Below are 72,089 nucleotides of genomic sequence, written 5' to 3'. Positions count from 1 at the left end.
TTTTGTCAGAGTCTATTGTCTCTGGTACCCCATATCTGGAAATTATTTCTTCCAATAACACCTTTACAACTGTTCGTGAAGTTTCCCTAGATGTAGGGAAAGCTTTTACAAAATGGGTGAGATGATCCACTAGGACCAGGAGATATTTAAGTCTCCCTACCTTTGGTAGTTCTGCAAAGTCAATCTGAATATTTGCAAAAGGTCTTTTTGCTAAGGGTCTCCCTCCATAAGGTAATTTTCTGAGATTCTTTCTATTTGTTTTTAAACATGGGAGGCAGCTTCTAGTAATTTGCTTAGCTAAGTCTCGAATACCTGTGCTCATATACTTTGCTGCAAAATAATCGATTAGTCCTTGTGCTTCCCAATGTGTCCTTTGATGCATTTTTTCTAATATTCTCTGAGCTATGGCTTTTGGTAGTACTTCTCGGCCATCTGGAAGGAACCATCTCCCCTCTGAGTTTTCTATCGCTCCTGTCTCTGGGAGTTTTAATCTCTCTTCCTCAGTAAATTTACTTCTTAAATCACTATCCTTATGTTCCATAATTTCTTCATGCCCCCCTTTTTCTTTTAGGACCATTGTCCGTAATGCCACCCGTTTTGCCTCCTGATCTGCGGCATTATTTCCCCTACTCCTCAAGTCCATTCCCATCTGATGTCCTTTCAAATGAACCACTGCCAACTTTTTGGGCCCTCTCAGGGCTTTTAATACTGCAATTATGAGTTTTTGATGGACTAAATCTTTCCCTTGGGAATTTATTAAACCTCTTTCTTCCCACAGTTTACCAAACGTATGCACCACTCCATAACTATATCTGGAATCTGTATATATTGTCCCCTCCTTTCCTTCTAATAATTCCAATGCCCTTAATACTGCATACAATTCACAAGCTTGGGCTGACCAAGATTTGTCTAATGGACCTGATTCTAGGACTTGCAAATCAGGTCCTCGTACAATGGCATAGCCTGTTTTCCTCTTTCCTTCTATTACTCTGGAGGACCCATCCACAAACAACTTTTCTCCGCTTTCTAATTCCTCTGCTTCCAAATGAGGTCTAATTTTGGTTTGTTCCTCAATTGTAGTTATACAGTCATGTGTCAGGGATTCGCCTTCGGGTTCTCCATACAAAAATGCAGCCGGATTTTGTAAAGTGGTGGTTTCTAATATTAAGTTTGGGGCCTCAACTAAAATTCCTTCATATTTTAGAAGTCTAGCATCTGAAATCCACTTATCCGCCTTTTGTTGTAACACACCCCGAATATTATGGGGGGACATTACCTTCAAATTGCTATTAAAGGTGATTTTCCTAGCTTCCTCCACCAGCAGGGCACATCCTGCTACTGCTTGCAAACAAGTTGGCCAGCCCTTACTCACGGGGTCCAAGATCTTTGATAGATACCCTATCGGCTTCTTTCTCCCTGCCCACTCCCGAGTCAAAACTCCGAAGGCAATTCCATCTTCCACATTTACAAACAAATAAAAAGGTCTCCTTAAATCTGGGAGACTCAAGACAGGAGCATGAATTAAACTTTCTTTTAGCTCCCGGAATTTTTCTGTATCTTCTAAACTCCATTTCATTAATCCCTCTTGTGTCAATTTATGATATAAAAATGTAACTTTGCTACTATAATTTTCAATCCACTGTCTACAGTATCCTGTTAATCCCAAGATTTGACGTATCTGTCTTTTATTTTTTGGAATTGGTAATGATAAAATTCCTTGTACTCTTTCAGGATCTATCTTTTTTTTTTCCTTCTTTAAGGTAATGACCTAAATATCTTACCTCTTTTTCAACGAATTGGAGCTTTGCCTTGGATACTTTCAATCCCTTTAAACCCAGAAAATTTAACAACTTAATACTCTCTCTCTTTACGTCTTCTTCCTCTTTCCCAGCTAAAAGCAAGCCATCCACATATTGTATCAAGGTCACTCTTGGGTCTATCTGATAATCCTGTAAAATCTGTTCTAATGCTTGCCCAAATAAATTGGGGGATTCGGTGAATCCCTGGGGTAATACCGTCCATCTCAGTTGTTGTCTCCTCCCCGTATCTGGATCTTCCCATTCAAAAGCGAAATAATCTCGACTAGCCTCATCAAGAGGACAGGCCCAGAATGCATCTTTTAAATCTATAACACTGTACCACAAACTGTCAGGCCCCAACTTACTTAATAACGTGTACGAATTTGCAACTACGGGGAACCGTGCTACTGTGCGTTTGTTAATTTCTCTTAAATCTTGTACCAAACGTTATGTCCCATCTGGCTTCTTTACTGGCAGTATGGGTGTGTTAAAAGGTGACATACATGGTTCTAATAGTCCCTTGCTTAACAATCTGTCAATTTCTGGTTTCAACCCTCTTCGTCCCTCAGGTGACAAGGGATATTGTTTTATTCTGACTAGAATTTCTGGGTTTTTAATAGTAACCGAGAATGGGGTTATCTTCAGCTGTCCCACACTCTCAGGTGTATACCACACTTCTGGGTTTATTTTTTCTTCATCTTCTATTCTTAAAGGACATAATCTTATTTTCCACTCCTTATCAACTACATCTAAATGTATTCCCAATTCAATAATTAAATCTCGTCCCAACAAATTATAATCTGCTTCTGGTACTAATAAAAAAATTTCCCACCCCAATTTTTGACTCTGATTCTATTATCACATCTTTAATAACCCCCACTTCAAAGGGTTCCCCCTTTGCTCCCACTACCGTGGCAGTTTCTTTAGATATACTACATCCTGTAGGTAAAAACTGAATGGTTGATCTCTCAGCTCCAGTATCCACCAAGAATGTTATTTCTTGGTGCTGGGGACCCACTTTTAGCTTTATCAAGGGCTCTTTAGGGTGGTCTTGGGTCCCTAAAAAAAAGAGCCCCTGACCTCCCTAGTCTTCTTTGAACATCTTTTCATCCTGGATCCTTACCCTACATTCTCTTTTAAAATGTCCTTTCTTTCCACAGTAAAAACAAGTTTTAGCGTTTTGTTTTTCTTTTGAATCTCTCATTGGTCTCTGTTGTTTCCCTTTCCAGGTTTGATCCCTACTCTCTCTTACAGCAGCCGCCATCATTTTAGTCTGCCTCTTCTGAGCCTCCTCTTCTCTTCTAACATACACTTTTTGTGCTTCTCTCAAAAGTTCATCCAAACTTCTATCTTGCCACCCATCCAATTTTTCTATCTTCCTCCAAATATCCTCCCAGGCTTTTGCCACAAATTGTGCTTTAAGCAGTGCTTGTCCCAGTTGGGTATCTGGATCCATTCCAGAATATAATTGAAAATTCTTTCTTAGTCTTTCTAACCATTCTGTAGGAGTTTCATCCTTCTTTTGCCTCTCATTAAATGCTTTATTAATATTATGACCCCTTGGGACTGCCTCCCTAATTCCCTGAATTATAATAGTTCTTAAATCCTGCATGTGTACTCTATGGGCTGGATTCTGATGATCCCAATGGGGATTTTGAAAGGGGCCATTTTACATCTGCCAGTGGTCCCTGGGCATGCTGAGCATCCCAGATGCGCATTCCTTCCCTTCTAATCATGTTTCTCTCTTCTGCCGTAAATAAAATACTCAAAATAGATTGTAATTCTTCCCAGGTGTATATATTAGGTCCTAAGAATTGATCAACTCTTTCTGCAACCCCCAATGGATCTTCCAATAAATGCCCCATCTCCTTTTTAAAATCTCTGACATCCCCCGAACTAAGGGGGACAGATATAAATCCTATTCCAGCTTGGGGGCCACCCATTGGCATCTCTCTCAATGGGAATAGGTTCTCCTGTCTCCTTCTGAATCTATTCCTGGTAATAGGCCCCACCTCTGGCATGTCTAAATCCTCCTCCTCGGGATTCGGAGGGGGAGGGGCTCGTGGTGGTGGTGGTGGTGGTACAAATGGAGGGGGGGGGATTATCAAAGCATCTTCTTTTCGAGGTTTCTTTTTCTTTCCCTTCCCCTCCCCCGAATTCTCTGTCAACCTAAATATAAAAGCCTCAGGATTTACTACCCGGATCTCTGCATAAGCACTTTCCTCTGGGTTAAAGGGAATCTTTGTTCTTACCCATGAATTTAATTTTTGTTTAACCCAATCTTCAGTTGATCCAAATACAGGCCAAAATACATTCCTTGAAATTTCCTTTCCTCCCTGTATTTCTACACAATAATGAATCATTTTTGCCTTATCCTTATTTTCTGTTCCTGGGAAATGCTCCCAATTCTCTAATATAAAACCCAACGGACTATCTCTAGGTACGGGTGGAAGTTTAATAGATACAGGGTGCTTGCTTCTCCCCTGCCCCATTCTTCCGGAGTGCCTTCAATCACACAGCCGCTTTCGCTTCCCCTTGTTTGTGGCCCACGCCCTCGCGGGCTAATGGGAACCGCACTACTGAAGGGCCCGAACTCGCTTGGGGAATCCGTCGACCAGTCCCCCTCTCACACACACCCCACTCGCCACAATCCGGGATCCCGACCCCGACCGAACGGTTCCCGTAATACTCACGCGTCCTGCGTCTTCGTCCGGACTCTGTGCACAGATTTTAAGGGGTCGACCGGTCTCCCTTTTGCTTATTGCTTAGATCTTTTAGGTTCGTCGGTGCAACTGAGGCAGGAACCGGTCCTCCGGACCGCTAAATATTAAAGCGGGGGCGCCCACCGGTGGTGCCGAGTATCCGTCCTGCAGATTGCATCCGAGTCACGGGACCAAATTTGTTATGAATACACTAGAAAGAAATATATAAGGAAAGGTTTTATTAATTATAGCAAGCCAGCAATAAGCAAAGTCGGCGCCGGGCGGCAGGGAGGAGGAGGAAAAACCTCTTCCCACGGAGCTGCCGCGCTTCCCGCTTCCGTGTTTGTCCTTTTATTCGTTTCGGCCTCCTGATGATGTGGCTTTCCTCTGGCGTTTCTGCACATGCGTCTCTGGTCATTAGATGATCTTTCTCTGCCCTCTTGTGGTCGTAGAAGGGAGGCTCCAAGTCTTCCTCACTCCTACTCCACTGACCTTTTCTCACTGTTTCTCTCTCAAGGTTTATCTTGTCCTAGTGTTCCAGGAATTTCTGCTAGTCTGTTATTAATTATGCCAGCTTCAGCAAGTTAGTGGCCTTCAGCCCCTTCTCTACTTTATATCTAAAGTACAATTTCGCAAAGCATTCTATCATATCTATATATTTAGGCGAACAAAAGAGTTTCTATCTATCACAGAGAGCTGCCTCAGGCAGTTCTCAGGCCTGTTCCCATGGTTTCTAGAAGTCACTTTCTCCTGCCAACTGCTCTAGTGTTAAATTAGGTTTGTTGGCATCTTTCATATATGATGCGTCTGCCAATTGCTTAAAATGTTTCTTCCACTGCCTTTCCCACAGCATATATTCTGATGGGGAGAGAAGACAGTTCATAATATTTTTAATGTCATGGGACACCATGACATGGGCTGCAAAGGTGGCTTCCAGTAAGTGTTTAAAAAAATGAGAGCCTTGACTATGCTCCTCAGTGGCTGCACAGCACCTGCAAATCCCTGTAGTCTAGGGACTCCCATACATTTATGAGTGCCCCTGCCCTGTTCTTCTTATATACCACAGGGAAAGCTAATATTGTTTTAGACAGGGCTGAGTCTCCTGCCCGCGTGGCTTCCCTTTGTACCTCGGCCCAGTGGTCTTCACATTCAGATTCTGAATATGAGGGCTCACTGCTCTCATCTCCTGGTGGGGATGGGGGGGCTCTTGATGACAGTGCATGGCTGTTTCCGGCAACCGGTACTGGCTTGCTTGTGAGCATCTGAAGAAGCCAAGATGGCTTCCTTCCGGTTGCCGCCATTCTGACTTCCAGTCCTCATGTTGGGAGGACTGGAGGTTGGAGTGACATCGGGAGTGGAGCTCTGGTAGGAAGGGGCATGACTGGGGTCCACAACGGGGAGGAGTTTCCCGGTGGATGGGGAAGGGCCTAACGCGGTTACACCCAACGACGCAGTGGAAAGGGAGGAGGAGCAGGGCGTGGCAGGAAGAGAAGGGGTAGAGGCGGGAAAGTGGCCATTTTGAGGTACAAGGGCAGGAAAACTGGCGTGTGAGGGAGACAAGACGGCAGGGCTGGCCATGTTGCCAGCGCCATCTTTAGCATTATCATGAACCGTGGGGGATATAACTGGGTATGTAAGCATAGGGAGGAAGGTAGAGGAAAGACCCAGAAGGGCATGGCCAGTACCATCCTGGCAAGGGTAGAGAGGAGGTGGGGGGGTGTTAGAGAGACGGAAGCAACCCTGTGCCTGGTGGCTACGTCCAGCCACCAACTGCCCCTCAGATAAGGAAGAGGGTTTAAGGACACTCGGAGAGGTTAATGGGGATGGGGGTTTTAACTGGGGATTCCAAACACCCTCAACATTTTTCCCCTCTTTCTCAAATGAAAGAATAATAGTTTGAAACAAAGGAAAAAGCTTAGCAACAAAAAAATCTCCATCCGCTTGAACCATGTACAACTTTCTCTCCACATTGTCCCAAAAATCTCCCAACTAAACAGAATTAGAATCAACTTTAAAATGCTTAAAAATCTAATGAATAGATCTCTCCAATTCCTCTTTTGAAAACTTAAAATTTCCCGCATTAAGGGTGCCCACAACTTGGAGGTAAAAATCTCTCTCAAGAGGGCTCAGCTTGGGTCTAGAAAACTGATTCCCCATCCTTTTCACTCCCCACCCAGCAGCGAAATGCAAACTGAAATAAGAAAGGCCAAAAAAACCCTTGAGAGTATAAATTTACAACTTTTCTTCGGCCGATGCCAATGGAGCCAATGGAAAGGTGGTGGGCAGGTGGTCATCTGGTGGCCGGTCCTCAGGGGCTCTTCTGTCTTCTGTCTTCTTGGCCCCAGATGCTCAACGAGGGTCCCAGTCGCAGCCCTTCGGATTGCCTCTTGCTAGAATGCGAGAGGTTCTCCTCAAGGGGTGGCAGCTCCAACAGCAACACACTCTGCAGTTAAAACGGCAGGCGGACGCTTCTTCCGGGGCTCTTCAGATGCCCCATGTTGGGCGTCACCTGCCGTGATGGGGTCGATGGCAGGGAGTGCCACGACTACTCTGAAGAAGCTGTCCTGAAAAGGACAGCTCAGGGGCACAGGCACGTCCCTTGCCCGGCGAGTGATCTCAGCTCAGCGGCAGCTTGCAGACGACGCGGAGAGAGCGATTAGAGCGCTGTATGGCATTCCACCGAGAAATGGCCTTTATTATAACACAGTCCTCAGTGAAGGGAGCCAGTGACAGCAGCTCTCTTCAACTGGGGAAAAACCACAGTATATATAGGGAAGGAGAGGGGCGGGGGAAACTTAGATACAAGTAGCAGGGTGGAATGACAATGCACCAATGGGGTGCAACAGTTTAACAGAAAACAGGAAAGGGTGTCTGGGAGATACATTTCTCTCACTATGAGGGGAAGTGCCTGGCCTAGTATGAAGCTTTCCAGGGGAGTGCCAGCACTCATCTGTTTGCCAGTTCCTTGCCCCCCACACTAGCAGTAGTTCAAAGTGATCATTGAATTGACAGGATAATCTCCTAGCCTTTGGAGAAGGCTATTGAGCAAAACAAACCTTTGGCAGAGGCCTGTAATTATCTAGTCTAAATTAAATCTTGATGAAAAGCAATGCTTCTCTTAAAATCGAGGTCATGAGAAAGAAGGAAAACTTCTCCCTTGTTGAAACGATGATGGATCAGTTACCAAGCTGTTCTGCTCTTCTCAGGGGTGTCTCTCACAGCTCCCCTTTGGAACGTGTTTGATGGAGAGATGTGGCCATATACCCGTGCATCCTGCCTGGACCAACTTCCTCTCTTGGCAGCCCTTTGTCTCTGGACCAGGGGCAAAGGCTTTCCCCACTGCCTGATGCTGCTGCTTCTCACTCTGCTCACCTCACTCCCTAGCTGTTTGGGCTCACCTGTTTTACAGTAAAGAAATGGGTGCTTCAGGCTGTGCAGAGGCTGGCTCTGCCCACTGTGTATGAGCGCTTTACTGGCGGGGCGGGGTAACACAGATGTGGCTCTACTCCTGCTGGGGACGGAGATGGAGATGGAGGAGGCCTTTGTAGTGGCAGGGGTGTGCGGTGCCTCACGGTGTTCCTGGCGCTGCTGCAAGTGGGGTGGGGCCGCCGGGGCTCTCCACACAGCTCCGGACTCCAACTCCCTTTTCCATTTTCTCGACATTTGGGGAGCTGGAGCATGGCTTTAGTTTCTCTTTCCGCAGTGCAGGCAGCATCCCGGAAGGGTGCAGGCTGAGCCAGCACGGCAATGCTGCTTCCAGGCACAGGCTGCTGCTGACACGGCTGGCCGGCCCAGCTCCAGCCAGAATGCTACACGCCTGCTTCTTCCCCTGCTCTTGCCCCTCCCCGCCGCCATCTGCTGGTGGTTTGGGCATCCCTCTGGAGAAGGGGATCACACAGGACCCCAAGCTCTTCTGTCTAACTGTTATAAATCCATATTGTGATATTGGCTTTTCGCAAGTATTAAGATGAACGTTATATGTTATATGCTTTTGCTATGTCTTTTTCTCCTGCTAGCAAGCTTAGGTATAGGTCGAGAAGAATTCTGAATGTTAGAGCGAGGTCCTGACTGTTACAAAACAAGATAACTTCCAGTGGACAAGATGATGGGGTCCAGACTGTTATCAGCACTGACCGCCTGCAGAGGAAGGAACCCCAGCCCAAATAAAATTATGAAAAGAAGGAATCAAGCTTCTACGATACATGCTCTAAAAAGATGGCTCCAAGGAGTGGCTATGCAAACTAGTTCTTGGAAAAGAATGCATTAAACTTCTACAGCAAAAATAGATAAAAGGAACATTCCAAAGACACCAGGTGTGGTCTTGGCAGAGAGAGAGGCACCTGACCCTTTTTTACCCTTTGATTTCTTATCATTGTCTCCTAAAGGTCTTTTTGTTTATATTAAACCTTTTATAATTTATAAAGCGAGTGAACCTCATTTTTCACATCCCCCACCTCCCCTGTTCCTCCGGCTGTGAAGACCTTTACCCTGCTGGTCCTGGTGGCTGTGCCTTGCTCATGGCCTGCTCTGCTGGCTCCTGTGGAGACTGGCACAGGAGTCCTCCCTTCCCAACTCTGTAGCATCAAACATCCTGTCGGAGCACCACTTGGATTCACGGGCGTTCCAAAACATATTTGTTTCTTTCCTAAGTTGCCAGTCAAACCTCTTGCTTACCTCATTGATGTCTTACATCCTATGCATGTCTTTTTGTCTAGTTCAATTTCTGAAGAGCAACTTTTAAACTTCTGCATACTGGAGGGAAGTGGAGTCTAACCCCACCAATTTTTTGTTTGTTTCTTTTTTTACTTCCTCTTCTTCAGTTGTGAAAGTACAACGCAGAGTACTCTCTTTGCATGCTGAAGTGTGGCTACTATTTAAACCTTTATGTACCTGTCCTTTAATTTTCTTGTATCAGGCCACTTCCTATTAGTGTAGCTCTGTATTTTGAATTAAAAACTGTTGGGTGATTGGGCTGATTGCAGGTTTTTGTTTGTAATTTGTTTCTGCAAAAGCATCCACATATGGTGGGTTTAGTGCTAGCTAAAATCACCAGTGTACCTACTACAAGAATGTACTCATTTCCTGCTGCGAGATACAAATCTCGGAGGAAGGCAAAAGAGGCTCAGAACTTAAAAGGTATGAAGAAAACTATTAACAAAATTAAAGAATAATAAGAATCAAATTAAAACCTTCTCCTTCCTTCCCCACAATCTCCTTGCTTTTCTACAGACAACGTAGAGAAAAAAACCAAGGATTTTCAATCAGTTACTACTCTACAATAGTCTTTCATCAGTTCCTATATAAAGGGAAGTTTCTCTTTCCATGCCATAGAGACTTCTCCACAAGAAAGAGTTATCCTGTGTCTTCAACTTCACAGTTGTAAAAAACAAGGTCCATTCTCCTAATAAATTTTAAAAAGTTTAATATAAACAAAAAGACAACAGGAGACAAAGATAATAAAGCAAAGGGTTGAAATGGCTGGGTGCTTGGCTCTCTGCCAAGAACACACATGGTGTCTTGGAAACACCCTTTATTTATTGTGCCACGTGGACTTTCATGCATATGTAAATTTTTTCAGGAAATGTTTTACATAGCCACTCCTTAGATCCGCCTTTTTAGAGGATGCTTATTTCTTAGTTTTGTGGTTTTATCTTCTCTCTTATTATCTTTTCATTTGGGCCTAGGCTTCTTCTTTCACAGGAAGTAAACATTGACAGCAGTGTTGAGTAGCCTGGGCCTCATTCTTCTGTTCACTAGAGGTTATCTTTCCTGTTGAAGTAAGACCTAAATCTAACATCCAAAATTCTTCTGACCTATGCTTAAATTCTAGCTTATAAGAGGAGAAAAAGAAAATTACATAGCAAAAGCTATTCTAACATTATACATATAACATTCATCTTAATACTTGCAAAAAGCCAATAGCACAATATATATTTATTACACAGTCAATTCGTCGCCCAAGGAAAGGAAAGTCTGTTTGCAGTATCAAAGTCCCTCCCATGTCTTGCAACTTTCCCAAACTGCTTTCATGGGCCATGTCACCTTTTGGGGTACTATTTCAAGGATGAGCTGCTCTATCATAAAAAAACAAAAGTTCTTTTATCTCTGGGAACAGAGGCTTCACTGCTTTTCTCCCTGGGGCAATGTTTCTCATCTCTCTAAAGCTCAAGAGCTCCCGCAGAGAGCAGTAACAACAGGTAGCAGCACAAGGAAGCCTCTTGCGGTTACCTTCTCTGAGATCCGGAGTCTCGGCTTCTGCTTTTCTTGCTCTTAAAGCAAGCGGAAAGCTTTTGCACTGCGTCTGGCGAGGAGAACGTGTGACAGGACAACGTATGTTTGTGCAGCTTACCTCTGCCACTGACACAAGCACGGATTTGCAGCACCCTATGCCACCCATGGTGTGACAGGTTTCTGTGCTGCGCATGTCATTTCTCTGCATCTGGGAGTGAAAGGGAAAGCGCAATTGTTGTCGCAGAGAGCAGCAGCAGCAGGGAGCAGCAGAAGGAAGTCGTGGCCGTACTTGTTCCACAAGACAACTAGCGACTAATCAGCAAGAGTGCGACTGGCAGCTACGTTCTACTTGCAGTCTGAATGTCTAGCGCGACAGATGCCTGTTAAACACCTTATTCGCTTGCCCGCAGCGCTCGCTCTTTCCACCGCCCGCTCGCGGACCGGCACAGTCCCACAGACACGCTTGGTTCAATTGCCGGTTGCCAAAAGCTCGGGAAAGCAGCTTCTGCCGAAGGATGTTCGCCTCCTGCGGTTACATTCTCCGAACTGCGGAGTCGCGGTGCCTGCATTTCTTGCTCTTAATGCAAGGTAAAAGGTTTGCACTACATCTGGCGAGGAGAACGTGTGACAGGACAGCACATGTTTGTGCAGCTTACCTCTGCCACTGACACAAGCACGGATTTGCAGCACCCTATGCCACCCATGGAGTGACAGCTTTCTGTGCTGCACAGGGCTTTCTCTGCGTCTGGCAGTAAAAGGGAAAGTGCAATTGTTGTCGCAGAGAGCAGCAGCAGCAGTAGGGAGCAGCAGAAGGAAGTCGTGGTCGTACTTGTTCCACACGACAACTAGCGACTAATCAGCAAGCGTGCGAGTGGCACCTACTCCCAGGCGCAGAGAAAGCCCTGTGCAGCACAGAAAGCTGTCACTCCATGGGTGGCATAGGGTGCTGCAAATCCGTGCTTGTGTCAGTATCAGAGGTAAGCTGCACAAACATACGTTGTCCTGTCACACGTTCTCCTCGCCAGACGCAGTGCAAAAGCTTTCCGCTTGCATTAAGAGCATGAAATGCAGGCACCGCGACTCCGCAGTTCGGAGAAGGTAACCGCAGAAGGCGAACATCCTTCGGCAGAAGCTGCTTTCCGGAGATCTTGGCAGCCGGCAATTGAACCAAGCGTGTCTGTGGGACTGTGCCTGTCAGCGAGCGGGCGGTGGAAAGCGCGAGCGCTGCGGGCAGGCGAATAAGGTGTTTAACAGGCATCTGTCGCGCGAGACATTCAGAATGCAAGTGGAACGTAGGTGCCACTCGCACGCTTGCTGATTAGTCGCTAGTTGTCGTGTGGAACAAGTACGACCACGACTTCCTTCTGCTGCTCCCTACTGCTGCTGCTGCTCTCTGCGACAACAATTGCACTTTCCCTTTTACTGCCAGACGCAGAGAAAGCCCTGTGCAGCACAGAAAGCTGTCACACCATGGGTGGCATAGGGTGCTGCAAATCCGTGCTTGTGTCAGTGGCAGAGGTAAGGTGCACAAACATGTGCTGTCCTGTCACACGTTCTCCTCGCCAGATGTAGTGCAAACCTTTTACCTTGCATTAAGAGCAAGAAATGCAGGCATCGCGACTCCGCAGCTCGGAGAAGGTAACCGCAGGAGGCGAACATCCTTCGGCAGAAGCTGCTTTCCCGAGCTTTTGGCAACCGGCAATTGAACCAAGCGTGTCTGTGGGACTGTGCCGGTCCGCGAGCGGGCGGTGGAAAGAGCGAGCGCTGCGGGCAAGCGAATAAGGTGTTTAACAGGCATCTGTCGCGCTAGACATTCAGACTGCAAGTAGAACGTAGCTGCCAGTCGCACTCTTGCTGATTAGTCGCTAGTTGTCGTGTGGAACAAGTACGGCCACGACTTCCTTCTGCTGCTCCCTGCTGCTGCTGCTCTCTGCGACAACAATTGCGCTTTCCCTTTCACTCCCAGATGCAGAGAAATGACATGCGCAGCACAGAAACCTGTCACACCATGGGTGGCATAGGGTGCTGCAAATCCGTGCTTGTGTCAGTGGCAGAGGTAAGCTGCACAAACATACGTTGTCCTGTCACACGTTCTCCTCGCCAGACGCAGTGCAAAAGCTTTCCGCTTGCATTAAGAGCATGAAATGCAGGCACCGCGACTCCGCAGTTCTGAGAAGGTAACCGCAGAAGGCGAACATCCTTCGGCAGAAGCTGCTTTCCGGAGATCTTGGCAGCCGGCAATTGAACCAAGCGTGTCTGTGGGACTGTGCCGGTCAGCGAGCGGGCGGTGGAAAGAGCGAGCGCTGCGGGCAAGTGAATAAGGTGTTTAACAGGCATCTGGCGCACGAAACTTTCAGACTGCATGTGGAACGTAGGTGCCACCCGCACGCTTGCTGATTAGTCGCTAGTTGTCGTGTGGAACAGGTACGACCACGACTTCCTTCTGTTGCTTTCTACTGCTGCTGCTCTCTGCGACAACAATTGCACTTTCCCTTTCACTCCCAGGCGCAGAGAAAGCCCTGTGCAGCACAGAAAGCTGTCACTCCATGGGTGGCATAGGGTGCTGCAAATCCGTGCTTGCGTCAGTGGCAGAGGTAAGCTGCACAAACATACGTTGTCCTGTCACAAGTTCACCTCGCCAGACGCAGTGCAAAAGCTTTCCGCTTGCATTAAGAGCAAGAAAGGCAGAAGGCGCGACTCCGCAGTTCGGAGAAGGTATCCGCAGGAGGCGAACATCCTTCGGCAGAAGCTGCTTTCCCGAGTTTTTGGCAACCGGCAATTGAACCAAGCGTGTCTGTGGGACTGTGCCGGTCAGCGAGCGGGCGGTGGAAAGAGCGAGCGCTGCGGGCAAGCGAATAAGGTGTTTAACAGGCATCTGTCGCGCGAGACATTCAGAATGCAAGTGGAACGTAGGTGCCACTCGCACGCTTGCTGATTAGTCGCTAGTTGTCGTGTGGAACAAGTACGACCACGACTTCCTTCTGCTGCTCCCTACTGCTGCTGCTGCTCTCTGCGACAACAATTGCACTTTCCCTTTTACTGCCAGACGCAGAGAAAGCCCTGTGCAGCACAGAAAGCTGTCACTCCATGGGTGGCATAGGGTGCTGCAAATCCGTGCTTGTGTCAGTGGCAGAGGTAAGCTGCACAAACATGTGCTGTCCTGTCACACGTTCTCCTCGCCAGATGTAGTGCAAACCTTTTACCTTGCATTAAGAGCAAGAAATGCAGGCACCGCGACTCCGCAGCTCGGAGAAGGTAACCGCAAGAGGCGAACATCCTTCGGCAGAAGCTGCTTTCCCGAGCTTTTGGCAACCGGCAATTGAACCAAGCGTGTCTGTGGGACTGTGCCGGTCCGCGAGCGGGCGGTGGAAAGAGCGAGCGCTGCGGGCAAGCGAATAAGGTGTTTAACAGGCATCTGTCGCGCTAGACATTCAGACTGCAAGTGGAACGTAGCTGCCAGTCGCACTCTTGCTGATTAGTCGCTAGTTGTCGTGTGGAACAAGTACGGCCACGACTTCCTTCTGCTGCTCCCTGCTGCTGCTGCTCTCTGCGACAACAATTGCGCTTTCCCTTTCACACCCAGATGCAGAGAAATGACATGCGCAGCACAGAAACCTGTCACACCATGGGTGGCATAGGGTGCTGCAAATCCGTGCTTGTGTCAGTGGCAGAGGTAAGCTGCACAAACATACGTTGTCCTGTCACACGTTCTCCTCGCCAGACGCAGTGCAAAAGCTTTCCGCTTGCTTTAAGAGCAAGAAAAGCAGAAGCCGAGACTCCGGATCTCAGAGAAGGTAACCGCAAGAGGCTTCCTTGTGCTGCTACCTGTTGTTACTGCTCTCTGCGGGAGCTCTTGAGCTTTAGAGAGATGAGAAACATTGCCCCAGGGAGAAAAGCAGTGAAGCCTCTGTTCCCAGAGATAAAAGAACTTTTGTTTTTTTATGATAGAGCAGCTCATCCTTGAAATAGTACCCCAAAAGGTGACATGGCCCATGAAAGCAGTTTGGGAAAGTTGCAAGACATGGGAGGGACTTTGATACTGCAAACAGACTTTCCTTTCCTTGGGCGACGAATTGACTGTGTAATAAATATATATTGTGCTATTGGCTTTTTGCAAGTATTAAGATGAATGTTATATGTATAATGTTAGAATAGCTTTTGCTATGTAATTTTCTTTTTCTCCTCTTATAAGCTAGAATTTAAGCATAGGTCAGAAGAATTTTGGATGTTAGATTTAGGTCTTACTTCAACAGGAAAGATAACCTCTAGTGAACAGAAGAATGAGGCCCAGGCTACTCAACACTGCTGTCAATGTTTACTTCCTGTGAAAGAAGAAGCCTAGGCCCAAATGAAAAGATAATAAGAGAGAAGATAAAACCACAAAACTAAGAAATAAGCATCCTCTAAAAAGGCGGATCTAAGGAGTGGCTATGTAAAACATTTCCTGAAAAAATTTACATATGCATGAAAGTCCACGTGGCACAATAAATAAAGGGTGTTTCCAAGACACCATGTGTGTTCTTGGCAGAGAGCCAAGCACCCAGCCATTTCAACCCTTTGCTTTATTATCTTTGTCTCCTGTTGTCTTTTTGTTTATATTAAACTTTTTAAAATTTATTAGGAGAATGGACCTTGTTTTTTACAACTGTGAAGTTGAAGACACAGGATAACTCTTTCTTGTGGAGAAGTCTCTATGGCATGGAAAGAGAAACTTCCCTTTATATAGGAACTGATGAAAGACTATTGTAGAGTAGTAACTGATTGAAAATCCTTGGTTTTTTTCTCTACGTTGTCTGTAGAAAAGCAAGGAGATTGTGGGGAAGGAAGGAGAAGGTTTTAATTTGATTCTTATTATTCTTTAATTTTGTTAATAGTTTTCTTCATACCTTTTAAGTTCTGAGCCTCTTTTGCCTTCCTCCGAGATTTGTATCTCGCAGCAGGAAATGAGTACATTCTTGTAGTAGGTACACTGGTGATTTTAGCTAGCACTAAACCCACCATATGTGGATGCTTTTGCAGAAACAAATTACAAACAAAAACCTGCAATCAGCCCAATCACCCAACAGTTTTTAATTCAAAATACAGAGCTACACTAATAGGAAGTGGCCTGATACAAGAAAATTAAAGGACAGGTACATAAAGGTTTAAATAGTAGCCACACTTCAGCATGCAAAGAGAGTACTCTGCGTTGTACTTTCACAACTGAAGAAGAGGAAGTAAAAAAAGAAACAAACAAAAAATTGGTGGGGTTAGACTCCACTTCCCTCCAGTATGCAGAAGTTTAAAAGTTGCTCTTCAGAAATTGAACTAGACAAAAAGACATGCATAGGATGTAAGACATCAATGAGGTAAGCAAGAGGTTTGACTGGCAACTTAGGAAAGAAACAAATATGTTTTGGAACGCCCGTGAATCCAAGTGGTGCTCCGACAGGATGTTTGATGCTACAGAGTTGGGAAGGGAGGACTCCTGTGCCAGTCTCCACAGGAGCCAGCAGAGCAGGCCATGAGCAAGGCACAGCCACCAGGACCAGCAGGGTAAAGGTCTTCACAGCCGGAGGAACAGGGGAGGTGGGGGATGTGAAAAATGAGGTTCACTCGCTTTATAAATTATAAAAGGTTTAATATAAACAAAAAGACCTTTAGGAGACAATGATAAGAAATCAAAGGGTAAAAAAGGGTCAGGTGCCTCTCTCTCTGCCAAGACCACACCTGGTGTCTTTGGAATGTTCCTTTTATCTATTTTTGCTGTAGAAGTTTAATGCATTCTTTTCCAAGAACTAGTTTGCATAGCCACTCCTTGGAGCCATCTTTTTAGAGCATGTATCGTAGAAGCTTGATTCCTTCTTTTCATAATTTTATTTGGGCTGGGGTTCCTTCCTCTGCAGGCGGTCAGTGCTGATAACAGTCTGGACCCCATCATCTTGTCCACTGGAAGTTATCTTGTTTTGTAACAGTCAGGACCTCGCTCTAACATTCAGAATTCTTCTCGACCTATACCTAAGCTTGCTAGCAGGAGAAAAAGACATAGCAAAAGCATATAACATATAACGTTCATCTTAATACTTGCGAAAAGCCAATATCACAATATGGATTTATAACAGTTAGACAGAAGAGCTTGGGGTCCTGTGTGATCCCCTTCTCCAGAGGGATGCCCAAACCACCAGCAGATGGCGGCGGGGAGGGGCAAGAGCAGGGGAAGAAGCAGGCGTGTAGCATTCTGGCTGGAGCTGGGCCGGCCAGCCGTGTCAGCAGCAGCCTGTGCCTGGAAGCAGCATTGCCGTGCTGGCTCAGCCTGCACCCTTCCGGGATGCTGCCTGCACTGCGGAAAGAGAAACTAAAGCCATGCTCCAGCTCCCCAAATGTCGAGAAAATGGAAAAGGGAGTTGGAGTCCGGAGCTGTGTGGAGAGCCCCGGCGGCCCCACCCCACTTGCAGCAGCGCCAGGAACACCGTGAGGCACCGCACACCCCTGCCACTACAAAGGCCTCCTCCATCTCCATCTCCGTCCCCAGCAGGAGTAGAGCCACATCTGTGTTACCCCGCCCCGCCAGTAAAGCGCTCATACACAGTGGGCAGAGCCAGCCTCTGCACAGCCTGAAGCACCCATTTCTTTACTGTAAAACAGGTGAGCCCAAACAGCTAGGGAGTGAGGTGAGCAGAGTGAGAAGCAGCAGCATCAGGCAGTGGGGAAAGCCTTTGCCCCTGGTCCAGAGACAAAGGGCTGCCAAGAGAGGAAGTTGGTCCAGGCAGGATGCACGGGTATATGGCCACATCTCTCCATCAAACACGTTCCAAAGGGGAGCTGTGAGAGACACCCCTGAGAAGAGCAGAACAGCTTGGTAACTGATCCATCATCGTTTCAACAAGGGAGAAGTTTTCCTTCTTTCTCATGACCTCGATTTTAAGAGAAGCATTGCTTTTCATCAAGATTTAATTTAGACTAGATAATTACAGGCCTCTGCCAAAGGTTTGTTTTGCTCAATAGCCTTCTCCAAAGGCTAGGAGATTATCCTGTCAATTCAATGATCACTTTGAACTACTGCTAGTGTGGGGGGCAAGGAACTGGCAAACAGATGAGTGCTGGCACTCCCCTGGAAAGCTTCATACTAGGCCAGGCACTTCCCCTCATAGTGAGAGAAATGTATCTCCCAGACACCCTTTCCTGTTTTCTGTTAAACTGTTGCACCCCATTGGTGCATTGTCATTCCACCCTGCTACTTGTATCTAAGTTTCCCCCGCCCCTCTCCTTCCCTATATATACTGTGGTTTTTCCCCAGTTGAAGAGAGCTGCTGTCACTGGCTCCCTTCACTGAGGACTGTGTTATAATAAAGGCCATTTCTCGGTGGAATGCCATACAGCGCTCTAATCGCTCTCTCCGCGTCGTCTGCAAGCTGCCGCTGAGCTGAGATCACTCGCCGGGCAAGGGACGTGCCTGTGCCCCTGAGCTGTCCTTTTCAGGACAGCTTCTTCAGAGTAGTCGTGGCACTCCCTGCCATCGACCCCATCACGGCAGGTGACGCCCAACATGGGGCATCTGAAGAGCCCCGGAAGAAGCGTCCGCCTGCCGTTTTAACTGCAGAGTGTGTTGCTGTTGGAGCTGCCACCCCTTGAGGAGAACCTCTCGCATTCTAGCAAGAGGCAATCCGAAGGGCTGCGACTGGGACCCTCGTTGAGCATCTGGGGCCAAGAAGACAGAAGACAGAAGAGCCCCTGAGGACCGGCCACCAGATGACCACCTGCCCACCACCTTTCCATTGGCTCCATTGGCATCGGCCGAAGAAAAGTTGTAAATTTATACTCTCAAGGGTTTTTTTGGCCTTTCTTATTTCAGTTTGCATTTCGCTGCTGGGTGGGGAGTGAAAAGGATGGGGAATCAGTTTTCTAGACCCAAGCTGAGCCCTCTTGAGAGAGATTTTTACCTCCAAGTTGTGGGCACCCTTAATGCGGGAAATTTTAAGTTTTCAAAAGAGGAATTGGAGAGATCTATTCATTAGATTTTTAAGCATTTTAAAGTTGATTCTAATTCTGTTTAGTTGGGAGATTTTTGGGACAATGTGGAGAGAAAGTTGTACATGGTTCAAGCGGATGGAGATTTTTTTGTTGCTAAGCTTTTTCCTTTGTTTCAAACTATTATTCTTTCATTTGAGAAAGAGGGGAAAAATGTTGAGGGTGTTTGGAATCCCCAGTTAAAACCCCCATCCCCATTAACCTCTCCGAGTGTCCTTAAACCCTCTTCCTTATCTGAGGGGCAGTTGGTGGCTGGACGTAGCCACCAGGCACAGGGTTGCTTCCGTCTCTCTAACACCCCCCCACCTCCTCTCTACCCTTGCCAGGATGGTACTGGCCATGCCCTTCTGGGTCTTTCCTCTACCTTCCTCCCTATGCTTACATACCCAGTTATATCCCCCACGGTTCATGATAATGCTAAAGATGGCGCTGGCAACATGGCCAGCCCTGCCGTCTTGTCTCCCTCACACGCCAGTTTTCCTGCCCTTGTACCTCAAAATGGCCACTTTCCCGCCTCTACCCCTTCTCTTCCTGCCACGCCCTGCTCCTCCTCCCTTTCCACTGCGTCGTTGGGTGTAACCGCGTTAGGCCCTTCCCCATCCACCGGGAAACTCCTCCCCGTTGTGGACCCCAGTCATGCCCCTTCCTACCAGAGCTCCACTCCCGATGTCACTCCAACCTCCAGTCCTCCCAACATGAGGACTGGAAGTCAGAATGGCGGCAACCGGAAGGAAGCCATCTTGGCTTCTTCAGATGCTCACAAGCAAGCCAGTACCGGTTGCCGGAAACAGCCATGCACTGTCATCAAGAGCCCCCCCATCCCCACCAGGAGATGAGAGCAGTGAGCCCTCATATTCAGAATCTGAATGTGAAGACCACTGGGCCGAGGTACAAAGGGAAGCCACGCGGGCAGGAGACTCAGCCCTGTCTAAAACAATATTAGCTTTCCCTGTGGTATATAAGAAGAACAGGGCAGGGGCACTCATAAATGTATGGGAGTCCCTAGACTACAGGGATTTGCAGGTGCTGTGCAGCCACTGAGGAGCATAGTCAAGGCTCTCATTTTTTTAAACACTTACTGGAAGCCACCTTTGCAGCCCATGTCATGGTGTCCCATGACATTAAAAATATTATGAACTGTCTTCTCTCCCCATCAGAATATATGCTGTGGGAAAGGCAGTGGAAGAAACATTTTAAGCAATTGGCAGACGCATCATATATGAAAGATGCCAACAAACCTAATTTAACACTAGAGCAGTTGGCAGGAGAAAGTGACTTCTAGAAACCATGGGAACAGGCCTGAGAACTGCCTGAGGCAGCTCTCTGTGATAGATAGAAACTCTTTTGTTCGCCTAAATATATAGATATGATAGAATGCTTTGCGAAATTGTACTTTAGATATAAAGTAGAGAAGGGGCTGAAGGCCACTAACTTGCTGAAGCTGGCATAATTAATAACAGACTAGCAGAAATTCCTGGAACACTAGGACAAGATAAACCTTGAGAGAGAAACAGTGAGAAAAGGTCAGTGGAGTAGGAGTGAGGAAGACTTGGAGCCTCCCTTCTACGACCACAAGAGGGCAGAGAAAGATCATCTAATGACCAGAGACGCATGTGCAGAAACGCCAGAGGAAAGCCACATCATCAGGAGGCCGAAACGAATAAAAGGACAAACACGGAAGCGGGAAGCGCGGCAGCTCCGTGGGAAGAGGTTTTTCCTCCTCCTCCCTGCCGCCCGGCGCCGACTTTGCTTATTGCTGGCTTGCTATAATTAATAAAACCTTTCCTTATATATTTCTTTCTAGTGTATTCATAACAAATTTGGTCCCGTGACTCGGATGCAATCTGCAGGACGGATACTCGGCACCACCGGTGGGCGCCCCCGCTTTAATATTTAGCGGTCCGGAGGACCGGTTCCTGCCTCAGTTGCACCGACGAACCTAAAAGATCTAAGCAATAAGCAAAAGGGAGACCGGTCGACCCCTTAAAATCTGTGCACAGAGTCCGGACGAAGACGCAGGACGCGTGAGTATTACGGGAACCGTTCGGTCGGGGTCGGGATCCCGGATTGTGGCGAGTGGGGTGTGTGTGAGAGGGGGACTGGTCGACGGATTCCCCAAGCGAGTTCGGGCCCTTCAGTAGTGCGGTTCCCATTAGCCCGCGAGGGCGTGGGCCACAAACAAGGGGAAGCGAAAGCGGCTGTGTGATTGAAGGCACTCCGGAAGAATGGGGCAGGGGAGAAGCAAGCACCCTGTATCTATTAAACTTCCACCCGTACCTAGAGATAGTCCGTTGGGTTTTATATTAGAGAATTGGGAGCATTTCCCAGGAACAGAAAATAAGGATAAGGCAAAAATGATTCATTATTGTGTAGAAATACAGGGAGGAAAGGAAATTTCAAGGAATGTATTTTGGCCTGTATTTGGATCAACTGAAGATTGGGTTAAACAAAAATTAAATTCATGGGTAAGAACAAAGATTCCCTTTAACCCAGAGGAAAGTGCTTATGCAGAGATCCGGGTAGTAAATCCTGAGGCTTTTATATTTAGGTTGACAGAGAATTCGGGGGAGGGGAAGGGAAAGAAAAAGAAACCTCGAAAAGAAGATGCTTTGATAATCCCCCCCCCTCCATTTGTACCACCACCACCACCACCACGAGCCCCTCCCCCTCCGAATCCCGAGGAGGAGGATTTAGACATGCCAGAGGTGGGGCCTATTACCAGGAATAGATTCAGAAGGAGACAGGAGAACCTATTCCCATTGAGAGAGATGCCAATGGGTGGCCCCCAAGCTGGAATAGGATTTATATCTGTCCCCCTTAGTTCGGGGGATGTCAGAGATTTTAAAAAGGAGATGGGGCATTTATTGGAAGATCCATTGGGGGTTGCAGAAAGAGTTGATCAATTCTTAGGACCTAATATATACACCTGGGAAGAATTACAATCTATTTTGAGTATTTTATTTACGGCAGAAGAGAGAAACATGATTAGAAGGGAAGGAATGCGCATCTGGGATGCTCAGCATGCCCAGGGACCACTGGCAGATGTAAAATGGCCCCTTTCAAAATCCCCATTGGGATCATCAGAATCCAGCCCATAGAGTACACATGCAGGATTTAAGAACTATTATAATTCAGGGAATTAGGGAGGCAGTCCCAAGGGGTCATAATATTAATAAAGCATTTAATGAGAGGCAAAAGAAGGATGAAACTCCTACAGAATGGTTAGAAAGACTAAGAAAGAATTTTCAATTATATTCTGGAATGGATCCAGATACCCAACTGGGACAAGCACTGCTTAAAGCACAATTTGTGGCAAAAGCCTGGGAGGATATTTGGAGGAAGATAGAAAAATTGGATGGGTGGCAAGATAGAAGTTTGGATGAACTTTTGAGAGAAGCACAAAAAGTGTATGTTAGAAGAGAAGAGGAGGCTCAGAAGAGGCAGACTAAAATGATGGCGGCTGCTGTAAGAGAGAGTAGGGATCAAACCTGGAAAGGGAAACAACAGAGACCAATGAGAGATTCAAAAGAAAAACAAAACGCTAAAACTTGTTTTTACTGTGGAAAGAAAGGACATTTTAAAAGAGAATGTAGGGTAAGGATCCAGGATGAAAAGATGTTCAAAGAAGACTAGGGAGGTCAGGGGCTCTTTTTTTTAGGGACCCAAGACCACCCTAAAGAGCCCTTGATAAAGCTAAAAGTGGGTCCCCAGCACCAAGAAATAACATTCTTGGTGGATACTGGAGCTGAGAGATCAACCATTCAGTTTTTACCTACAGGATGTAGTATATCTAAAGAAACTGCCACGGTAGTGGGAGCAAAGGGGGAACCCTTTGAAGTGGGGGTTATTAAAGATGTGATAATAGAATCAGAGTCAAAAATTGGGGTGGGAAATTTTTTTATTAGTACCAGAAGCAGATTATAATTTGTTGGGACGAGATTTAATTATTGAATTGGGAATACATTTAGATGTAGTTGATAAGGAGTGGAAAATAAGATTATGTCCTTTAAGAATAGAAGATGAAGAAAAAATAAACCCAGAAGTGTGGTATACACCTGAGAGTGTGGGACAGCTGAAGATAACCCCATTCTCGGTTACTATTAAAAACCCAGAAATTCTAGTCAGAATAAAACAATATCCCTTGTCACCTGAGGGACGAAGAGGGTTGAAACCAGAAATTGACAGATTGTTAAGCAAGGGACTATTAGAACCATGTATGTCACCTTTTAACACACCCATACTGCCAGTAAAGAAGCCAGATGGGACATAACGTTTGGTACAAGATTTAAGAGAAATTAACAAACGCACAGTAGCACGGTTCCCCGTAGTTGCAAATTCGTACACGTTATTAAGTAAGTTGGGGCCTGACAGTTTGTGGTACAGTGTTATAGATTTAAAAGATGCATTCTGGGCCTGTCCTCTTGATGAGGCTAGTCGAGATTATTTCGCTTTTGAATGGGAAGATCCAGATACGGGGAGGAGACAACAACTGAGATGGACGGTATTACCCCAGGGATTCACCGAATCCCCCAATTTATTTGGGCAAGCATTAGAACAGATTTTACAGGATTATCAGATAGACCCAAGAGTGACCTTGATACAATATGTGGATGGCTTGCTTTTAGCTGGGAAAGAGGAAGAAGACGTAAAGAGAGAGAGTATTAAGTTGTTAAATTTTCTGGGTTTAAAGGGATTGAAAGTATCCAAGGCAAAGCTCCAATTCGTTGAAAAAGAGGTAAGATATTTAGGTCATTACCTTAAAGAAGGAAAAAAAAAAGATAGATCCTGAAAGAGTACAAGGAATTTTATCATTACCAATTCCAAAAAATAAAAGACAGATACGTCAAATCTTGGGATTAACAGGATACTGTAGACAGTGGATTGAAAATTATAGTAGCAAAGTTACATTTTTATATCATAAATTGACACAAGAGGGATTAATGAAATGGAGTTTAGAAGATACAGAAAAATTCCGGGAGCTAAAAGAAAGTTTAATTCATGCTCCTGTCTTGAGTCTCCCAGATTTAAGGAGACCTTTTTATTTGTTTGTAAATGTGGAAGATGGAATTGCCTTCGGAGTTTTGACTCGGGAGTGGGCAGGGAGAAAGAAGCCGATAGGGTATCTATCAAAGATCTTGGACCCCGTGAGTAAGGGCTGGCCAACTTGTTTGCAAGCAGTAGCAGGATGTGCCCTGCTGGTGGAGGAAGCTAGGAAAATCACCTTTAATAGCAATTTGAAGGTAATGTCCCCCCATAATATTCGGGGTGTGTTACAACAAAAGGCGGATAAGTGGATTTCAGATGCTAGACTTCTAAAATATGAAGGAATTTTAGTTGAGGCCCCAAACTTAATATTAGAAACCACCACTTTACAAAATCCGGCTGCATTTTTGTATGGAGAACCCGAAGGCGAATCCCTGACACATGACTGTATAACTACAATTGAGGAACAAACCAAAATTAGACCTCATTTGGAAGCAGAGGAATTAGAAAGCGGAGAAAAGTTGTTTGTGGATGGGTCCTCCAGAGTAATAGAAGGAAAGAGGAAAACAGGCTATGCCATTGTACGAGGACCTGATTTGCAAGTCCTAGAATCAGGTCCATTAGACAAATCTTGGTCAGCCCAAGCTTGTGAATTGTATGCAGTATTAAGGGCATTGGAATTATTAGAAGGAAAGGAGGGGACAATATATACAGATTCCAGATATAGTTATGGAGTGGTGCATACGTTTGGTAAACTGTGGGAAGAAAGAGGTTTAATAAATTCCCAAGGGAAAGATTTAGTCCATCAAAAACTCATAATTGCAGTATTAAAAGCCCTGAGAGGGCCCAAAAAGTTGGCAGTGGTTCATTTGAAAGGACATCAGATGGGAATGGACTTGAGGAGTAGGGGAAATAATGCCGCAGATCAGGAGGCAAAACGGGTGGCATTACGGACAATGGTCCTAAAAGAAAAAGGGGGGCATGAAGAAATTATGGAACATAAGGATAGTGATTTAAGAAGTAAATTTACTGAGGAAGAGAGATTAAAACTCCCAGAGACAGGAGCGATAGAAAACTCAGAGGGGAGATGGTTCCTTCCAGATGGCCGAGAAGTACTACCAAAAGCCATAGCTCAGAGAATATTAGAAAAAATGCATCAAAGGACACATTGGGAAGCACAAGGACTAATCGATTATTTTGCAGCAAAGTATATGAGCACAGGTATTCGAGACTTAGCTAAGCAAATTACTAGAAGCTGCCTCCCATGTTTAAAAACAAATAGAAAGAATCTCAGAAAATTACCTTATGGAGGGAGACCCTTAGCAAAAAGACCTTTTGCAAATATTCAGATTGACTTTGCAGAACTACCAAAGGTAGGGAGACTTAAATATCTCCTGGTCCTAGTGGATCATCTCACCCATTTTGTAAAAGCTTTCCCTACATCTAGGGAAACTTCACGAACAGTTGTAAAGGTGTTATTGGAAGAAATAATTTCCAGATATGGGGTACCAGAGACAATAGACTCTGACAAAAGTCCCCATTTTACATCAAAAATAACTCAAGAGGTGTCGGAGGCATTAGGAATAAAGTGGGAACAACACACCCCTTGGCACCCTCCAAGTTCTGGGAGAGTAGAAAGAATGAATGGAGAAATAAAAAAACAACTTACTAAGCTAGTAATGGAAACAAAACTATCATGGGTCAAATGTGTTCCATTAGCCTTTCTGAATATTCGAACTCAGCCAAGGGCAGATTTGGGAATTTCCCCTTTTGAGATGTTATATGGTATGCCTTATAATATAGAAGAAGTTCAAACACATCCAAATGTAAGTGATCAGTATATCAATAAGTACTTAATAAAATTAATGAAGTATAAGAAGGCATTGTGGGAAAAAGGAATGCTAGCTCAAAGACCACCACTGGATTTTATATTACACCAAGTACAACCCGGAGATTGGGTGTTGATAAGAAGTTGGAAAGAGAACCCCCTCACACCAAAGTGGGAAGGACCGTATCAAGTCCTGCTAACAACTGATTCTGCAATCCGAACTGCGGAGAAGGGATGGACACATGCCAGTCGAATTAAGGGACCTGTGGAGCCACCAAAAACTAATAACTGGGAAGTGGTTAGCCCGGCTGGGGACCTGAGACTTAAAATATCCTGAAAAAAAAAAAAAAAAAAAAAAAAATCTGAAAATTATTAATCTGCTTAGAAACTTATGAATAGTAAACTCCATAAAGGCTTTTATATAGAATATAAGATACCCCCATCTAGTAGGGAGGAAATATATAATAGTAATGTTAAAATAGGTTGTGCTGTATGCCAGAATTGTTACCCTTTTGTTTGTTTTAAAAGTATAGTATGTGAAGAACATTGGTGGACCCACTGTCATAGAGGCTACCCACCGAGAGGGGTGTGTAGATTTTGCTACATTGCCCAGAGGAGACTCACCGATTGGGCCTTAAGAACCAAAACACAGGCAGGGGAATTTGAGAAAGGATCAGAAAAGTGGTGGGCCATTTACTCAAAAGGAGTCAATTCCTTGTATTATTGTTACCATCCAAACGAACCTGCACCTTTTGTAATAAATATAGTAGCTGGGTCGTGCAGACGGTGGCTCCAGGAATTGAGGTGTGATACCCCTTTAGTAAAACATAGAAGTTGGGAAAAATATATACAAAGAAAGAATAAAAAAAGGAGTAATCTCCCTCCTGAAGAATACTCTTGCTGCCGAGACGATGGTACACCCCGTGGCCCGAGGCAACCGGGTCGACGACGGGAGAGGCAGAGGAGTAATAAACTGTGGAGGGAAACACTCCAAAATACATGGGACCAAAAGGTCATGGTCCTGGAAATGCCACAAGAATGGGAATGAGACAACCCAGCAAAATAATTTATGGGAAGCCCAAATTGGTATTTTACAAAAGAAAAGCCTCTATTATAGCAAGGGAAGCCAATGCTCATTAAAAAGGTCAGTAATATTTATAATTTTAATTAGCACATTTAACATTTGTACAAGTAAGACTCATGAACCCTTTAATTGGTCCTTAACCCGATGGGAGGACCAGGTTATTATTCTATCACAAATTACCTCTGGAGCCCCTAGCTTTCAAGTTACACTAGACTCTCTCATTAAGTGGAAGGGTATTAATTATTTCCCACCTGGGCATAAGGTACTATACATGTGCCCAGCTTCTAATCCAGGCAGAGGGTATTGTAATTATCCCGGAGAATTTTACTGTAGATATTGGGGCTGTGAGACAATTTCCATGGGATGGAAAGTACAAAACCCAGATAAGTATCTAAAGGTTGAACGGGGTCCACACGGATGTGTAAAGCCCTGGATAGGCCCCTCAGGGGAGATAACATATATTGGAACTTGCAAATTTCACTATATAAATATTACACAATCCCAAGATCCTGGGTGGTTATTGGGAAGAACCTGGGGTCTCAGAGTATGGGAACCCGGAAGGGATCGGGGGGTGCATATACTCATAAAGAAAGAGGTAGTTCCCCATGACTCGGGATCTGTTGGACCAAATCCAGTGGTGTGGGGAGTAGAAGACCCTAAAGTAAGGGATCACAATAACCATTCAGAAAAATTAGAAAATAACACCCAAGTATTAACCACAGTAGAGACACCCCAAGAATATGGAAACAAAGCTCTTTGGAAAATTCTGCAAGCTACCTTTAAAGTATTAAATGATACACATCCAAATTTAACTAGAGAATGTTGGTTATGTTATAACATTAATCCACCCTTTTATGAGGCCATAGGCTCCATAGCAGAACCAAAAAGAGTGAATGGTACCAATCCTGCTGCTTGCTTATGGCAATCAGGAAGGGAAAATACTCCAGGAATAACATTATCTCGAGTCACTGGAAAAGGGAAATGTGTGGGAAATGTGCCCCTAGATAAGAATTACTTATGCCAAACAAAAATACTGATTAATGACCCTCGCAAGCCAGCTCAGTGGCTGATTCCAGCACCTAATACTAAATGGGTTTGTAACACTTTAGGAGTAACCCCATGTGTTTCTATAACAGCCTTTAATGAAACTTATGAATTCTGCATACAGGTCATAATAGTTCCCAGAATTATTTATCATTCTGAAGAATATGTGTATACACAATATCAAAACCCAGAACATCATTTAGTGAAGCGAGAACCCCTCACAGCACTAACAGTAGCTGTATTGCTAGGCATAGGAGGGGCTGGATTAGGAACAGGTGTAGCATCTTTAGTAAATCAGCACCAGGGACTCAGAGAGCTTAGAATTTCAGTAGATGAGGATTTAAGAAGAATTGATAAATCTATAAAGGATCTCACAGACTCCCTAGACCCACTGGCTGAAGTGGCCTTACAAAATAGAAGGGGATTAAATCTATTATTTTTACGACAAGGAGGCCTTTGTGCTGCCCTTAAGGAAGAACGTTGTGTACATGTAAATAAAAGTGGAATAGTAAGAGAAACCATGGCCAAATTACAGGAAGGACTGAAAAAGAGAAAAGAAGAACAAGAAATGCAACAGAATTGGTATGAATCTTGGTTTAATTACTCCCCCTGGTTAAGTACTTTATTATCCACCATAATGGGGCCCTCAATTTTACTAATTTTAGTACTTACTTTAGGCCCTTGCATTCTTAATAAAATTATTAATATCGTAAAAAACAGATTAGAAGCAGCACACCTTATGTTAATACATGCTAAATATGAGGCCTTAAAGGGAGAAGAAACAGAAGATTATTTAGAATTAAGTAAAAAAGAACTACAAAGATTCAGCGAACAAAAGTAAGAAATAGAAAAAGGGGGGGTTGTGATAGATAGAAACTCTTTTGTTCGCCTAAATAAAAAGATATGATAGAATGCTTTGCGAAATTGTACTTTAGATATAAAGTTGAGAAGGGGCTGAAGGCCACTAACTTGCTGAAGCTGGCATAATTAATAACAGACTAGCAGAAATTCCTGGAACACTAGGACAAGATAAACCTTGAGACAGAAACAGTGAGAAAAGGTCAGTAGAGTAGGAGTGAGGAAGACTTGGAGCCTCCCTTCTACGACCACAAGAGGGCAGAGAAAGATCATCTAATGACCAGAGACGCATGCGTAGAAACGCCAGAGGAAAGCCACATCATCAGGAGGCCGAAACGAATAAAAGGACAAACATGGAAGCAGGAAGCGCGGCAGCTCCGTGGGAAGAGGTTTCTCCTTCTCCTCCCTGCCGCCCGGCGCCGACTTTGCTTATTGCTGGCTTGCTATAATTAATAAAACCTTTCCTTATATATCTCTCTTTCTAGTGTATTCGTGTATTCATAACACTCTCCATGATATTGCCAATGCTGCAATCTCTGACATCTCTTCTTGTCACCCCAGGTAACAAGGTCCCAACGCAGTGCTTCACTAACATTAAGCAAGGGGCAAGTGAGTATTTCATTAAATATATAGACAAGCTGAAATTGCCATTGAAAAGCAAATAGAGTGCCCAAAGGCACAAAAAGAATTGTTGGTAAAAATAGCAATGGCCAATGCCAACATGGAATGTAAAGCAGTTTTACAGGCCCTCCCACCTGACCCTGAACCAACCATAAGACCAAATGGTTGAAGCCTGCGCCAAGCATGTCTCCACTTCTACCGAAAACACAGTAGCCCTTGCGGGTTCTAAAGGGCTGGCAGAAAGGATATCCAGTGCCTATGCAGCTGAAATGATAAAGGACTCAAGCTCAAGCCACTGTTTTAACTGCGGCAAGCCTGGACACTTTTTTAAGGATTGCCCCGAGAGACATTTTTTATAGCCACCCAACCACCAATGGTTACCCAGACCAAACTGGCATTAAGGAAACTTCAATCAGAGCATGGGACAGCCCCGTGCACTGACATCAAATCAAATGCCGCACCACTCCATCCCTCCTGCAAAAACTACCATCCCGCCTCCATGGGGACTTAGGTCACAGGTGCAGTGTTTGCTTCAGCCCACACAGGAGAAAATGCCAAACATACCAGCCAACATTTTCTCCTTGTGTTTGCTACCCTGGGAGTCCCAGAACAAATAAAAACAGATCATGGGCCCGCTTACACCTCCCATAGACTGAGAGATTTCTTCAGCCAGTGCGGGGTGAAGCACGCCACAGGCATACCTCACTCTCCCACAGGGCAATCAATAGTGGAAAGGACACATCAGAACCTTAAAAGAGTCCTTGATCAGCAGTGGGGAGGAACAAAGATCATTCTTCCCATTGAGAGGCTCTGTAAGGCTCTGCATGTTATGAATTTTTTAAATTGTTCACCTACAGAGCCCGACCCCCCTGTAGTTCTAAATACCCCTGTAGAGGTATGGCACTTCTCTAATTTGACCCATGCCAAACTCACAGAGAGGTCACCAATGCGGATCAAGGATCCTGAGTCACAACAGACATCAGGACCTTTCCCATTGATTAGCTGGGGGAGAGGGTATGCTTGTGTGTTAACACCATCTGGTCCTAGGTGGCTCCCAGGGAAAAAATAAAACCATACCTAGTCCCTGCAAACCCTTCTCAAAACACGACCAAATTCTAAAAAAAAATCCCACCAAATCTCCACAAATTCCCACAAAATACATGAAAAATCCCTCAAGATCCCTAAATCGCCTCACTATCCCACAAAATTCCACAAAAATCACACAAAACCTCCACAAGTTTCCACAAAATCTAAGAAAAATTCCTCAAAATACTTCAACTCTCCTCAAAACCACACAAAGTCCTTGAAAAGGCCCACCAAATTCCACAAAAATCCCACCAAATTCCCTACATCTTCTCAAAACTCTACAAATTTCAACAAAAATCCCACCAAATCTCCACAAATTCTTACAAAATACATGAAAAATCAGAGATAATTCCTCAATTCCCTGCAGAATCTCACAAAATTCCAGAAAAGACCCTCAAAGTTCCACCAACATCCCACAAAATGTCCACAAATGTCCACAAAATCCAAGAAAAATCCCACAAAATTCCCTAATTCTTCTAAAACACGACCAAATTCTTGAAAAATATCCCACCAAATCTCCACAAATTCCCACAAAATACATGAAAAATCCCTCAAGATCCCTAAATCGCCTCAATATCCCACAAAATTCCACAAAAATCACACAAAACCTCCACAAGTTTCCACAAAATCTAAGAAAAATTCCTCAAAATACTTCAACTCTCCTCAAAACCACACAAAGTCCTTGAAAAGGCCCACCAAATTCCAGAAAAATCCCACAGAATCTACACAAATTCCCACAAAATCTAAAACAAATTCCTCGACATTCTTCAAGTCTCCTCAGAATCCCACACAATTCCAGAAAAACCCCCACAAAATTACAGACAAGTCCCACAAAATTCCATAAATCATTTCAAAACCCTACCAATTCACAGGAATGTCCCACAAAATCTCCACCGATTCCCAAAACATCCCACAAAAATCCCACAAAAATCCCTAAATCTTCTGAAATCTTGACCAAATTCCAGAAACGCCCCATAAAATCACCACAGTTTCCCACAAAATTCAAGAAAAACAACACAAAATTCCCTAAATCTTTTCAAAATACTACAAAATTCTTGTAAAGCCCCATCAAATTCCAGAAATGTCCCACAAAATGACCTAAATCATTCCAAAACTCTACCAAATTCCACAAAAATCCCACCAAATCTCCACAAATTCTTACAAAATACATGAAAAATCACAGATAATTCCTCAATTCTCTGCAGAATCTCAGAAAATTCCAGAAAAGACCCTCAAAATTCCACAACCATCCCACAAAATCTCCTCAAAATCCAACAAAATTCCAGGAAAAATCCCACAACATTCCCTAAATCTTCTCAAAACATGACCAAATTCTAAAAAAAAATCCCACCAAATCTCCACAAATTCCCACAAAATACATGAAAAATCCCTCAAGATCCCTAAATCGCCTCAATATCCCACAAAATTCCACAAAAATCACACAAAACCTCCACAAGTTTCCACAAAATCTAAGAAAAATTCCTCAAAATACTTCAACTCTCCTCAAAACCACACAAAGTCCTTGAAAAGGCCCACCAAATTCCACAAAAATCCCACCAAATTCCCTACATCTTCTCAAAACTCTACAAATTTCAACAAAAATCCCACCAAATCTCCACAAATTCTTACAAAATACATGAAAAATCACAGATAATTCCTCAATTCCCTGCAGAATCTCACAAAATTCCAGAAAAGACCCTCAAAGTTCCACCAACATCCCACAAAATGTCCACAAATGTCCACAAAATCCAAGAAAAATCCCACAAAATTCCCTAATTCTTCTAAAACACGACCAAATTCTAGAAAAATATCCCACCAAATCTCCACAAATTCCCACAAAATACATGAAAAATCCCTCAAGATCCCTAAATCGCCTCAATATCCCACAAAATTCCACAAAAATCACACAAAACCTCCAGAAGTTTCCACAAAATCTAAGAAAAATTCCTCAAAATACTTCAACTCTCCTCAAAACCACACAAAGTCCTTGAAAAGGCCCACCAAATTCCACAAAAATCCCACCAAATTCCCTACATCTTCTCAAAACTCTGCAAATTTCAACAAAAATCCCACCAAATCTCCACAAATTTTTACAAAATACATGACAAATCACAGATAATTCCTCAATTCTCTGCAGAATCTCACAAAATTCCAGAAAAGACCCTCAAACTTCCACCAACATCCCACAAAATGTCCACAAATGTCCACAAAATCCAAGAAAAATCCCACAGATTTCCCTAATTCTTCTAAAACACGACCAAATTCTAGAAAAATATCCCACCAAATCTCCACAAATTCCCACAAAATCTAAAACAAATTCCTCAACATTCTTCAAGTCTCCTCAGAATCCCACACAATTCCAGAAAAATCCCCACAAAATTCCAGACAAGTCCCACAAAATTCCCTAAATCATTTCAAAACCCTACCAATTCACAGGAATGTCCCACAAAATCTCCACCGATTCCCAGAACATCCCACAAAAATCCCACAAAAATCCCTAAATTTTCTGAAATCTTGACCAAATTCCAGAAACGCCCCATAAAATCACCACAGTTTCCCACAAACTTCAAGAAAAACAACACAAAATTCCCTAAATCTTTTCAAAATACTACAAAATTCTTGAAAAGCCCTACCAAAGTCCAGAAATATCCCACAAAATGACCTAAATCATTCCAAAACTCTACCAAATTCCACAAAATATCCCACCAAATCTCCACAAATTCTTACAAAATACATGAAAAATCACAGATAATTCCTCAATTCTCTGCAGAATCTCACAAAATTCCAGAAAAGACCCTCAAAATTCCACAAACATCCCACAAAATCTCCTCAAAATCCAACAAAATTCCAGGAAAAATCCCACAACATTCCCGAAATCTTCTCAAAACACGACCAAATTCTAAAAAAAAATCCCACCAAATCTCCACAAATTCCCACAAAATACATGAAAAATCCCTCAAGATCCCTAAATCGCCTCACTATCCCACAAAATTCCACAAAAATCACACAAAACCTCCACAAGTTTCCACAAAATCTAAGAAAAATTCCTCAAAATACTTCAACTCTCCTCAAAACCACACAAAGTCCTTGAAAAGGCCCACCAAATTCCAGAAAAATCTTGACCAAATTCCCTACATCTTCTCAAAACTCTACAAATTTCAACAAAAATCCCACCAAATCTCCACAAATTCTTACAAAATACATGAAAAATCACAGATAATTCCTCAATTCTCTGCAGAATCTCACAAAATTCCAGAAAAGACCCTCAAAGTTCCACAAACATCCCACAAAATCTCCTCAAAATCCAACAAAATTCCAGGAAAAATCCCACAACATTCCCGAAATCTTCTCAAAACACGACCAAATTCTAAAAAAAAATCCCACCAAATCTCCACAAGTTCCCACAAAATACATGAAAAATCCCTCAAGATCCCTAAATCGCCTCAATATCCCACAAAATTCCACAAAAATCACACAAAACCTCCACAAGTTTCCACAAAATCTAAGAAAAATTCCTCAAAATACTTCAACTCTCCTCAAAACCACACAAAGTCCTTGAAAAGGCCCACCAAATTCCACAAAAATCCCACCAAATTCCCTACATCTTCTCAAAACTCTACAAATTTCAACAAAAATCCCACCAAATCTCCACAAATTCTTACAAAATACACGAAAAATCACAGATAATTCCTCAATTCTCTGCCGAATCTCACAAAATTCCAGAAAAGACCCTCAAAGTTCCACCAACATCCCACAAAATGTCCACAAATATCCACAAAATCCAAGAAAAATCCCACAGATTTCCCTAATTCTTCTAAAACACGACCAAATTCTAGAAAAATATCCCACCAAATCTCCACAAATTCCCACAAAATCTAAAACAAATTCCTCAACATTCTTCAAGTCTCCTCAGAATCCCACACAATTCCAGAAAAATCCCCACAAAATTACAGACAAGTCCCACAAAATTCCCTAAATCATTTCAAAACCCTACCAATTCACAGGAATGTCCCACAAAATCTCCACCAATTCCCAGAACATCCCACAAAAATCCCACAAAAATCCCTAAATCTTCTGAAATCTTGACCAAATTCCAGAAACGCCCCATAAAATCACCACAGTTTCCCACAAAATTCAAGAAAAACAACACAAAATTCCCTAAATCTTTTCAAAATACTACAAAATTCCTGAAAAGCCCTACCAAATTCCAGAAATATCCCACAAAATGACCTAAATCATTCCAAAACTCTACCAAATTCCACAAAATATCCCACCAAATCTCCACAAATTCTTACAAAATACATGAAAAATCACAGATAATTCCTCAATTCTCTGCCGAATCTCACAAAATTCCAGAAAAGACCCTCAAAATTCCACAACCATCCCACAAAATCTCCTCAAAATCCAAAATAATTCCAGGAAAAATCCCACAACATTCCCTAAATCTTCTCAAAACATGACCAAATTCTAAAAAAAAATCCCACCAAATCTCCACAAATTCCCACAAAATACATGAAAAATCCCTCAAGATCCCTAAATCGCCTCAATATCCCACAAAATTCCACAAAAATCACACAAAACCTCCACAAGTTTCCACAAAAACTAAGAAAAATTCCTCAAAATACTTCAACTCTCCTCAAAACCACACAAAGTCCTTGAAAAGGCCCACCAAATTCCACAAAAATCCCACCAAATTCCCTACATCTTCTCAAAACTCTACAAATTTCAACAAAAATCCCACCAAATCTCCACAAATTCTTACAAAATACATGAAAAATCACAGATAATTCCTCAATTCTCTGCAGAATCTCACAAAATTCCAGAAAAGACCCTCAAAGTTCCACCAACATCCCACAAAATGTCCAAAAATGTCCACAAAATCCAAGAAAAATCCCACAAAATTCCCTAATTCTTCTAAAACACGACCAAATTCTAGAAAAATATCCCACCAAATCTCCACAAATTCCCACAAAATACATGAAAAATCCCTCAAGATCCCTAAATTGCCTCAATATCCCACAAAATTCCACAAAAATCACACAAAACCTCCACAAGTTTCCACAAAATCTAAGAAAAATTCCTCAAAATACTTCAACTCTCCTCAAAACCACACAAAGTCCTTGAAAAGGCCCACCAAATTCCACAAAAATCCCACCAAATTCCCTACATCTTCTCAAAACTCTACAAATTTCAACAAAAATCCCACCAAATCTCCACAAATTCTTACAAAATACATGAAAAGTCACAGATAATTCCTCAATTCCCTGCAGAATCTCACAAAATTCCAGAAAAGACCCTCAAAGTTCCACCAACATCCCACAAAATGTCCACAAATGTCCGCAAAATCCAAGAAAAATCCCACAAAATTCCATAATTCTTCTAAAACACGACCAAATTCTAGAAAAATATCCCACCAAATCTCCACAAATTCCCACAAAATACATGAAAAATCCGTCAAGATCCCTAAATCGCCTCAATATCCCACAAAATTCCACAAAAATCACACAAAACCTCCACAAGTTTCCACAAAATCTAAGAAAAATTCCTCAAAATACTTCAACTCTCCTCAAAACCACACAAAGTCCTTGAAAAGGCCCACCAAATTCCAGAGAAATCCCACAGAATCTACACAAATTCCCACAAAATCTAAAACAAATTCCTCAACATTCTTCAAGTCTCCTCAGAATCCCACACAATTCCAGAAAAACCCCCACAAAATTACAGACAAGTCCCACAAAATTCCCTAAATCATTTCAAAACCCTACCAATTCACAGGAATGTCCCACAAAATCTCCACCGATTCCCAAAACATCCCACAAAAATCCCACAAAAATCCCTAAATCTTCTGAAATCTTGACCAAATTCCAGAAACGCCCCATAAAATCAACACAGTTTCCCACAAAATTCAAGAAAAACAACACAAAATTCCCTAAATCTTTTCAAAATACTACAAAATTCTTGTAAAGCCCCATCAAATTCCAGAAATGTCCCACAAAATGACCTAAATCATTCCAAAACTCTACCAAATTCCACAAAAATCCCACCAAATCTCCACAAATTCTTACAAAATACATGAAAAATCACAGATAATTCCTCAATTCTCTGCAGAATCTCAGAAAATTCCAGAAAAGACCCTCAAAATTCCACAACCATCCCACAAAATCTCCTCAAAATCCAACAAAATTCCAGGAAAAATCCCACAACATTCCCTAAATCTTCTCAAAACATGACCAAATTCTAAAAAAAAATCCCACCAAATCTCCACAAATTCCCACAAAATACATGAAAAATCCCTCAAGATCCCTAAATCGCCTCAATATCCCACAAAATTCCACAAAAATCACACAAAACCTCCACAAGTTTCCACAAAATCTAAGAAAAATTCCTCAAAATACTTCAACTCTCCTCAAAACCACACAAAGTCCTTGAAAAGGCCCACCAAATTCCACAAAAATCCCACCAAATTCCCTACATCTTCTCAAAACTCTACAAATTTCAACAAAAATCCCACCAAATCTCCACAAATTCTTACAAAATACATGAAAAATCACAGATAATTCCTCAATTCCCTGCAGAATCTCACAAAATTCCAGAAAAGACCCTCAAAGTTCCACCAACATCCCACAAAATGTCCACAAATGTCCGCAAAATCCAAGAAAAATCCCACAAAATTCCATAATTCTTCTAAAACACGACCAAATTCTAGAAAAATATCCCACCAAATCTCCACAAATTCCCACAAAATACATGAAAAATCCCTCAAGATCCCTAAATCGCCTCAATATCCCACAAAATTCCACAAAAATCACACAAAACCTCCACAAGTTTCCACAAAATCTAAGAAAAATTCCTCAAAATACTTCAACTCTCCTCAAAACCACACAAAGTCCTTGAAAAGGCCCACCAAATTCCACAAAAATCCAACCAAATTCCCTACATCTTCTCAAAACTCTACAAATTTCAACAAAAATCCCACCAAATCTCCACAAATTCTTACAAAATACATGAAAAATCACAGATAATTCCTCAATTCTCTGCAGAATCTCACAAAATTCCAGAAAAGACCCTCAAAGTTCCACCAACATCCCACAAAATGTCCACAAATGTCCACAAAATCCAAGAAAAATCCCACAGATTTCCCTAATTCTTCTAAAACACGACCAAATTCTAGAAAAATATCCCACCAAATCTCCACAAATTCCCACAAAATACATGAAAAATCCCTCAAGATCCCTAAATCGCCTCAATATCCCACAAAATTCCACAAAAATCACACAAAACCTCCACAAGTTTCCACAAAATCTAAGAAAAATTCCTCAAAATACTTCAACTCTCCTCAAAACCACACAAAGTCCTTGAAAAGGCCCACCAAATTCCAGAAAAATCCCACAGAATCTCCACAAATTCCCACAAAATCTAAAACAAATTCCTCAACATTCTTCAAGTCTCCTCAGAATCCCACACAATTCCAGAAAAATCCCCACAAAATTCCAGACAAGTCCCACAAAATTCCCTAAATCATTTCAAAACCCTACCAATTCACAGGAATGTCCCACAAAATCTCCACCGATTCCCAGAACATCCCACAAAAATCCCACAAAAATCCCTAAATCTTCTGAAATCTTGACCAAATTCCAGAAACGCCCCATAAAATCACCACAGTTTCCCACAAACTTCAAGAAAAACAACACAAAATTCCCTAAATCTTTTCAAAATACTACAAAATTCTTGAAAAGCCCTACCAAAGTCCAGAAATATCCCACAAAATGACCTAAATCATTCCAAAACTCTACCAAATTCCACAAAATATCCCACCAAATCTCCACAAATTCTTACAAAATACATGAAAAATCACAGATAATTCCTCAATTCTCTGCAGAATCTCACAAAATTCCAGAAAAGACCCTCAAAATTCCACAAACATCCCACAAAATCTCCTCAAAATGCAACAAAATTCCAGGAAAAATCCCACAACATTCCCTACATCTTCTCAAAACACGACCAAATTCTAAAAAAAAATCCCACCAAATCTCCACAAATTCCCACAAAATACATGAAAAATCCCTCAAGATCCCTAAATCGCCTCACTATCCCACAAAATTCCACAAAAATCACACAAAACCTCCACAAGTTTCCACAAAATCTAAGAAAAATTCCTCAAAATACTTCAACTCTCCTCAAAACCACACAAAGTCCTTGAAAAGGCCCACCAAATTCCAGAAAAATCTTGACCAAATTCCCTACATCTTCTCAAAACTCTACAAATTTCAACAAAAATCCCACCAAATCTCCACAAATTCTTACAAAATACATGAAAAATCACAGATAATTCCTCAATTCTCTGCAGAATCTCACAAAATTCCAGAAAAGACCCTCAAAGTTCCACCAACATCCCACAAAATGTCCACAAATATCCACAAAATCCAAGAAAAATCCCACAGATTTCCCTAATTCTTCTAAAACACGACCAAATTCTAGAAAAATATCCCACCAAATCTCCACAAATTCCCACAAAATCTAAAACAAATTCCTCAACATTCTTCAAGTCTCCTCAGAATCCCACACAATTCCAGAAAAATCCCCACAAAATTACAGACAAGTCCCACAAAATTCCCTAAATCATTTCAAAACCCTACCAATTCACAGGAATGTCCCACAAAATCTCCACCAATTCCCAGAACATCCCACAAAAATCCCACAAAAATCCCTAAATCTTCTGAAATCTTGACCAAATTCCAGAAACGCCCCATAAAATCACCACAGTTTCCCACAAAATTCAAGAAAAACAACACAAAATTCCCTAAATCTTTTCAAAATACTACAAAATTCCTGAAAAGCCCTACCAAATTCCAGAAATATCCCACAAAATGACCTAAATCATTCCAAAACTCTACCAAATTCCACAAAATATCCCACCAAATCTCCACAAATTCTTACAAAATACATGAAAAATCACAGATAATTCCTCAATTCTCTGCCGAATCTCACAAAATTCCAGAAAAGACCCTCAAAATTCCACAACCATCCCACAAAATCTCCTCAAAATCCAAAATAATTCCAGGAAAAATCCCACAACATTCCCTAAATCTTCTCAAAACATGACCAAATTCTAAAAAAAAATCCCACCAAATCTCCACAAATTCCCACAAAATACATGAAAAATCCCTCAAGATCCCTAAATCGCCTCAATATCCCACAAAATTCCACAAAAATCACACAAAACCTCCACAAGTTTCCACAAAAACTAAGAAAAATTCCTCAAAATACTTCAACTCTCCTCAAAACCACACAAAGTCCTTGAAAAGGCCCACCAAATTCCACAAAAATCCCACCAAATTCCCTACATCTTCTCAAAACTCTACAAATTTCAACAAAAATCCCACCAAATCTCCACAAATTCTTACAAAATACATGAAAAATCACAGATAATTCCTCAATTCTCTGCAGAATCTCACAAAATTCCAGAAAAGACCCTCAAAGTTCCACCAACATCCCACAAAATGTCCAAAAATGTCCACAAAATCCAAGAAAAATCCCACAAAATTCCCTAATTCTTCTAAAACACGACCAAATTCTAGAAAAATATCCCACCAAATCTCCACAAATTCCCACAAAATACATGAAAAATCCCTCAAGATCCCTAAATTGCCTCAATATCCCACAAAATTCCACAAAAATCACACAAAACCTCCACAAGTTTCCACAAAATCTAAGAAAAATTCCTCAAAATACTTCAACTCTCCTCAAAACCACACAAAGTCCTTGAAAAGGCCCACCAAATTCCACAAAAATCCCACCAAATTCCCTACATCTTCTCAAAACTCTACAAATTTCAACAAAAATCCCACCAAATCTCCACAAATTCTTACAAAATACATGAAAAGTCACAGATAATTCCTCAATTCCCTGCAGAATCTCACAAAATTCCAGAAAAGACCCTCAAAGTTCCACCAACATCCCACAAAATGTCCACAAATGTCCGCAAAATCCAAGAAAAATCCCACAAAATTGCCTAATTCTTCTAAAACACGACCAAATTCTAGAAAAATATCCCACCAAATCTCCACAAATTCCCACAAAATACATGAAAAATCCGTCAAGATCCCTAAATCGCCTCAATATCCCACAAAATTCCACAAAAATCACACAAAACCTCCACAAGTTTCCACAAAATCTAAGAAAAATTCCTCAAAATACTTCAACTCTCCTCAAAACCACACAAAGTCCTTGAAAAGGCCCACCAAATTCCAGAGAAATCCCACAGAATCTACACAAATTCCCACAAAATCTAAAACAAATTCCTCAACATTCTTCAAGTCTCCTCAGAATCCCACACAATTCCAGAAAAACCCCCACAAAATTACAGACAAGTCCCACAAAATTCCCTAAATCATTTCAAAACCCTACCAATTCACAGGAATGTCCCACAAAATCTCCACCGATTCCCAAAACATCCCACAAAAATCCCACAAAAATCCCTAAATCTTCTGAAATCTTGACCAAATTCCAGAAACGCCCCATAAAATCAACACAGTTTCCCACAAAATTCAAGAAAAACAACACAAAATTCCCTAAATCTTTTCAAAATACTACAAAATTCTTGTAAAGCCCCATCAAATTCCAGAAATGTCCCACAAAATGACCTAAATCATTCCAAAACTCTACCAAATTCCACAAAAATCCCACCAAATCTCCACAAATTCTTACAAAATACATGAAAAATCACAGATAATTCCTCAATTCTCTGCAGAATCTCACAAAATTCCAGAAAAGACCCTCAAAATTCCACAACCATCCCACAAAATCTCCTCAAAATCCAACAAAATTCCAGGAAAAATCCCACAACATTCCCTAAATCTTCTCAAAACATGACCAAATTCTAAAAAAAAATCCCACCAAATCTCCACAAATTCCCACAAAATACATGAAAAATCCCTCAAGATCCCTAAATCGCCTCAATATCCCACAAAATTCCACAAAAATCACACAAAACCTCCACAAGTTTCCACAAAATCTAAGAAAAATTCCTCAAAATACTTCAACTCTCCTCAAAACCACACAAAGTCCTTGAAAAGGCCCACCAAATTCCACAAAAATCCCACCAAATTCCCTACATCTTCTCAAAACTCTACAAATTTCAACAAAAATCCCACCAAATCTCCACAAATTCTTACAAAATACATGAAAAATCACAGATAATTCCTCAATTCCCTGCAGAATCTCACAAAATTCCAGAAAAGACCCTCAAAGTTCCACCAACATCCCACAAAATGTCCACAAATGTCCGCAAAATCCAAGAAAAATCCCACAAAATTCCATAATTCTTCTAAAACACGACCAAATTCTAGAAAAATATCCCACCAAATCTCCACAAATTCCCACAAAATACATGAAAAATCCCTCAAGATCCCTAAATCGCCTCAATATCCCACAAAATTCCACAAAAATCACACAAAACCTCCACAAGTTTCCACAAAATCTAAGAAAAATTCCTCAAAATACTTCAACTCTCCTCAAAACCACACAAAGTCCTTGAAAAGGCCCACCAAATTCCACAAAAATCCAACCAAATTCCCTACATCTTCTCAAAACTCTACAAATTTCAACAAAAATCCCACCAAATCTCCACAAATTCTTACAAAATACATGAAAAATCACAGATAATTCCTCAATTCTCTGCAGAATCTCACAAAATTCCAGAAAAGACCCTCAAAGTTCCACCAACATCCCACAAAATGTCCACAAATGTCCACAAAATCCAAGAAAAATCCCACAGATTTCCCTAATTCTTCTAAAACACGACCAAATTCTAGAAAAATATCCCACCAAATCTCCACAAATTCCCACAAAATACATGAAAAATCCCTCAAGATCCCTAAATCGCCTCAATATCCCACAAAATTCCACAAAAATCACACAAAACCTCCACAAGTTTCCACAAAATCTAAGAAAAATTCCTCAAAATACTTCAACTCTCCTCAAAACCACACAAAGTCCTTGAAAAGGCCCACCAAATTCCAGAAAAATCCCACAGAATCTCCACAAATTCCCACAAAATCTAAAACAAATTCCTCAACATTCTTCAAGTCTCCTCAGAATCCCACACAATTCCAGAAAAATCCCCACAAAATTACAGACAAGTCCCACAAAATTCCCTAAATCATTTCAAAACCCTACCAATTCACAGGAATGTCCCACAAAATCTCCACCAATTCCCAGAACATCCCACAAAAATCCCACAAAAATCCCTAAATCTTCTGAAATCTTGACCAAATTCCAGAAACGCCCCATAAAATCACCACAGTTTCCCACAAAATTCAAGAAAAACAACACAAAATTCCCTAAATCTTTTCAAAATACTACAAAATTCTTGTAAAGCCCCATCAAATTCCAGAAATGTCCCACAAAATGACCTAAATCATTCCAAAACTCTACCAAATTCCACAAAAATCCCACCAAATCTCCACAAATTCTTACAAAATACATGAAAAATCACAGATAATTCCTCAATTCCCTGCAGAATCTCAGAAAATTCCAGAAAAGACCCTCAAAGTTCCACCAACATCCCACAAAATGTCCACAAATGTCCACAAAATCCAAGAAAAATCCCACAAAATTCCCTAATTCTTCTAAAACACGACCAAATTCTAGAAAAATATCCCACCAAATCTCCACAAATTCCCACAAAATACATGAAAAATCCCTCAAGATCCCTAAATCGCCTCAATATCCCACAAAATTCCACAAAAATCACACAAAACCTCCACAAGTTTCCACAAAATCTAAGAAAAATTCCTCAAAATACTTCAACTCTCCTCAAAACCACACAAAGTCCTTGAAAAGGCCCACCAAATTCCACAAAAATCCCACCAAATTCCCTACATCTTCTCAAAACTCTACAAATTTCAACAAAAATCCCACCAAATCTCCACAAATTTTTACAAAATACATGACAAATCACAGATAATTCCTCAATTCTCTGCAGAATCTCACAAAATTCCAGAAAAGACCCTCAAACTTCCACCAACATCCCACAAAATGTCCACAAATGTCCACAAAATCCAAGAAAAATCCCACAGATTTCCCTAATTCTTCTAAAACACGACCAAATTCTAGAAAAATATCCCACCAAATCTCCACAAATTCCCACAAAATCTAAAACAAATTCCTCAACATTCTTCAAGTCTCCTCAGAATCCCACACAATTCCAGAAAAACCCCCACAAAATTACAGACAAGTCCCACAAAATTCCCTAAATCATTTCAAAACCCTACCAATTCACAGGAATGTCCCACAAAATCTCCACCGATTCCCAAAACATCCCACAAAAATCCCACAAAAATCCCTAAATCTTCTGAAATCTTGACCAAATTCCAGAAACGCCCCATAAAATCAACACAGTTTCCCACAAAATTCAAGAAAAACAACACAAAATTCCCTAAATCTTTTCAAAATACTACAAAATTCTTGTAAAGCCCCATCAAATTCCAGAAATGTCCCACAAAATGACCTAAATCATTCCAAAACTCTACCAAATTCCACAAAAATCCCACCAAATCTCCACAAATTCTTACAAAATACATGAAAAATCACAGATAATTCCTCAATTCTCTGCAGAATCTCAGAAAATTCCAGAAAAGACCCTCAAAATTCCACAACCATCCCACAAAATCTCCTCAAAATCCAACAAAATTCCAGGAAAAATCCCACAACATTCCCTAAATCTTCTCAAAACATGACCAAATTCTAAAAAAAAATCCCACCAAATCTCCACAAATTCCCACAAAATACATGAAAAATCCCTCAAGATCCCTAAATCGCCTCAATATCCCACAAAATTCCACAAAAATCACACAAAATTTCCACAAGTTTCCACAAAATCTAAGAAAAATTCCTCAAAATACTTCAACTCTCCTCAAAACCACACAAAGTCCTTGAAAAGGCCCACCAAATTCCACAAAAATCCCACCAAATTCCCTACATCTTCTCAAAACTCTACAAATTTCAACAAAAATCCCACCAAATCTCCACAAATTCTTACAAAATACATGAAAAATCACAGATAATTCCTCAATTCCCTGCAGAATCTCACAAAATTCCAGAAAAGACCCTCAAAGTTCCACCAACATCCCACAAAATGTCCACAAATGTCCGCAAAATCCAAGAAAAATCCCACAAAATTCCATAATTCTTCTAAAACACGACCAAATTCTAGAAAAATATCCCACCAAATCTCCACAAATTCCCACAAAATACATGAAAAATCCCTCAAGATCCCTAAATCGCCTCAATATCCCACAAAATTCCACAAAAATCACACAAAACCTCCACAAGTTTCCACAAAATCTAAGAAAAATTCCTCAAAATACTTCAACTCTCCTCAAAACCACACAAAGTCCTTGAAAAGGCCCACCAAATTCCACAAAAATCCAACCAAATTCCCTACATCTTCTCAAAACTCTACAAATTTCAACAAAAATCCCACCAAATCTCCACAAATTCTTACAAAATACATGAAAAATCACAGATAATTCCTCAATTCTCTGCAGAATCTCACAAAATTCCAGAAAAGACCCTCAAAGTTCCACCAACATCCCACAAAATGTCCACAAATGTCCACAAAATCCAAGAAAAATCCCACAGATTTCCCTAATTCTTCTAAAACACGACCAAATTCTAGAAAAATATCCCACCAAATCTCCACAAATTCCCACAAAATACATGAAAAATCCCTCAAGATCCCTAAATCGCCTCAATATCCCACAAAATTCCACAAAAATCACACAAAACCTCCACAAGTTTCCACAAAATCTAAGAAAAATTCCTCAAAATACTTCAACTCTCCTCAAAACCACACAAAGTCCTTGAAAAGGCCCACCAAATTCCAGAAAAATCCCACAGAATCTCCACAAATTCCCACAAAATCTAAAACAAATTCCTCAACATTCTTCAAGTCTCCTCAGAATCCCACACAATTCCAGAAAAATCCCCACAAAATTACAGACAAGTCCCACAAAATTCCCTAAATCATTTCAAAACCCTACCAATTCACAGGAATGTCCCACAAAATCTCCACCAATTCCCAGAACATCCCACAAAAATCCCACAAAAATCCCTAAATCTTCTGAAATCTTGACCAAATTCCAGAAACGCCCCATAAAATCACCACAGTTTCCCACAAAATTCAAGAAAAACAACACAAAATTCCCTAAATCTTTTCAAAATACTACAAAATTCTTGTAAAGCCCCATCAAATTCCAGAAATGTCCCACAAAATGACCTAAATCATTCCAAAACTCTACCAAATTCCACAAAAATCCCACCAAATCTCCACAAATTCTTACAAAATACATGAAAAATCACAGATAATTCCTCAATTCCCTGCAGAATCTCAGAAAATTCCAGAAAAGACCCTCAAAGTTCCACCAACATCCCACAAAATGTCCACAAATGTCCACAAAATCCAAGAAAAATCCCACAAAATTCCCTAATTCTTCTAAAACACGACCAAATTCTAGAAAAATATCCCACCAAATCTCCACAAATTCCCACAAAATACATGAAAAATCCCTCAAGATCCCTAAATCGCCTCAATATCCCACAAAATTCCACAAAAATCACACAAAACCTCCACAAGTTTCCACAAAATCTAAGAAAAATTCCTCAAAATACTTCAACTCTCCTCAAAACCACACAAAGTCCTTGAAAAGGCCCACCAAATTCCACAAAAATCCCACCAAATTCCCTACATCTTCTCAAAACTCTACAAATTTCAACAAAAATCCCACCAAATCTCCACAAATTTTTACAAAATACATGACAAATCACAGATAATTCCTCAATTCTCTGCAGAATCTCACAAAATTCCAGAAAAGACCCTCAAACTTCCACCAACATCCCACAAAATGTCCACAAATGTCCACAAAATCCAAGAAAAATCCCACAGATTTCCCTAATTCTTCTAAAACACGACCAAATTCTAGAAAAATATCCCACCAAATCTCCACAAATTCCCACAAAATCTAAAACAAATTCCTCAACATTCTTCAAGTCTCCTCAGAATCCCACACAATTCCAGAAAAACCCCCACAAAATTACAGACAAGTCCCACAAAATTCCCTAAATCATTTCAAAACCCTACCAATTCACAGGAATGTCCCACAAAATCTCCACCGATTCCCAAAACATCCCACAAAAATCCCACAAAAATCCCTAAATCTTCTGAAATCTTGACCAAATTCCAGAAACGCCCCATAAAATCAACACAGTTTCCCACAAAATTCAAGAAAAACAACACAAAATTCCCTAAATCTTTTCAAAATACTACAAAATTCTTGTAAAGCCCCATCAAATTCCAGAAATGTCCCACAAAATGACCTAAATCATTCCAAAACTCTACCAAATTCCACAAAAATCCCACCAAATCTCCACAAATTCTTACAAAATACATGAAAAATCACAGATAATTCCTCAATTCTCTGCAGAATCTCAGAAAATTCCAGAAAAGACCCTCAAAATTCCACAACCATCCCACAAAATCTCCTCAAAATCCAACAAAATTCCAGGAAAAATCCCACAACATTCCCTAAATCTTCTCAAAACATGACCAAATTCTAAAAAAAAATCCCACCAAATCTCCACAAATTCCCACAAAATACATGAAAAATCCCTCAAGATCCCTAAATCGCCTCAATATCCCACAAAATTCCACAAAAATCACACAAAATTTCCACAAGTTTCCACAAAATCTAAGAAAAATTCCTCAAAATACTTCAACTCTCCTCAAAACCACACAAAGTCCTTGAAAAGGCCCACCAAATTCCACAAAAATCCCACCAAATTCCCTACATCTTCTCAAAACTCTACAAATTTCAACAAAAATCCCACCAAATCTCCACAAATTCTTACAAAATACATGAAAAATCACAGATAATTCCTCAATTCCCTGCAGAATCTCACAAAATTCCAGAAAAGACCCTCAAAGTTCCACCAACATCCCACAAAATGTCCACAAATGTCCGCAAAATCCAAGAAAAATCCCACAAAATTCCATAATTCTTCTAAAACACGACCAAATTCTAGAAAAATATCCCACCAAATCTCCACAAATTCCCACAAAATACATGAAAAATCCCTCAAGATCCCTAAATCGCCTCAATATCCCACAAAATTCCACAAAAATCACACAAAACCTCCACAAGTTTCCACAAAATCTAAGAAAAATTCCTCAAAATACTTCAACTCTCCTCAAAACCACACAAAGTCCTTGAAAAGGCCCACCAAATTCCACAAAAATCCAACCAAATTCCCTACATCTTCTCAAAACTCTACAAATTTCAACAAAAATCCCACCAAATCTCCACAAATTCTTACAAAATACATGAAAAATCACAGATAATTCCTCAATTCTCTGCAGAATCTCACAAAATTCCAGAAAAGACCCTCAAAGTTCCACCAACATCCCACAAAATGTCCACAAATGTCCACAAAATCCAAGAAAAATCCCACAGATTTCCCTAATTCTTCTAAAACACGACCAAATTCTAGAAAAATATCCCACCAAATCTCCACAAATTCCCACAAAATACATGAAAAATCCCTCAAGATCCCTAAATCGCCTCAATATCCCACAAAATTCCACAAAAATCACACAAAACCTCCACAAGTTTCCACAAAATCTAAGAAAAATTCCTCAAAATACTTCAACTCTCCTCAAAACCACACAAAGTCCTTGAAAAGGCCCACCAAATTCCAGAAAAATCCCACAGAATCTCCACAAATTCCCACAAAATCTAAAACAAATTCCTCAACATTCTTCAAGTCTCCTCAGAATCCCACACAATTCCAGAAAAATCCCCACAAAATTACAGACAAGTCCCACAAAATTCCCTAAATCATTTCAAAACCCTACCAATTCACAGGAATGTCCCACAAAATCTCCACCAATTCCCAGAACATCCCACAAAAATCCCACAAAAATCCCTAAATCTTCTGAAATCTTGACCAAATTCCAGAAACGCCCCATAAAATCACCACAGTTTCCCACAAAATTCAAGAAAAACAACACAAAATTCCCTAAATCTTTTCAAAATACTACAAAATTCTTGTAAAGCCCCATCAAATTCCAGAAATGTCCCACAAAATGACCTAAATCATTCCAAAACTCTACCAAATTCCACAAAAATCCCACCAAATCTCCACAAATTCTTACAAAATACATGAAAAATCACAGATAATTCCTCAATTCCCTGCAGAATCTCAGAAAATTCCAGAAAAGACCCTCAAAGTTCCACCAACATCCCACAAAATGTCCACAAATGTCCACAAAATCCAAGAAAAATCCCACAAAATTCCCTAATTCTTCTAAAACACGACCAAATTCTAGAAAAATATCCCACCAAATCTCCACAAATTCCCACAAAATACATGAAAAATCCCTCAAGATCCCTAAATCGCCTCAATATCCCACAAAATTCCACAAAAATCACACAAAACCTCCACAAGTTTCCACAAAATCTAAGAAAAATTCCTCAAAATACTTCAACTCTCCTCAAAACCACACAAAGTCCTTGAAAAGGCCCACCAAATTCCACAAAAATCCCACCAAATTCCCTACATCTTCTCAAAACTCTACAAATTTCAACAAAAATCCCACCAAATCTCCACAAATTTTTACAAAATACATGACAAATCACAGATAATTCCTCAATTCTCTGCAGAATCTCACAAAATTCCAGAAAAGACCCTCAAACTTCCACCAACATCCCACAAAATGTCCACAAATGTCCACAAAATCCAAGAAAAATCCCACAGATTTCCCTAATTCTTCTAAAACACGACCAAATTCTAGAAAAATATCCCACCAAATCTCCACAAATTCCCACAAAATCTAAAACAAATTCCTCAACATTCTTCAAGTCTCCTCAGAATCCCACACAATTCCAGAAAAACCCCCACAAAATTACAGACAAGTCCCACAAAATTCCCTAAATCATTTCAAAACCCTACCAATTCACAGGAATGTCCCACAAAATCTCCACCGATTCCCAAAACATCCCACAAAAATCCCACAAAAATCCCTAAATCTTCTGAAATCTTGACCAAATTCCAGAAACGCCCCATAAAATCAACACAGTTTCCCACAAAATTCAAGAAAAACAACACAAAATTCCCTAAATCTTTTCAAAATACTACAAAATTCTTGTAAAGCCCCATCAAATTCCAGAAATGTCCCACAAAATGACCTAAATCATTCCAAAACTCTACCAAATTCCACAAAAATCCCACCAAATCTCCACAAATTCTTACAAAATACATGAAAAATCACAGATAATTCCTCAATTCTCTGCAGAATCTCAGAAAATTCCAGAAAAGACCCTCAAAATTCCACAACCATCCCACAAAATCTCCTCAAAATCCAACAAAATTCCAGGAAAAATCCCACAACATTCCCTAAATCTTCTCAAAACATGACCAAATTCTAAAAAAAAATCCCACCAAATCTCCACAAATTCCCACAAAATACATGAAAAATCCCTCAAGATCCCTAAATCGCCTCACTATCCCACAAAATTCCACAAAAATCACACAAAACCTCCACAAGTTTCCACAAAATCTAAGAAAAATTCCTCAAAATACTTCAACTCTCCTCAAAACCACACAAAGTCCTTGAAAAGGCCCACCAAATTCCACAAAAATCCCACCAAATTCCCTACATCTTCTCAAAACTCTACAAATTTCAACAAAAATCCCACCAAATCTCCACAAATTCTTACAAAATACATGAAAAATCACAGATAATTCCTCAATTCCCTGCAGAATCTCACAAAATTCCAGAAAAGACCCTCAAAGTTCCACCAACATCCCACAAAATGTCCACAAATGTCCACAAAATCCAAGAAAAATCCCACAAAATTCCCTAATTCTTCTAAAACACGACCAAATTCTAGAAAAATATCCCACCAAATCTCCACAAATTCCCACAAAATACATGAAAAATCCCTCAAGATCCCTAAATCGCCTCAATATCCCACAAAATTCCACAAAAATCACACAAAACCTCCACAAGTTTCCACAAAATCTAAGAAAAATTCCTCAAAATACTTCAACTCTCCTCAAAACCACACAAAGTCCTTGAAAAGGCCCACCAAATTCCACAAAAATCCCACCAAATTCCCTACATCTTCTCAAAACTCTACAAATTTCAACAAAAATCCCACCAAATCTCCACAAATTTTTACAAAATACATGACAAATCACAGATAATTCCTCAATTCTCTGCAGAATCTCACAAAATTCCAGAAAAGACCCTCAAAGTTCCACCAACATCCCACAAAATGTCCACAAATGTCCACAAAATCCAAGAAAAATCCCACAGATTTCCCTAATTCTTCTAAAACACGACCAAATTCTAGAAAAATATCCCACCAAATCTCCACAAATTCCCACAAAATCTAAAACAAATTCCTCAACATTCTTCAAGTCTCCTCAGAATCCCACACAATTCCAGAAAAATCCCCACAAAATTCCAGACAAGTCCCACAAAATTCCCTAAATCATTTCAAAACCCTACCAATTCACAGGAATGTCCCACAAAATCTCCACCGATTCCCAGAACATCCCACAAAAATCCCACAAAAATCCCTAAATCTTCTGAAATCTTGACCAAATTCCAGAAACGCCCCATAAAATCACCACAGTTTCCCACAAACTTCAAGAAAAATAACACAAAATTCCCTAAATCTTTTCAAAATACTACAAAATTCTTGAAAAGCCCTACCAAAGTCCAGAAATATCCCACAAAATGACCTAAATCATTCCAAAACTCTACCAAATTCCACAAAATATCCCACCAAATCTCCACAAATTCTTACAAAATACATGAAAAATCACAGATAATTCCTCAATTCTCTGCAGAATCTCACAAAATTCCAGAAAAGACCCTCAAAATTCCACAAACATCCCACAAAATCTCCTCAAAATCCAACAAAATTCCAGGAAAAATCCCACAACATTCCCTACATCTTCTCAAAACACGACCAAATTCTAAAAAAAAATCCCACCAAATCTCCACAAATTCCCACAAAATACATGAAAAATCCCTCAAGATCCCTAAATCGCCTCACTATCCCACAAAATTCCACAAAAATCACACAAAACCTCGACAAGTTTCCACAAAATCTAAGAAAAATTCCTCAAAATACTTCAACTCTCCTCAAAACCACACAAAGTCCTTGAAAAGGCCCACCAAATTCCAGAAAAATCTTGACCAAATTCCCTACATCTTCTCAAAACTCTACAAATTTCAACAAAAATCCCACCAAATCTCCACAAATTCTTACAAAATACATGAAAAATCACAGATAATTCCTCAATTCTCTGCAAAATCTCACAAAATTCCAGAAAAGACCCTCAAAGTTCCACAAACATCCCACAAAATCTCCTCAAAATCCAAAATAATTCCAGGAAAAATCCCACAACATTCCCTAAATCTTCTCAAAACATGACCAAATTCTAAAAAAAAATCCCACCAAATCTCCACAAATTCCCACAAAATACGTGAAAAATCCCTCAAGATCCCTAAATCGCCTCAATATCCCACAAAATTCCACAAAAATCACACAAAACCTCCACAAGTTTCCACAAAAACTAAGAAAAATTCCTCAAAATACTTCAACTCTCCTCAAAACCACACAAAGTCCTTGAAAAGGCCCACCAAATTCCACAAAAATCCCACCAAATTCCCTACATCTTCTCAAAACTCTACAAATTTCAACAAAAATCCCACCAAATCTCCACAAATTCTTACAAAATACATGAAAAATCACAGATAATTCCTCAATTCTCTGCAGAATCTCACAAAATTCCAGAAAAGACCCTCAAAGTTCCACCAACATCCCACAAAATGTCCAAAAATGTCCACAAAATCCAAGAAAAATCCCACAAAATTCCCTAATTCTTCTAAAACACGACCAAATTCTAGAAAAATATCCCACCAAATCTCCACAAATTCCCACAAAATACATGAAAAATCCCTCAAGATCCCTAAATTGCCTCAATATCCCACAAAATTCCACAAAAATCACACAAAACCTCCACAAGTTTCCACAAAATCTAAGAAAAATTCCTCAAAATACTTCAACTCTCCTCAAAACCACACAAAGTCCTTCAAAAGGCCCACCAAATTCCACAAAAATCCCACCAAATTCCCTACATCTTCTCAAAACTCTACAAATTTCAACAAAAATCCCACCAAATCTCCACAAATTCTTACAAAATACATGAAAAGTCACAGATAATTCCTCAATTCCCTGCAGAATCTCACAAAATTCCAGAAAAGACCCTCAAAGTTCCACCAACATCCCACAAAATGTCCACAAATGTCCGCAAAATCCAAGAAAAATCCCACAAAATTCCATAATTCTTCTAAAACACGACCAAATTCTAGAAAAATATCCCACCAAATCTCCACAAATTCCCACAAAATACATGAAAAATCCGTCAAGATCCCTAAATCGCCTCAATATCCCACAAAATTCCACAAAAATCACACAAAACCTCCACAAGTTTCCACAAAATCTAAGAAAAATTCCTCAAAATACTTCAACTCTCCTCAAAACCACACAAAGTCCTTGAAAAGGCCCACCAAATTCCAGAAAAATCCCACAGAATCTACACAAATTCCCACAAAATCTAAAACAAATTCCTCAACATTCTTCAAGTCTCCTCAGAATCCCACACAATTCCAGAAAAACCCCCACAAAATTACAGACAAGTCCCACAAAATTCCCTAAATCATTTCAAAACCCTACCAATTCACAGGAATGTCCCACAAAATCTCCACCGATTCCCAAAACATCCCACAAAAATCCCACAAAAATCCCTAAATCTTCTGAAATCTTGACCAAATTCCAGAAACGCCCCATAAAATCAACACAGTTTCCCACAAAATTCAAGAAAAACAACACAAAATTCCCTAAATCTTTTCAAAATACTACAAAATTCTTGTAAAGCCCCATCAAATTCCAGAAATGTCCCACAAAATGACCTAAATCATTCCAAAACTCTACCAAATTCCACAAAAATCCCACCAAATCTCCACAAATTCTTACAAAATACATGAAAAATCACAGATAATTCCTCAATTCTCTGCAGAATCTCAGAAAATTCCAGAAAAGACCCTCAAAATTCCACAACCATCCCACAAAATCTCCTCAAAATCCAACAAAATTCCAGGAAAAATCCCACAACATTCCCTAAATCTTCTCAAAACATGACCAAATTCTAAAAAAAAATCCCACCAAATCTCCACAAATTCCCACAAAATACATGAAAAATCCCTCAAGATCCCTAAATCGCCTCAATATCCCACAAAATTCCACAAAAATCACACAAAACCTCCACAAGTTTCCACAAAATCTAAGCAAAATTCCTCAAAATACTTCAACTCTCCTCAAAACCACACAAAGTCCTTGAAAAGGCCCACCAAATTCCACAAAAATCCCACCAAATTCCCTACATCTTCTCAAAACTCTACAAATTTCAACAAAAATCCCACCAAATCTCCACAAATTCTTACAAAATACATGAAAAATCACAGATAATTCCTCAATTCCCTGCAGAATCTCACAAAATTCCAGAAAAGACCCTCAAAGTTCCACCAACATCCCACAAAATGTCCACAAATGTCCACAAAATCCAAGAAAAATCCCACAAAATTCCCTAATTCTTCTAAAACACGACCAAATTCTAGAAAAATATCCCACCAAATCTCCACAAATTCCCACAAAATACATGAAAAATCCCTCAAGATCCCTAAATCGCCTCAATATCCCACAAAATTCCACAAAAATCACACAAAACCTCCACAAGTTTCCACAAAATCTAAGAAAAATTCCTCAAAATACTTCAACTCTCCTCAAAACCACACAAAGTCCTTGAAAAGGCCCACCAAATTCCACAAAAATCCAACCAAATTCCCTACATCTTCTCAAAACTCTACAAATTTCAACAAAAATCCCACCAAATCTCCACAAATTCTTACAAAATACATGAAAAATCACAGATAATTCCTCAATTCTCTGCAGAATCTCACAAAATTCCAGAAAAGACCCTCAAAGTTCCACCAACATCCCACAAAATGTCCACAAATGTCCACAAAATCCAAGAAAAATCCCACAGATTTCCCTAATTCTTCTAAAACACGACCAAATTCTAGAAAAATATCCCACCAAATCTCCACAAATTCCCACAAAATACATGAAAAATCCCTCAAGATCCCGAAATCGCCTCACTATCCCACAAAATTCCACAAAAATCACACAAAACCTCCACAAGTTTCCACAAAATCTAAGAAAAATTCCTCAAAATACTTCAACTCTCCTCAAAACCACACAAAGTCCTTGAAAAGGCCCACCAAATTCCACAAAAATCCCACAGAATCTCCACAAATTCCCACAAAATCTAAAACAAATTCCTCAACATTCTTCAAGTCTCCTCAGAATCCCACACAATTCCAGAAAAATCCCCACAAAATTACAGACAAGTCCCACAAAATTCCCTAAATCATTTCAAAACCCTACCAATTCACAGGAATGTCCCACAAAATCTCCACCAATTCCCAGAACATCCCACAAAAATCCCACAAAAATCCCTAAATCTTCTGAAATCTTGACCAAATTCCAGAAACGCCCCATAAAATCACCACAGTTTCCCACAAAATTCAAGAAAAACAACACAAAATTCCCTAAATCTTTTCAAAATACTACAAAATTCTTGTAAAGCCCCATCAAATTCCAGAAATGTCCCACAAAATGACCTAAATCATTCCAAAACTCTACCAAATTCCACAAAAATCCCACCAAATCTCCACAAATTCTTACAAAATACATGAAAAATCACAGATAATTCCTCAATTCCCTGCAGAATCTCAGAAAATTCCAGAAAAGACCCTCAAAGTTCCACCAACATCCCACAAAATGTCCACAAATGTCCACAAAATCCAAGAAAAATCCCACAAAATTCCCTAATTCTTCTAAAACACGACCAAATTCTAGAAAAATATCCCACCAAATCTCCACAAATTCCCACAAAATACATGAAAAATCCCTCAAGATCCCTAAATCGCCTCAATATCCCACAAAATTCCACAAAAATCACACAAAACCTCCACAAGTTTCCACAAAATCTAAGAAAAATTCCTCAAAATACTTCAACTCTCCTCAAAACCACACAAAGTCCTTGAAAAGGCCCACCAAATTCCACAAAAATCCCACCAAATTCCCTACATCTTCTCAAAACTCTACAAATTTCAACAAAAATCCCACCAAATCTCCACAAATTTTTACAAAATACATGACAAATCACAGATAATTCCTCAATTCTCTGCAGAATCTCACAAAATTCCAGAAAAGACCCTCAAACTTCCACCAACATCCCACAAAATGTCCACAAATGTCCACAAAATCCAAGAAAAATCCCACAGATTTCCCTAATTCTTCTAAAACACGACCAAATTCTAGAAAAATATCCCACCAAATCTCCACAAATTCCCACAAAATCTAAAACAAATTCCTCAACATTCTTCAAGTCTCCTCAGAATCCCACACAATTCCAGAAAAATCCCCACAAAATTCCAGACAAGTCCCACAAAATTCCCTAAATCATTTCAAAACCCTACCAATTCACAGGAATGTCCCACAAAATCTCCACCGATTCCCAGAACATCCCACAAAAATCCCACAAAAATCCCTAAATCTTCTGAAATCTTGACCAAATTCCAGAAACGCCCCATAAAATCACCACAGTTTCCCACAAACTTCAAGAAAAATAACACAAAATTCCCTAAATCTTTTCAAAATACTACAAAATTCTTGAAAAGCCCTACCAAAGTCCAGAAATATCCCACAAAATGACCTAAATCATTCCAAAACTCTACCAAATTCCACAAAATATCCCACCAAATCTCCACAAATTCTTACAAAATACATGAAAAATCACAGATAATTCCTCAATTCTCTGCAGAATCTCAGAAAATTCCAGAAAAGACCCTCAAAATTCCACAACCATCCCACAAAATCTCCTCAAAATCCAACAAAATTCCAGGAAAAATCCCACAACATTCCCTAAATCTTCTCAAAACATGACCAAATTCTAAAAAAAAATCCCACCAAATCTCCACAAATTCCCACAAAATACATGAAAAATCCCTCAAGATCCCTAAATCGCCTCAATATCCCACAAAATTCCACAAAAATCACACAAAACCTCCACAAGTTTCCACAAAATCTAAGAAAAATTCCTCAAAATACTTCAACTCTCCTCAAAACCACACAAAGTCCTTGAAAAGGCCCACCAAATTCCACAAAAATCCCACCAAATTCCCTACATCTTCTCAAAACTCTACAAATTTCAACAAAAATCCCACCAAATCTCCACAAATTCTTACAAAATACATGAAAAATCACAGATAATTCCTCAATTCCCTGCAGAATCTCACAAAATTCCAGAAAAGACCCTCAAAGTTCCACCAACATCCCACAAAATGTCCACAAATGTCCGCAAAATCCAAGAAAAATCCCACAAAATTCCATAATTCTTCTAAAACACGACCAAATTCTAGAAAAATATCCCACCAAATCTCCACAAATTCCCACAAAATACATGAAAAATCCCTCAAGATCCCTAAATCGCCTCAATATCCCACAAAATTCCACAAAAATCACACAAAACCTCCACAAGTTTCCACAAAATCTAAGAAAAATTCCTCAAAATACTTCAACTCTCCTCAAAACCACACAAAGTCCTTGAAAAGGCCCACCAAATTCCACAAAAATCCAACCAAATTCCCTACATCTTCTCAAAACTCTACAAATTTCAACAAAAATCCCACCAAATCTCCACAAATTCTTACAAAATACATGAAAAATCACAGATAATTCCTCAATTCTCTGCAGAATCTCACAAAATTCCAGAAAAGACCCTCAAAGTTCCACCAACATCCCACAAAATGTCCACAAATGTCCACAAAATCCAAGAAAAATCCCACAAAATTCCATAATTCTTCTAAAACACGACCAAATTCTAGAAAAATATCCCACCAAATCTCCACAAATTCCCACAAAATACATGAAAAATCCCTCAAGATCCCTAAATCGCCTCAATATCCCACAAAATTCCACAAAAATCACACAAAACCTCCACAAGTTTCCACAAAATCTAAGAAAAATTCCTCAAAATACTTCAACTCTCCTCAAAACCACACAAAGTCCTTGAAAAGGCCCACCAAATTCCAGAAAAATCCCACAGAATCTCCACAAATTCCCACAAAATCTAAAACAAATTCCTCAACATTCTTCAAGTCTCCTCAGAATCCCACACAATTCCAGAAAAATCCCCACAAAATTACAGACAAGTCCCACAAAATTCCCTAAATCATTTCAAAACCCTACCAATTCACAGGAATGTCCCACAAAATCTCCACCAATTCCCAGAACATCCCACAAAAATCCCACAAAAATCCCTAAATCTTCTGAAATCTTGACCAAATTCCAGAAACGCCCCATAAAATCACCACAGTTTCCCACAAAATTCAAGAAAAACAACACAAAATTCCCTAAATCTTTTCAAAATACTACAAAATTCTTGTAAAGCCCCATCAAATTCCAGAAATGTCCCACAAAATGACCTAAATCATTCCAAAACTCTACCAAATTCCACAAAAATCCCACCAAATCTCCACAAATTCTTACAAAATACATGAAAAATCACAGATAATTCCTCAATTCCCTGCAGAATCTCAGAAAATTCCAGAAAAGACCCTCAAAGTTCCACCAACATCCCACAAAATGTCCACAAATGTCCACAAAATCCAAGAAAAATCCCACAAAATTCCCTAATTCTTCTAAAACACGACCAAATTCTAGAAAAATATCCCACCAAATCTCCACAAATTCCCACAAAATACATGAAAAATCCCTCAAGATCCCTAAATCGCCTCAATATCCCACAAAATTCCACAAAAATCACACAAAACCTCCACAAGTTTCCACAAAATCTAAGAAAAATTCCTCAAAATACTTCAACTCTCCTCAAAACCACACAAAGTCCTTGAAAAGGCCCACCAAATTCCACAAAAATCCCACCAAATTCCCTACATCTTCTCAAAACTCTACAAATTTCAACAAAAATCCCACCAAATCTCCACAAATTTTTACAAAATACATGACAAATCACAGATAATTCCTCAATTCTCTGCAGAATCTCACAAAATTCCAGAAAAGACCCTCAAACTTCCACCAACATCCCACAAAATGTCCACAAATGTCCACAAAATCCAAGAAAAATCCCACAGATTTCCCTAATTCTTCTAAAACACGACCAAATTCTAGAAAAATATCCCACCAAATCTCCACAAATTCCCACAAAATCTAAAACAAATTCCTCAACATTCTTCAAGTCTCCTCAGAATCCCACACAATTCCAGAAAAATCCCCACAAAATTCCAGACAAGTCCCACAAAATTCCCTAAATCATTTCAAAACCCTACCAATTCACAGGAATGTCCCACAAAATCTCCACCGATTCCCAGAACATCCCACAAAAATCCCACAAAAATCCCTAAATCTTCTGAAATCTTGACCAAATTCCAGAAACGCCCCATAAAATCACCACAGTTTCCCACAAACTTCAAGAAAAATAACACAAAATTCCCTAAATCTTTTCAAAATACTACAAAATTCTTGAAAAGCCCTACCAAAGTCCAGAAATATCCCACAAAATGACCTAAATCATTCCAAAACTCTACCAAATTCCACAAAATATCCCACCAAATCTCCACAAATTCTTACAAAATACATGAAAAATCACAGATAATTCCTCAATTCTCTGCAGAATCTCACAAAATTCCAGAAAAGACCCTCAAAATTCCACAAACATCCCACAAAATCTCCTCAAAATCCAACAAAATTCCAGGAAAAATCCCACAACATTCCCTACATCTTCTCAAAACACGACCAAATTCTAAAAAAAAATCCCACCAAATCTCCACAAATTCCCACAAAATACATGAAAAATCCCTCAAGATCCCTAAATCGCCTCACTATCCCACAAAATTCCACAAAAATCACACAAAACCTCCACAAGTTTCCACAAAATCTAAGAAAAATTCCTCAAAATACTTCAACTCTCCTCAAAACCACACAAAGTCCTTGAAAAGGCCCACCAAATTCCAGAAAAATCTTGACCAAATTCCCTACATCTTCTCAAAACTCTACAAATTTCAACAAAAATCCCACCAAATCTCCACAAATTCTTACAAAATACATGAAAAATCACAGATAATTCCTCAATTCTCTGCAAAATCTCACAAAATTCCAGAAAAGACCCTCAAAGTTCCACAAACATCCCACAAAATCTCCTCAAAATCCAAAATAATTCCAGGAAAAATCCCACAACATTCCCTAAATCTTCTCAAAACATGACCAAATTCTAAAAAAAAATCCCACCAAATCTCCACAAATTCCCACAAAATACGTGAAAAATCCCTCAAGATCCCTAAATCGCCTCAATATCCCACAAAATTCCACAAAAATCACACAAAACCTCCACAAGTTTCCACAAAAACTAAGAAAAATTCCTCAAAATACTTCAACTCTCCTCAAAACCACACAAAGTCCTTGAAAAGGCCCACCAAATTCCACAAAAATCCCACCAAATTCCCTACATCTTCTCAAAACTCTACAAATTTCAACAAAAATCCCACCAAATCTCCACAAATTCTTACAAAATACATGAAAAATCACAGATAATTCCTCAATTCTCTGCAGAATCTCACAAAATTCCAGAAAAGACCCTCAAAGTTCCACCAACATCCCACAAAATGTCCAAAAATGTCCACAAAATCCAAGAAAAATCCCACAAAATTCCCTAATTCTTCTAAAACACGACCAAATTCTAGAAAAATATCCCACCAAATCTCCACAAATTCCCACAAAATACATGAAAAATCCCTCAAGATCCCTAAATTGCCTCAATATCCCACAAAATTCCACAAAAATCACACAAAACCTCCACAAGTTTCCACAAAATCTAAGAAAAATTCCTCAAAATACTTCAACTCTCCTCAAAACCACACAAAGTCCTTGAAAAGGCCCACCAAATTCCACAAAAATCCCACCAAATTCCCTACATCTTCTCAAAACTCTACAAATTTCAACAAAAATCCCACCAAATCTCCACAAATTCTTACAAAATACATGAAAAGTCACAGATAATTCCTCAATTCCTGGCAGAATCTCACAAAATTCCAGAAAAGACCCTCAAAGTTCCACCAACATCCCACAAAATGTCCACAAATGTCCGCAAAATCCAAGAAAAATCCCACAAAATTCCATAATTCTTCTAAAACACGACCAAATTCTAGAAAAATATCCCACCAAATCTCCACAAATTCCCACAAAATACATGAAAAATCCCTCAAGATCCCTAAATCGCCTCAATATCCCACAAAATTCCACAAAAATCACACAAAACCTCCACAAGTTTCCACAAAATCTAAGAAAAATTCCTCAAAATACTTCAACTCTCCTCAAAACCACACAAAGTCCTTGAAAAGGCCCACCAAATTCCAGAAAAATCCCACAGAATCTACACAAATTCCCACAAAATCTAAAACAAATTCCTCAACATTCTTCAAGTCTCCTCAGAATCCCACACAATTCCAGAAAAACCCCCACAAAATTACAGACAAGTCCCACAAAATTCCCTAAATCATTTCAAAACCCTACCAATTCACAGGAATGTCCCACAAAATCTCCACCGATTCCCAAAACATCCCACAAAAATCCCACAAAAATCCCTAAATCTTCTGAAATCTTGACCAAATTCCAGAAACGCCCCATAAAATCAACACAGTTTCCCACAAAATTCAAGAAAAACAACACAAAATTCCCTAAATCTTTTCAAAATACTACAAAATTCTTGTAAAGCCCCATCAAATTCCAGAAATGTCCCACAAAATGACCTAAATCATTCCAAAACTCTACCAAATTCCACAAAAATCCCACCAAATCTCCACAAATTCTTACAAAATACATGAAAAATCACAGATAATTCCTCAATTCTCTGCAGAATCTCAGAAAATTCCAGAAAAGACCCTCAAAATTCCACAACCATCCCACAAAATCTCCTCAAAATCCAACAAAATTCCAGGAAAAATCCCACAACATTCCCTAAATCTTCTCAAAACATGACCAAATTCTAAAAAAAAATCCCACCAAATCTCCACAAATTCCCACAAAATACATGAAAAATCCCTCAAGATCCCTAAATCGCCTCAATATCCCACAAAATTCCACAAAAATCACACAAAACCTCCACAAGTTTCCACAAAATCTAAGCAAAATTCCTCAAAATACTTCAACTCTCCTCAAAACCACACAAAGTCCTTGAAAAGGCCCACCAAATTCCACAAAAATCCCACCAAATTCCCTACATCTTCTCAAAACTCTACAAATTTCAACAAAAATCCCACCAAATCTCCACAAATTCTTACAAAATACATGAAAAATCACAGATAATTCCTCAATTCCCTGCAGAATCTCACAAAATTCCAGAAAAGACCCTCAAAGTTCCACCAACATCCCACAAAATGTCCACAAATGTCCGCAAAATCCAAGAAAAATCCCACAAAATTCCCTAATTCTTCTAAAACACGACCAAATTCTAGAAAAATATCCCACCAAATCTCCACAAATTCCCACAAAATACATGAAAAATCCCTCAAGATCCCTAAATCGCCTCAATATCCCACAAAATTCCACAAAAATCACACAAAACCTCCACAAGTTTCCACAAAATCTAAGAAAAATTCCTCAAAATACTTCAACTCTCCTCAAAACCACACAAAGTCCTTGAAAAGGCCCACCAAATTCCACAAAAATCCCACCAAATTCCCTACATCTTCTCAAAACTCTACAAATTTCAACAAAAATCCCACCAAATCTCCACAAATTCTTACAAAATACATGACAAATCACAGATAATTCCTCAATTCTCTGCAGAATCTCACAAAATTCCAGAAAAGACCCTCAAACTTCCACCAACATCCCACAAAATGTCCACAAATGTCCACAAAATCCAAGAAAAATCCCACAGATTTCCCTAATTCTTCTAAAACACGACCAAATTCTAGAAAAATATCCCACCAAATCTCCACAAATTCCCACAAAATCTAAAACAAATTCCTCAACATTCTTCAAGTCTCCTCAGAATCCCACACAATTCCAGAAAAATCCCCACAAAATTCCAGACAAGTCCCACAAAATTCCCTAAATCATTTCAAAACCCTACCAATTCACAGGAATGTCCCACAAAATCTCCACCGATTCCCAGAACATCCCACAAAAATCCCACAAAAATCCCTAAATCTTCTGAAATCTTGACCAAATTCCAGAAACGCCCCATAAAATCAACACAGTTTCCCACAAACTTCAAGAAAAATAACACAAAATTCCCTAAATCTTTTCAAAATACTACAAAATTCTTGAAAAGCCCTACCAAAGTCCAGAAATATCCCACAAAATGACCTAAATCATTCCAAAACTCTACCAAATTCCACAAAATATCCCACCAAATCTCCACAAATTCTTACAAAATACATGAAAAATCACAGATAATTCCTCAATTCTCTGCAGAATCTCACAAAATTCCAGAAAAGACCCTCAAAATTCCACAAACATCCCACAAAATCTCCTCAAAATCCAACAAAATTCCAGGAAAAATCCCACAACATTCCCTACATCTTCTCAAAACACGACCAAATTCTAAAAAAAAATCCCACCAAATCTCCACAAATTCCCACAAAATACATGAAAAATCCCTCAAGATCCCTAAATCGCCTCACTATCCCACAAAATTCCACAAAAATCACACAAAACCTCCACAAGTTTCCACAAAATCTAAGAAAAATTCCTCAAAATACTTCAACTCTCCTCAAAACCACACAAAGTCCTTGAAAAGGCCCACCAAATTCCAGAAAAATCTTGACCAAATTCCCTACATCTTCTCAAAACTCTACAAATTTCAACAAAAATCCCACCAAATCTCCACAAATTCTTACAAAATACATGAAAAATCACAGATAATTCCTCAATTCTCTGCAAAATCTCACAAAATTCCAGAAAAGACCCTCAAAGTTCCACAAACATCCCACAAAATCTCCTCAAAATCCAACAAAATTCCAGGAAAAATCCCACAACATTCCCTAAATCTTCTCAAAACATGACCAAATTCTAAAAAAAAATCCCACCAAATCTCCACAAATTCCCACAAAATACATGAAAAATCCCTCAAGATCCCTAAATCGCCTCAATATCCCAAAAAATTCCACAAAAATCACACAAAACCTCCACAAGTTTCCACAAAAACTAAGAAAAATTCCTCAAAATACTTCAACTCTCCTCAAAACCACACAAAGTCCTTGAAAAGGCCCACCAAATTCCACAAAAATCCCACCAAATTCCCTACATCTTCTCAAAACTCTATAAATTTCAACAAAAATCCCACCAAATCTCCACAAATTCTTACAAAATACATGAAAAATCACAGATAATTCCTCAATTCTCTGCAGAATCTCACAAAATTCCAGAAAAGACCCTCAAAGTTCCACCAACATCCCACAAAATGTCCAAAAATGTCCACAAAATCCAAGAAAAATCCCACAAAATTCCCTAATTCTTCTAAAACACGACCAAATTCTAGAAAAATATCCCACCAAATCTCCACAAATTCCCACAAAATACATGAAAAATCCCTCAAGATCCCTAAATTGCCTCAATATCCCACAAAATTCCACAAAAATCACACAAAACCTCCACAAGTTTCCACAAAATCTAAGAAAAATTCCTCAAAATACTTCAACTCTCCTCAAAACCACACAAAGTCCTTGAAAAGGCCCACCAAATTCCACAAAAATCCCACCAAATTCCCTACATCTTCTCAAAACTCTACAAATTTCAACAAAAATCCCACCAAATCTCCACAAATTCTTACAAAATACATGAAAAGTCACAGATAATTCCTCAATTCCCTGCAGAATCTCACAAAATTCCAGAAAAGACCCTCAAAGTTCCACCAACATCCCACAAAATGTCCACAAATGTCCGCAAAATCCAAGAAAAATCCCACAAAATTCCCTAATTCTTCTAAAACACGACCAAATTCTAGAAAAATATCCCACCAAATCTCCACAAATTCCCACAAAATACATGAAAAATCCCTCAAGATCCCTAAATCGCCTCAATATCCCACAAAATTCCACAAAAATCACACAAAACCTCCACAAGTTTCCACAAAATCTAAGAAAAATTCCTCAAAATACTTCAACTCTCCTCAAAACCACACAAAGTCCTTGAAAAGGCCCACCAAATTCCACAAAAATCCCACAGAATCTACACAAATTCCCACAAAATCTAAAACAAATTCCTCAACATTCTTCAAGTCTCCTCAGAATCCCACACAATTCCAGAAAAACCCCCACAAAATTACAGACAAGTCCCACAAAATTCCCTAAATCATTTCAAAACCCTACCAATTCACAGGAATGTCCCACAAAATCTCCACCGATTCCCAAAACATCCCACAAAAATCCCACAAAAATCCCTAAATCTTCTGAAATCTTGACCAAATTCCAGAAACGCCCCATAAAATCAACACAGTTTCCCACAAAATTCAAGAAAAACAACACAAAATTCCCTAAATCTTTTCAAAATACTACAAAATTCTTGTAAAGCCCCATCAAATTCCAGAAATGTCCCACAAAATGACCTAAATCATTCCAAAACTCTACCAAATTCCACAAAAATCCCACCAAATCTCCACAAATTCTTACAAAATACATGAAAAATCACAGATAATTCCTCAATTCTCTGCAGAATCTCAGAAAATTCCAGAAAAGACCCTCAAAATTCCACAACCATCCCACAAAATCTCCTCAAAATCCAACAAAATTCCAGGAAAAATCCCACAACATTCCCTAAATCTTCTCAAAACATGACCAAATTCTAAAAAAAAATCCCACCAAATCTCCACAAATTCCCACAAAATATATGAAAAATCCCTCAAGATCCCTAAATCGCCTCAATATCCCACAAAATTCCACAAAAATCACACAAAACCTCCACAAGTTTCCACAAAATCTAAGAAAAATTCCTCAAAATACTTCAACTCTCCTCAAAACCACACAAAGTCCTTGAAAAGGCCCACCAAATTCCACAAAAATCCCACCAAATTCCCTACATCTTCTCAAAACTCTACAAATTTCAACAAAAATCCCACCAAATCTCCACAAATTCTTACAAAATACATGAAAAATCACAGATAATTCCTCAATTCTCTGCAGAATCTCACAAAATTCCAGAAAAGACCCTCAAAGTTCCACCAACATCCCACAAAATGTCCACAAATGTCCGCAAAATCCAAGAAAAATCCCACAAAATTCCATAATTCTTCTAAAACACGACCAAATTCTAGAAAAATATCCCACCAAATCTCCACAAATTCCCACAAAATACATGAAAAATCCCTCAAGATCCCTAAATCGCCTCAATATCCCACAAAATTCCACAAAAATCACACAAAACCTCCACAAGTTTCCACAAAATCTAAGAAAAATTCCTCAAAATACTTCAACTCTCCTCAAAACCACACAAAGTCCTTGAAAAGGCCCACCAAATTCCACAAAAATCCAACCAAATTCCCTACATCTTCTCAAAACTCTACAAATTTCAACAAAAATCCCACCAAATCTCCACAAATTCTTACAAAATACATGAAAAATCACAGATAATTCCTCAATTCTCTGCAGAATCTCACAAAATTCCAGAAAAGACCCTCAAAGTTCCACCAACATCCCACAAAATGTCCACAAATGTCCGCAAAATCCAAGAAAAATCCCACAAAATTCCATAATTCTTCTAAAACACGACCAAATTCTAGAAAAATATCCCACCAAATCTCCACAAATTCCCACAAAATACATGAAAAATCCCTCAAGATCCCTAAATCGCCTCAATATCCCACAAAATTCCACAAAAATCACACAAAACCTCCACAAGTTTCCACAAAATCTAAGAAAAATTCCTCAAAATACTTCAACTCTCCTCAAAACCACACAAAGTCCTTGAAAAGGCCCACCAAATTCCACAAAAATCCAACCAAATTCCCTACATCTTCTCAAAACTCTACAAATTTCAACAAAAATCCCACCAAATCTCCACAAATTCTTACAAAATACATGAAAAATCACAGATAATTCCTCAATTCTCTGCAGAATCTCACAAAATTCCAGAAAAGACCCTCAAAGTTCCACCAACATCCCACAAAATGTCCACAAATGTCCACAAAATCCAAGAAAAATCCCACAGATTTCCCTAATTCTTCTAAAACACGACCAAATTCTAGAAAAATATCCCACCAAATCTCCACAAATTCCCACAAAATACATGAAAAATCCCTCAAGATCCCTAAATCGCCTCACTATCCCACAAAATTCCACAAAAATCACACAAAACCTCCACAAGTTTCCACAAAATCTAAGAAAAATTCCTCAAAATACTTCAACTCTCCTCAAAACCACACAAAGTCCTTGAAAAGGCCCACCAAATTCCAGAAAAATCCCACAGAATCTCCACAAATTCCCACAAAATCTAAAACAAATTCCTCAACATTCTTCAAGTCTCCTCAGAATCCCACACAATTCCAGAAAAACCCCCACAAAATTACAGACAAGTCCCACAAAATTCCCTAAATCATTTCAAAACCCTACCAATTCACAGGAATGTCCCACAAAATCTCCACCGATTCCCAAAACATCCCACAAAAATCCCACAAAAATCCCTAAATCTTCTGAAATCTTGACCAAATTCCAGAAACGCCCCATAAAATCAACACAGTTTCCCACAAAATTCAAGAAAAACAACACAAAATTCCCTAAATCTTTTCAAAATACTACAAAATTCTTGTAAAGCCCCATCAAATTCCAGAAATGTCCCACAAAATGACCTAAATCATTCCAAAACTCTACCAAATTCCACAAAAATCCCACCAAATCTCCACAAATTCTTACAAAATACATGAAAAATCACAGATAATTCCTCAATTCTCTGCAGAATCTCAGAAAATTCCAGAAAAGACCCTCAAAATTCCACAACCATCCCACAAAATCTCCTCAAAATCCAACAAAATTCCAGGAAAAATCCCACAACATTCCCTAAATCTTCTCAAAACATGACCAAATTCTAAAAAAAAATCCCACCAAATCTCCACAAATTCCCACAAAATACATGAAAAATCCCTCAAGATCCCTAAATCGCCTCAATATCCCACAAAATTCCACAAAAATCACACAAAACCTCCACAAGTTTCCACAAAATCTAAGCAAAATTCCTCAAAATACTTCAACTCTCCTCAAAACCACACAAAGTCCTTGAAAAGGCCCACCAAATTCCACAAAAATCCCACCAAATTCCCTACATCTTCTCAAAACTCTACAAATTTCAACAAAAATCCCACCAAATCTCCACAAATTCTTACAAAATACATGAAAAATCACAGATAATTCCTCAATTCCCTGCAGAATCTCACAAAATTCCAGAAAAGACCCTCAAAGTTCCACCAACATCCCACAAAATGTCCACAAATGTCCGCAAAATCCAAGAAAAATCCCACAAAATTCCCTAATTCTTCTAAAACACGACCAAATTCTAGAAAAATATCCCACCAAATCTCCACAAATTCCCACAAAATACATGAAAAATCCCTCAAGATCCCTAAATCGCCTCAATATCCCACAAAATTCCACAAAAATCACACAAAACCTCCACAAGTTTCCACAAAATCTAAGAAAAATTCCTCAAAATACTTCAACTCTCCTCAAAACCACACAAAGTCCTTGAAAAGGCCCACCAAATTCCACAAAAATCCAACCAAATTCCCTACATCTTCTCAAAACTCTACAAATTTCAACAAAAATCCCACCAAATCTCCACAAATTCTTACAAAATACATGACAAATCACAGATAATTCCTCAATTCTCTGCAGAATCTCACAAAATTCCAGAAAAGACCCTCAAACTTCCACCAACATCCCACAAAATGTCCACAAATGTCCACAAAATCCAAGAAAAATCCCACAGATTTCCCTAATTCTTCTAAAACACGACCAAATTCTAGAAAAATATCCCACCAAATCTCCACAAATTCCCACAAAATCTAAAACAAATTCCTCAACATTCTTCAAGTCTCCTCAGAATCCCACACAATTCCAGAAAAATCCCCACAAAATTCCAGACAAGTCCCACAAAATTCCCTAAATCATTTCAAAACCCTACCAATTCACAGGAATGTCCCACAAAATCTCCACCGATTCCCAGAACATCCCACAAAAATCCCACAAAAATCCCTAAATCTTCTGAAATCTTGACCAAATTCCAGAAACGCCCCATAAAATCAACACAGTTTCCCACAAAATTCAAGAAAAATAACACAAAATTCCCTAAATCTTTTCAAAATACTACAAAATTCTTGAAAAGCCCTACCAAAGTCCAGAAATATCCCACAAAATGACCTAAATCATTCCAAAACTCTACCAAATTCCACAAAATATCCCACCAAATCTCCACAAATTCTTACAAAATACATGAAAAATCACAGATAATTCCTCAATTCTCTGCAGAATCTCACAAAATTCCAGAAAAGACCCTCAAAATTCCACAAACATCCCACAAAATCTCCTCAAAATCCAACAAAATTCCAGGAAAAATCCCACAACATTCCCTACATCTTCTCAAAACACGACCAAATTCTAAAAAAAAATCCCACCAAATCTCCACAAATTCCCACAAAATACATGAAAAATCCCTCAAGATCCCTAAATCGCCTCACTATCCCACAAAATTCCACAAAAATCACACAAAACCTCCACAAGTTTCCACAAAATCTAAGAAAAATTCCTCAAAATACTTCAACTCTCCTCAAAACCACACAAAGTCCTTGAAAAGGCCCACCAAATTCCAGAAAAATCTTGACCAAATTCCCTACATCTTCTCAAAACTCTACAAATTTCAACAAAAATCCCACCAAATCTCCACAAATTCTTACAAAATACATGAAAAATCACAGATAATTCCTCAATTCTCTGCAAAATCTCACAAAATTCCAGAAAAGACCCTCAAAGTTCCACAAACATCCCACAAAATCTCCTCAAAATCCAACAAAATTCCAGGAAAAATCCCACAACATTCCCTAAATCTTCTCAAAACATGACCAAATTCTAAAAAAAAATCCCACCAAATCTCCACAAATTCCCACAAAATACATGAAAAATCCCTCAAGATCCCTAAATCGCCTCAATATCCCACAAAATTCCACAAAAATCACACAAAACCTCCACAAGTTTCCACAAAATCTAAGAAAAATTCCTCAAAATACTTCAACTCTCCTCAAAACCACACAAAGTCCTTGAAAAGGCCCACCAAATTCCACAAAAATCCCACCAAATTCCCTACATCTTCTCAAAACTCTATAAATTTCAACAAAAATCCCACCAAATCTCCACAAATTCTTACAAAATACATGAAAAATCACAGATAATTCCTCAATTCTCTGCAGAATCTCACAAAATTCCAGAAAAGACCCTCAAAGTTCCACCAACATCCCACAAAATGTCCAAAAATGTCCACAAAATCCAAGAAAAATCCCACAAAATTCCCTAATTCTTCTAAAACACGACCAAATTCTAGAAAAATATCCCACCAAATCTCCACAAATTCCCACAAAATACATGAAAAATCCCTCAAGATCCCTAAATTGCCTCAATATCCCACAAAATTCCACAAAAATCACACAAAACCTCCACAAGTTTCCACAAAATCTAAGAAAAATTCCTCAAAATACTTCAACTCTCCTCAAAACCACACAAAGTCCTTGAAAAGGCCCACCAAATTCCACAAAAATCCCACCAAATTCCCTACATCTTCTCAAAACTCTACAAATTTCAACAAAAATCCCACCAAATCTCCACAAATTCTTACAAAATACATGAAAAGTCACAGATAATTCCTCAATTCCCTGCAGAATCTCACAAAATTCCAGAAAAGACCCTCAAAGTTCCACCAACATCCCACAAAATGTCCACAAATGTCCGCAAAATCCAAGAAAAATCCCACAAAATTCCCTAATTCTTCTAAAACACGACCAAATTCTAGAAAAATATCCCACCAAATCTCCACAAATTCCCACAAAATACATGAAAAATCCCTCAAGATCCCTAAATCGCCTCAATATCCCACAAAATTCCACAAAAATCACACAAAACCTCCACAAGTTTCCACAAAATCTAAGAAAAATTCCTCAAAATACTTCAACTCTCCTCAAAACCACACAAAGTCCTTGAAAAGGCCCACCAAATTCCAGAAAAATCCCACAGAATCTACACAAATTCCCACAAAATCTAAAACAAATTCCTCAACATTCTTCAAGTCTCCTCAGAATCCCACACAATTCCAGAAAAACCCCCACAAAATTACAGACAAGTCCCACAAAATTCCCTAAATCATTTCAAAACCCTACCAATTCACAGGAATGTCCCACAAAATCTCCACCGATTCCCAAAACATCCCACAAAAATCCCACAAAAATCCCTAAATCTTCTGAAATCTTGACCAAATTCCAGAAACGCCCCATAAAATCAACACAGTTTCCCACAAAATTCAAGAAAAACAACACAAAATTCCCTAAATCTTTTCAAAATACTACAAAATTCTTGTAAAGCCCCATCAAATTCCAGAAATGTCCCACAAAATGACCTAAATCATTCCAAAACTCTACCAAATTCCACAAAAATCCCACCAAATCTCCACAAATTCTTACAAAATACATGAAAAATCACAGATAATTCCTCAATTCTCTGCAGAATCTCAGAAAATTCCAGAAAAGACCCTCAAAATTCCACAACCATCCCACAAAATCTCCTCAAAATCCAACAAAATTCCAGGAAAAATCCCACATTCCCTAAATCTTCTCAAAACATGACCAAATTCTAAAAAAAAATCCCACCAAATCTCCACAAATTCCCACAAAATATATGAAAAATCCCTCAAGATCCCTAAATCGCCTCAATATCCCACAAAATTCCACAAAAATCACACAAAACCTCCACAAGTTTCCACAAAATCTAAGAAAAATTCCTCAAAATACTTCAACTCTCCTCAAAACCACACAAAGTCCTTGAAAAGGCCCACCAAATTCCACAAAAATCCCACCAAATTCCCTACATCTTCTCAAAACTCTACAAATTTCAACAAAAATCCCACCAAATCTCCACAAATTCTTACAAAATACATGAAAAATCACAGATAATTCCTCAATTCTCTGCAGAATCTCACAAAATTCCAGAAAAGACCCTCAAAGTTCCACCAACATCCCACAAAATGTCCACAAATGTCCGCAAAATCCAAGAAAAATCCCACAAAATTCCATAATTCTTCTAAAACACGACCAAATTCTAGAAAAATATCCCACCAAATCTCCACAAATTCCCACAAAATACATGAAAAATCCCTCAAGATCCCTAAATCGCCTCAATATCCCACAAAATTCCACAAAAATCACACAAAACCTCCACAAGTTTCCACAAAATCTAAGAAAAATTCCTCAAAATACTTCAACTCTCCTCAAAACCACACAAAGTCCTTGAAAAGGCCCACCAAATTCCACAAAAATCCAACCAAATTCCCTACATCTTCTCAAAACTCTACAAATTTCAACAAAAATCCCACCAAATCTCCACA

General features: G+C 39.8%; 2 protein-coding genes across 2 annotated transcripts; both read left to right on the top strand.

Annotated features, from left to right (window-relative positions):
• Window positions 1-23,679: 23,679 nt before the first annotated feature.
• Window positions 23,680-25,887, top strand: LOC147654485 (protein NYNRIN-like). Its single transcript, XM_086883804.1, has one exon. It carries the CDS (start codon window positions 23,680-23,682, stop codon window positions 25,885-25,887), a length of 2,208 nt encoding a protein of 735 aa, XP_086739930.1.
• An 11-nt stretch (window positions 25,888-25,898) lies between these two features.
• Window positions 25,899-28,854, top strand: LOC147654484 (endogenous murine leukemia virus Env polyprotein from Emv-2 locus-like). Its single transcript, XM_086883775.1, has one exon. It carries the CDS (start codon window positions 26,462-26,464, stop codon window positions 28,517-28,519), a length of 2,058 nt encoding a protein of 685 aa, XP_086739901.1. The 5' UTR covers window positions 25,899-26,461; the 3' UTR covers window positions 28,520-28,854.
• Window positions 28,855-72,089: the final 43,235 nt, after the last annotated feature.

The sequence above is a fragment of the Cyanistes caeruleus genome, chromosome 3, assembly GCF_971803275.1.
Source record: "Cyanistes caeruleus chromosome 3, bCyaCae1.hap1.1, whole genome shotgun sequence".
Classification (NCBI taxonomy): Eukaryota; Metazoa; Chordata; class Aves; order Passeriformes; family Paridae; genus Cyanistes; species Cyanistes caeruleus.
Note: the sequence above shows the minus strand (reverse complement) of the source record. Positions and strands in the feature narration are given on the sequence as shown.

Coding starts and splice junctions, on each gene's coding strand:
- LOC147654485 (XM_086883804.1), top strand. CDS start 23,680: ATGAAATGGAGTTTAGAAGATACAGAAAAATTCCGGGAGCTAAAAGAA.
- LOC147654484 (XM_086883775.1), top strand. CDS start 26,462: ATGGTACACCCCGTGGCCCGAGGCAACCGGGTCGACGACGGGAGAGGC.